Raw genomic sequence first — 71,350 nt, 5'->3', positions numbered from 1 at the left:
CCAGCCCTATCTTTCAGGGGCTAAAGACTTGGGGTGCACACCTGTAAACAAGCACACAACCTCACACCCTAGGATCTGCCCACCCTACAGTGGATGGACCCCGCTGCATACCAGGTGAGAACCGTTCAGTGTGGTAGTAAGAGCTGGGATGCGGGGCCACACCAGCTACCTGTACTCTTACTAGTGTGTGGCCTGGCGGCAGGTTACATCACCTCGCTGAGCCTACTCAACTGTAGAATCGATAATAGTAATGCCTACCTCAGAAAGCTGTTGTGCGAGGAAATAAGTATGTATAAATACGCAAAGTGCTCAGAACAGTACCTGTCATGGAGCGTTATATAAGTGTTTGTTGTTATTATTATTACCTGTCATAAAAATATATACCTATATCCACACAATTCAGAACCTTTTTGTGAGAATGAGAGAGATGTGTGCATGTGTGCATGTGTGTGTGTGTGTGTGTGTGTGTGTGTGTGTGTGCTCTCACACATGTGCACATGTGACCTTATGAATAAGTGATTACCGAAGTGGTATGATTTAGAAGGGACTACCCACACCTCCACCCTTAATCAACACCATTGCCCGAAATTCCACCAATATAGTATATATCGTCTGAGTCTTGAAGGCCACTTCTTTTCAACAATCTCCTATTAAAATGCACATACCCCTTGGGGGGTGTTAAGCCTTATCAACTAACACCTTAGTTGTCATCTAACACCTTAGTTATCAGCTAACACCTTAGATATCAGTTAACACCTTAGTTGGCAGCTAACACCTTAGTTGACAGCTAACACCTTAGTTGACAGCCAGCTGAGAGTAAGACCCTGCAGGACTGGATTTTGGAAGAAGGAGGACAGGGATAGTAGAAATAGAGGGGCTTGGAGAGGGTGGAGAGGAGGGCACCAGGGCCAAACCCCACCAAACTACCAATCTTGTCCTGCCCTGCAGCGTATGGAAGGGATGGAGTCCTTCCTTCCAGCCGATGTCACCAGGTGTGTGTGAGGGGGTGTGAGGCAGAAGGATAGGGAGATCATATGCCAGACATTCCCCACAGCAGCTGGTGAGTGTTGGCACAGCCAGCCCGAAACTTCCTGGGAAGGTGGGTGGAGGTGGGGAGCTGGAAACTTTGCATCCTACTGCCTCTCCTGCAATTCCCGCCCCTTCTCTACACACCAATCTCCCTCCAGGGGCTAATTGAAGGGAGTTGAAAGGAGGGAATACAGGTAGATGGTCTCTGTGACCTCCCCACCCCGAATTCCCACCACCCAGGACTGCCACTCTGGAAGCCCAGGGCTAGTCGCTGATTGGGCCCTAAGGGGCCACTTCCCTCCCATTGACCTTAGAGGTCAGCACTGCCAGCTTCTGCTCAGAGCCTCTGGCATTTATCATTCCATCCAAAGCCATTCCTGTTTCCTGCCTGGACCACTCCCGTGTGTAATGAAAGCCATAAGCTCATTAAGTTGGGGTGAGGAAGGACTTCCTTTGATTTGTCCTCAATTTACCTCCCTCAGACTTCAAAGAGGCCTCCCACGTGCACAGGGCTGAAGCTTCAATGGGCCAAGTAGAGGACCCTGTGTTCGCAGTCCTCACAGTTGGAATGTTTAAACTCCATTCATTTCTACAAACTTTGGAGACCCAGGATTCTTGGAATGTCAATGCTAGAAAGATGATCAGAGATCATCTAATCCCCTCTCCCCTCTCCCCAGCTCCCACACATTATTCAGATAAGGAGACTGAAGCCCAAAGAGGTTATTAGTCCCTTATTTAGGTCCACACTGATAGGGTGGACAAAGCTCTTTCACGTGCATTCCCACATGGCATCCTTGGAACAATCCTGTAAGTAAGGGATGATTCACATGCCCAACTCAGAGAAGAGGAGATTGAGAGTCAGAACTGCCTAAGAACTTACCCAGGATCTCAGAGCAAAGATGTGGCAGATGTGGCCTCCAGCCCAAGCCTTGTCTCAAAGGCACTTTCTCACACAAGGGAGGGTTAACAGCATGGGCTTTGGAGCCATACAAATGTGGGATTGAGTTCCAGTTACACCACCTCCAAGGGTGAGGACTTGGACTTTCCCAAAGCCTCAGTTTCCTCCTCTGAAAACCGGGGGTTACAGCTACCACTCTCATGGGGTTGTCGTCAGGATGAAGGGAGCTGATACATTGTAAAGTGCTTATTCATTCAGTCCACAAAGATTTAGTGAGCATCTACTATATGCCAGGCACTGCTCTAGGCCCCAGAGATATAGCAGTAAACAAAAAACAGACAAGCCCTGCTTTCATGGAACTTACTTACAGTCTCGCACAGTAGAGAAGCGTGTGAAGAAGCAAGTGAACAAGATAACTTCTGGTAGTGATGAGTGTTGGAAAGGAAATAAAGCAGGGCTATGGGATAGAGCACACCTGGAACGGAAGCAGGAGGTGACTTTAGACTGAGGCGATGTTTGAGCTGAATGAGGACTGAGTGCTGGGCAGTGTCGGAAGAGCAGGTTCAAAGGCCCAAGGTAAAACCTCAGATCTCCTCCACGTTTATATCTCGTGCCCTGACGGTTGTACTGAGCTCCAGACAAGTGCCTACCAGTCACCTCTGCTTAGATGTCTAATAGGATCTTAAAGTTGACACGGCCAGAACAGAGATCCTGAGTTCCCCCAAACCTTCCTTCCCACAGTGCACCCCAGCTCAGTAAATGGTATCACTCTTTGTCCAGATGCTTTAGCCCCAAACCTGGGAGTTACCCTTGAATCTTTTTTTCTCACCTCCTACATCCAATCCATCAGCAAGTCCAGCCACTCTACTCCCGAAATATATCCTAATCCATCCACTCCTCGGCACCTCCCCCTCCACCAACCCGTCTCAAACCACCATGCTCACTCACCCCAAGAGATCTCCCCTCACCCCCACAGTCTATTCTCAACGCAGAGACCAGAGTGTCTTTTAAAAATGCAGATCAGATCAGGTTACTCTCTTGCTTACCGCTGGCCTCTCAATCTGACTTAGAAGAAAACCTCAAGTCCCCCACCCCTAGCCTACAGGGCCCTGTCTGTTCTGGCCCTGCCTGTGTCTCCCACTCAACCCTTACTACTGCCTCCCTTGTCTGTTCACCTCCAACCCCACTGACCTCCTTCTTGCTGAGCCCTCCAACATGACAAAGCTCTTAGAATAGAGTAATCACTCAGAAGATGTGAGGTGGTGGGTAAAAAGAGGGAGAAGCCTGAGAAGGTCTAGCAGAGAGAAAGGAGGACACAGAGGGCAGTTCTGAAGAGGCCCAGTAAGGAGGGGCCTGACAACCGTGTCCAAACCAGCAAGGGGGTGTTGTCCAACCCCAAGTGGGGAGGAGATGACCTTTAGTCATCCAGACATCCTCGGCTTTTGCAGTGAGAAGGGAATGTAAGGCAAGCCAGACCAGAAGACAGTGAACGTGGATACTCAGCTGTGCAAGAGGAGGCAAGCAGGAGGGCGGGAGCTGGAGGAGCATGGAGGACAGGATTTTTTCAGGGGAAAACTGGAACATATTTGCAGGCTGAGGGCAGGGAGCCAGCAACAGAGAGAAAATTACTGGAGTGTGGTCCCCTGGGGAATGGGCTGGTTAGACTCAGGAGAAGGAGGGGAAGAGGGCAGTTGGGAAGGGGGAAGTGGGGAAAGGGGGCTCAAGCTCGTGGCCAACAGCCTCCTGTGTATCCCTTCGTTTCCTCGCCCTGCCAGGCTTTAACCACCAAGGGCGATGCCAGCCAGCAGTTCTCCAGCTCTGGCATTTACATTTAAGGGATGACAGGGGGCGGGGTGCTGGGCAATGAAGTGGGGTGCTAAAACCACCCCTTTGTTCTGCGCCGGGGCCTATGGGCAGAGTTGGCTCAGGTGACCAAGACAAGTGGAACCCATACCTGGTGTGGCCTTTCTCCCTGGCTCCTTTGTCAGATTTCCAAGTCCCAGACCAGTACCTTCACCAATCCCCGCGCCTACCACCTTAACTCACACCCCTGCCTGAACGTGCAGGGGGAGCTAAGACTGGTCCTGAGACTAGGGACACTTTCGGGGATGACGCTACCAGCCCCAGCCCAATGGTCTCATGCTATTCTAGGCCCACAGGCTCTGTGCCAGGACTTTTGCATACATGAGCACCCACAGTTAATGCCCCCAAAGATCTTACGAGCAAGGTAGTTTCATTATGCTTGTTTTACAGTTGAGGGAACCGAGCCTAAAGAGATGCCATCAATTGCCTAAGGTTACCCACAGCCATTAACCAAGGGGAAAAGTCCCCCGGAATTGGGGACAACAGTCACTGAAGCAGGAAAGGCCCTCTGAGCTCACCTTAGGACAAAAAGTCCCAGGACAAATGGGAAAACGGAGGACCTGGCAGGGAGAGCGATTTGCGAAGGTCACGTGGTGCATGGAAGTCAGGCTCTGTGTCTCCCAGCTACCTGGCCTGTTGAGCTACCAGAGTGAACTGGCAGCACCAGGGCCAGCCACCAGCCCAACAGGGCCATGGAGGAGGCAGGATCTGTGAAACCATGGAGAAGAACACCCAAGAATGCACTAGGTTCGGTAGTCTTGGAGGCCAGGGACATATCTGCCTGTTTGGTGTCCTGATAAAATGCTTGGCGTGAGAGTCACGGCTCAGTGAATGTATGTGGGATAGATGGATGGAAGAATGGCTAGGTGGATACATGTCTGGAACAAACCCAGAGGAAGGCCCAGCCAGGATACTCCACACCGGTCCTGAATCCTCTCCCGGAGCCAAGACCTCACTCCCCACCCCGCTATCTGGAGGCCGGAACCCAGGGATCCGACTCCTCCAGAGCTGGAGAGGCGTGGGGAGGAAGCTCTTTCAAAAACTGGCCTGGGGGGCTTCCCTGGTGGCGCAGTGGTTGAGAGTCCGCCTGCTGATGCAGAGGACACGGGTTCATGCCCCGGTCCGGGAGGATCCCACATGCCGCGGAGCGGCTGGGCCCATGAGCCATGGCTGCTGAGCCTGCGCGTCCAGAGCCTGTGCTCCGCAGCGGGAGGGGCCGCAGCGGTGAGAGGCCCGCGTGCCGCAAAAAAAAAAAAAAGAAAAAACTGGCCTGGGGTTTTGATTGAAAAGCCTGAAGAGTCACCATCAGTGCATCCCTTGGCCTCCTTTCCCACCATCATTCAAGGAACTCCTTCTGAAGCCCTCCTTGACCCTGCTGGTGAAGCAGAAGCCCTTGCCCATATACAAACACACACAGCCCACTGCCCTCCCGATTTGGGCGCTAATAAAGCAACCCCCTTCTCAGTTCCCAGGGCACACAGCTTTGTGGCTGGGGCTGACACATCTGGTCTTCCTGTCTATCAGACCCCCAGGCCCGCTCAATTCTCTAGGGCCCACTCTCTTTCCCACTCTTCCCATCACCCTCTCACTCACCTTACCTGTTTCACCTGCCCTCCAGCATGTGCTCCAGGAGAGCACATTTCTGCTCAGAAGCAGAGAGCAGTAGGAACAAGTCCTCACACATGGGCACCAGCCCACAACCTTGCACACACACACTCACAGGCACACACACTGCCCTGGTTATTCACACTCACGCCTATGTCACTACACACACATACCGGCATGTGTAGATAACCATGAACACATACAGGCTTGTACCAAAGATAGACACACATTCAAGTAGACCTAGGTATACACCTCTCCTGCCAGGGCCAGTCTGTGAGGTTTCTTTCCTGGGCGGACCCATCTGTGTTGAGGTGGGAGAGATAAGAAAACGTAGAGGCCAGGCAGGTATAATTGTGTATACCTGCGGGTATAATTGTGTCTCTTGTGGTTGGAAAAGGTTCTAGGGTCCAAAGAAAATGAGCCAGTGTTTGGACCTAACTCCCCCCAGCCCCCCATGCCCCAACCTCTGTGTTGGACTTATTCCCGAAACTCAGCTGCCTGCCCAGTGCCCAGCCTGGTGTTCTGGCCTGGCCCTGCCCCGCACGGTCCTCTGGGGTCCAACCATGTGCCCAGGGCTCAAGAGACTGGCCTTCTCATGCCCAGCCTGGGAGGCTGCTCAGTTGTGGAGGAAGACCCCTCCAGGCCAGAGGTCATCTTGCGCTCCCCTTCCTGAGAGAATGCAGCCCAGAGGCCTTCCCCAAAGAGAAAGCAGGAGGTTCCCTCAAGGAGGAAGCCATACTTCCCAGTATCAACAGGCCCAGCGTGGATCCTGCTAAGAGGAAGTGGAAAAGAGGCCATTGCATCTAGCAGAGCTTCAGGTAAAGGGTCGGCTGCACTTCCTGACCCCTGCTCTACTGAGCCCCAACCAGGGATTCCCTAAGCCCCTCAATGCCCTCCCTGCCCGCCATACCATGTCTCTCCCATCCTGACTCTCCTCTCTCCACCATCCTTCTCCTGATCTTCTCATGAAAAATGGATGGAGCTTTTATTAAACTGTTTTCTCTTCAAAGGAGCTTTCAATTTTTAATGCTTTGCTGGGGTCGGGGAGACATACTGGCCCAGACAGACCATGGGGAGGGGGCAGAAGAAGTCTGACCTGGAGTCGGGGTGGGAGGAGGGAGAAAGGGGGCTCTAGGCTTGCCTGAGGGTCAGGGAAGCGGGAAGCAGAAGAGATTCGTTTCTGGGGTGGAAATACTTTCCCAGGTGGGACACAACTCTGTCCTTTTCCCTCTCCTCCCCACCTTGGGCCGGGAGATCTTCAAGGGAAGTGGACCAGCTCATGTTGAACACCTACTGTATGACAGGGCAATGAAGTGGGCTGCTATAACCACCCCTTTGTTCTGCCCCGGGGCCTAGGGGCACATTTGATGTACAGATGCCCCATTGGCTCATGACACCAGCTCAGTCATGGGAGACAGTAAAACAGAGTGACAAAGAGCAAAGACTCCAGAGTCAGCCCGCCTGGCTTCAAATTCTGACATTGTTTGCTTGCTGTGTGATGCTTGGCCAATCACTTAATCTCTCTGGGCCTCAGTTTTCCCACATGTCAAATGGGGGAAGGAGTACCTGCCTTGCAGGGTTGCTACGGAGACGCAATGAGATCACATATGTCAAGTGCACATACCTATCTAACACTCAGTAAGCCCTAGATACGTACTTATGGTAATGGTATGATTACTTATGGTAATGGTATGATTATTAATGGTAATGGTACACATTACACATCTCACAGATGATGAGGCTGAGTCTCTAGGAGCTTAAGGGCTGACATTCAAAGTTTCATGGCCGCTAAACGGTTGAGCCGCACATCATACTGCCTCTCAAAGGGTAGAATTCTGCCTTCTTGAGCACTCCCCACAGCTGGCACATAGCTGGCAGTCAGAAAACCTGTGCTGAATAATCTCTCCCACCATCTTCGATTTTGCTGTCTTATCCCAACCTAGCCTTAATTTACTATGTGTCCCCTTAGACTAATCACTTTACTCTTCCGGTGATGGAGACCGAAGACCCCTACCTCCTTCCCTGGCTCTCTTGGCAGATATAGCCAGTGTGGAAAGGGGAGGGATGGGAGAAGCCCAGTTACTAGCTGGGAGAGTAAGCCCCCAGTAGGACCAGACAGCCCAGGACAGGGACCCACAATCCCAACCACAAAGTGCCTATCACAGTGTCAGATATGTAAGTTTGGTTCTGCATTTAGAGTATGTACTTTCATACTTTTTATTGTGGGATTTCAAAAGTAATGCATGGTCATTGTAGGAAATTTGGAAACTTTGGAAAATTTTGGCAGACCTCTGAAAGAAGAAATCTACTTTGAATCCATAACAGCTATAGGGTTGATTTGACCTCAGTTGGTCCACACACAACTGTGAGAATTCAGAATTCTCTGAATTCTGACTCAGTATGGATATTGTGGTGAATGTGTGTAGACAAAGGCGACATAAGGCCCAGCTGAATTCAATTCAACCATGGACCCAGCGGCGCTCTGGGCAACTCCAGGGAGAAGGAGATGAGGACCTTTGTTCCAACCCATCTGGTCTGGCTCCAAGTGAAATGACAAAAAGCCTGGTTTTAAATGATAAACTAGAGAGAAATTCATACTCCCAGTCACTGGTTTTCCACATATTGATCATTTTGACTTACTGGGAGATACTTTAACAGATTCTTTGACAACGTAAAGCGCTTTCAGTGTATTGTCCATGCTGAGGGGAGGAGTTTGGTTTTTAGTAGTGGGGTGTTATCTCTGGCTCATTTAAACTCCTATTCTTCCTGGCCAGCTGCATTGGGGACGTTATCTCATTTTGTTGCAAAGATCAGTGTATGCAGGGCCACTGGAGCAACTACTCTGAGCCTGGAATCTATACTGCTGCCACCCAGGAGAGGGGCCCAAACCAGTTTTTGAGGGAGGGCCCGTGTTGGAAGCACCAAGTGGCTAGGACAACATAGACCAACACTGAGGTGGCAGTATGTGGGCTGCAATGAACCATATGCCCTGATTCCTTCCAAGGGCTTCAGATGCCTCCTTCACCTCACACCCCACCTGGTGTGCCGTGTGTGTGGACATTAGGTCCACTGGCATTTTCCTTGCCAATATTTTCAAGCACCATTACACAAACAAAGCTCAGCCTAAGCCTGTCCCTGTCCCAGAAACCACATAGCACTTCAATTCTGACAGCGAGCAGCATTCCCAATGGGAGCAAACAATTACCACAGAACAGTCGAGAAGATAGTAAGCAAAAGCCGCTTACACTGACAAGGGGTGGACATTGAAATTGGTGAGAATATGGGCTGCAGAGAAAGTTGGCATTACTGGCAAAAAACTTATTTGAAAAACTTAAAGGCAGATCACTTGGAAAGCAGATTATATTGCATTTAAAGGTTATATATCCATCCTCAGTTGCACAAACTTAGGGAAGCCGGAAGCAGCAGATGGAAACTTCAGTTTCAACTTGTTGGCTTTTGGGGGCAATTTACTTAGAATCAGAGGTAAGATTTCAAAGTTCAGGGAAATACTTCTGAACCAACAGAGCAGGAAGACGAGTTGAAAATGAATTCCCAAATTATTCTCCCCAAAGATAAAAATGGAAGATTCCAGAAAACAGGCAAACATGCTCAAAGACTACAAAAAACTTCCCCACGGTGCCTGGAAATTACTATTACATGGAAAACCAGTGACTGGAAATATTTCTTTTCAACCAATTTATAATTTCAACTAATTTGCCATTGTCACCGCAAAGTTGTTTGACAAGTTTGTCTCTGACATGCTAGCAAATCCTCGAAGGTCTCCTGGTCTCAGGCCTGCAATGAGGAAGCAGACAGTACACTTCCAGGCTTCATACCCTGTGAGCCAACCACTCCCCCTCTCTGAGCCACAGCTTCCTTTTCTGTGAAATGGGGAGAAATGACCCATCCAGGCTCATTTCCAGGGCTATTACAGGGACCACACGAGATAGGGGAGTGTTAAGAAAGTGTGCTCAGGAATCAGTCTGCCTGGCTCTGCCACCTAGAAGCAATTTACTTAAACTTCCTGGGCCTGATTTTCCCCATCTACAGAATGGGGCCACACCTTCCTCAATAACATCTTGACATCTTACATGTAAAGTGCCTGACATATAGTAAATGTTCAATAAATGTCTGTTATCACTATGGATGGAACAGTCTGCTTTGGAGACTTGTGAGGCATTGTCACTTTTATATATGTCTCCCGACACAGTGCAGGAGTTGGGGGAAGGCAGGGACTTCTGCTGACCCAGATCCACCTCTAGGTATCTCCTAGAGAACAGCCGTTGGGACCCTGGAGCGTCTTCTCCTTCCGTGGACACCTCTCTCCTTCCTTGCCAGGTGAACTCACCTGGGAAAGAAGGAACTTGTTCTACAGGTGCTGCAGACTGGAGCGAGAGGGGGTGGGGCGAGATGGGCAGGAAGCCAAGAACAGCCATCTCTCTATTCCCTCTTTCCTCTGAGAGGCTGCTGTGGGCAGGGGGAGCCCTAGACCAGCACAGGGGGTAGGGGTGGGAGGATCTAAGGTAGGCGTTGGGCATGGGGATAAGACCGCCAGGCTTGGCATCTGTCAGGGACTGGCTGCTGTATGAACTAACCTCCCTGGATGTCAGTTTACTCATCTGGGAGGTGGGCGGGATCTCCATCGTTGAGAGGATCAGAGGAGGTTATGGGTGAGAAAGTCCTCTGCAGACTGTAAATTGCTGTGCCCTGAGCACATGCATACATGTACACGGAAGCAGGCATCCCAGCATGCTTTGGGCCCCTCCCGTCTGTCCTAATGCTCACACTTGAATGTGCATCAGAATCACCTGGAGGGCTTGTTAAAACACAGATTGCTGGGCCCCACCCTGAGTGATTCAGTAGAGCTGGGGTGGGCCCAGGAATTTGCATTTCTGACAAGTTCCCAGGTGATGCTGAGGCTGCTGGTCCTGAGACCACAGTTGGAGATCCATGTGCAGAGGGTGTCACATGCAAATGCTATCTGTGCATGTCCTTGCTGTGTGTGTTGCTCTAGGTCACAGTTCCTGTGAACCACAGGCACCCCCCTCCAGCTCTCACAGGGGCCTGCCAGGGAGAAATCACTTAGCTAGCTTGCCCTGTTCCCCAGGCAGCCCCTGTGCAGAGCACGAATGAGCAGTCAAGAGTTAGCCAGGAACCCCTCCCAACACACATTCAAACATATTCACACGTATAACCACAATGTACACACACTCATCTCACACCTGTATAACCTAATGGCTACATAACAAAGACTGAACAAAACTGCCCAAATCAGCCAGCTCCCCAGCTTCCTAATGTGTGACCTTGGACAAATCATTTAACCTGGCTGTGCTTCAGTCTCATCAGTAAAGAGAGGGGTAATAAGAATGCCTCATAGGGTTGTTGAGAGACTCAATGAGATAACAAATGGAAATCTCTTGGAAGAATGTTAAATGTTAGCTATTTTTAGCAGTGGGCTCCAAGCCCCCAAAGGAAGCCTCAGTAGCAAAACAAAAAATCCAGGGCAGTCCATAACCATGAACAAACCCACTCGGGTCAAAGCAGCCTCCTGGCTCCACCACAACCCCCTTGGAAGCCAGGACACCTAGACCCCAGGTGTTTCTAAGTCACTCCCTGTGTGCCCGTGAGTCAATCCCTTTGCCCTCTCTGGCCTCAGCATCCCCATCTGTCCCATAGGGGCTAAGCTGGATCATATTTGTCAGGGCTTTCTTCCAGCTCTGCCACATGGTGGGTTCATGCCCAGTGGTGCATGGCAGAGGCAACAGCCGCAATGCCACAGGCCCAGCCCATGGCCCAGTTTCAGCCTTTCTGGAGCTGAGAGAAGCTGCTCGCCCTCCCCGGAGCAGGAGACTGTCAGCAACTCTCCCACAGCCATCTCTTCCACTGGCTTCTCAGGCGCAAAGAGCCTTAGGGCTGCCAGAGGCCTGGGAAGGGATGCCAGAGAGAAGATTCGTGATAACCCCTTTAACTCTGGGCCCTGCCTGTCAGACTACAAACACTGTTGTGCCCATCATCTCACCATGGCCGCAGGAGGCAAGGAGCACAGGAGAAAATGGAGGCTCCGAGAGGTGGTTTCCTGCCCAAGGTACCAGGATTTGAACCCAGGACTACTAAAGCCCAAGTCCACTGGCCTGGGCTATGAAAGGCTGTGGGAATCAGACACGGGAAGAATCCCCATATAACCTCTGCTTTCTGCCTTCACGTTTTTAGTGAAATGTCAACATTCTCCATAAGGTCTCAAGCCAGCCCCACCCTGACAATCCTGACCCTCCTAATTGTGCTCTATTTTCTCTTCTTCTGTAGCTCAAATCACCTTCTAACATAATATATAAATTCTTTATTTATTATGTCTAGTGTTTATTGTGTGGCTCCAAGGGCAGGGAGCTTTGTCTATGTTGTTTATTGAGATATCTCCAGTGCTTACAACAGTGTTCGGAACTTAATAGGTGCTCAATAAATATTGGCTGAGGGCTTCCCTGGTGGCGCAGTGGTTGAGAGTCCGCCTGCCGATGCAGGGGACACGGGTTCGTGCCCCGGTCCGGGAAGATCCCACATGCCGCGGAGCGGCTGGGCCCGTGAGCCATGGCCGCTGAGCCTGCGCGTCTGGAGCCTGTGCTCCGCAACGGGAGAAGCCACAGCAGTGAGAGGCCCGCGTACCGCAAAAAAAAAAAAAAAAAAAAAAAAAATATTGGCTGAGAGAGCAGCACATTCTGAGTAGTGGCTCAGAATGGGGCAGTGGAAACTGAGTCTTAGCTGGTCTCCTGGCCTTGGCCCCCCACACTGCTCTGAAGACGTGGATGACTTTCCAAAACACCAAAGCTGATCAGGTCCCTCCCCTGCTTCCAACCTTTCCAGGACTCCTCATCAGTCCTGAGGTGAACTCCAAACACCTTGACCCTTCATGATTTGTTTGGCCTTCTGACCCCTCCAGCTTCATCTCTTAGGCCACCTGACATACCTCTGCCTTCCAACCCGAATAGATTATTTGTAGCTTCTCCAGAGTGCCCTGGTCTCACCTGCCTTTGTGCCTTTGCCCATGTGATTCTGTCTGCCCTCTGGCACCTCTACAGCCTAGCAAACTCTTAATCATCCTCTACCCCTAGCTCAACTCCTCATCTTGGAAGCATTTCTCAATGAGATGATGACTTAAATCATTTCCTGACTCTCACTGACCTCCTGCTTCCCACCCCTGGCTGCCTCTGTACTTCCCAAACACCCTGGAGAGGCCTGGGCTCCAGGATCTGTACCTGTGATTTCTAGTCTTCATGTATGTCTCGCTCAGTGAGTCAGGAGCCCCTTGATGGTTGGGGACCCATTGTGCCTTAGTTATCTCTGTGTCCCCAGTGCCCAGCCACAGAGTAGCTGCACGAAGGATGCGCGCATGAATGAAGAGGGGTCTGCAAAGGCATTAATGAACAGCCATGAGTATCTCAATTTTCAAAAGCCCTAAGGGAAAATGAACATTTCCTTATGGTAGGATTGCTCAGGCTAAGATATCAAGTTCTTTTTGCCTTGGGCTAGAATTATATCACCTCCATGAGGCAACCTTGGTTATCTTACGGAAAAACCAATCATATCTTTCATCTCACTCTCCGTCTGCCACCTATGTCTATCTTACCTGCCTATATCTATTTATCTAATCTGTCATATATATATATATATATATATATATATATATATATATATATATATATATATCCCCTAGATACCTGCCTATCTATCAGAGAGAGGCACACAGTGGAGTGAGGGTATAGATCCGGACTCGGATGGTAGAGGTTCCTTCCCAGGTCTACCAAGGTGTATGACCTAGGGTGAGTAACTTAGCCTTTCTGAACCTCAGTTCTCTCATCTGTAAAAGAGAGATGATAATAATGGTCCCTTTCTTATAGGGTGATTGTGAGATTAAGTAAGCTAATTCTTGGTAAGCACTGGTAACAGAAAACATTCACTAAATGATGATGCCTCTTACAACCGTAATTTATATCACAAGTTATTCATCAAAGAATTTGGGACAGCTGAACAAATGCCATAAAATAGAAAATGATAAAATGTGTACTTGAGAGAAATCAAGATAAAGAAAAATGAGGCAGGAAAATAGTAAAGCCAGAAGTAAGATTAACACACACACAAAATGCCTTCTCTAAAGTTCTATAGTTACTAGAGTCTGCATTTGGCTCTCAGCTCCCCTGGTAGCCACATAAAAGAGGGAAACATCATCAGCTATAAGCTTCACAGCATCTGTAACATAAAAATGAACCAAGTGTTCCAGGGAAGCATGGCTTTTCCTGGTCAGAAAAGAAATCACATCTTTCCCTTGGCCCTTCACAAAGAGGACCCTGGGAGAAGCGACCACCCTGTGTCCTCAACAACATCCCTGAAGCCAACGAGGACCAGGCTGACTTTCTCACAATGCTCCCTCCAGCTACCTGTTATGAGGACGCAGGGCAACTCTCCAAGAATAAAAATAAACAATAATAGCCACAATTTACTATGTGCCAGGCATAGAATCCCCCCTAAATCAACTCAGGAGGTGAGCATTGTTATTATCCCCACTTTACAGATGAGGAAACTGAGCGTCAGGTGAAATCACTGGCCCAAGGACGCACAGGCGGGAAGTGGTAGGGCTAGACGCAAACCCAGGTCTGTCTGTTACCAGAACCAAATTCATGATCACTATACTCTCCTCCCTCCGGAAAGACCCCAGTGTTGCTCTCCCAATACCCAGCCCTCTGATGAGCTGCCTTAAGCTAAGGATAATAAAAGACTCCAGGAGATAGGTGGACAGTCTGCTCTGTAGACAGCCGACCATAAATATTAGTTCTCTGGAATGAGCTCTTGATAAGGCTGGGGCATCAGGGGCTTCAAGGCTGAGTTATCTGGAGGGATCCCAGAGTGCCACAGTGGTGAGTCGCTGATGCTGGGCAGAGCCCCATGCTTGTTCAGAGAGCCCAGCAGATGGGAGGGCTTAGACGGATCAAGAGGGCCTAAGAGCGATTCTCACAGAAAGGCCCAGAAGGTTCCTATGGGTGAGGGCAGCATTCCCCTGAAAAGAGTTCTGAATCTCCTCCAATGTGCAAAGTTCTCCGCCATGGAGCCAGGCCTGCAGCCGTCTCTGTCTGGAACGTTTTCAAAGCAGGCGTTACCAATTGCCTCTGTGGCCATTTAAAAACTCTCAATAAAACACCCTGAGAACATCTAATTTAGGCAATATAGCTTCCTGGTGAACCCTCCAAGATGAATTAGTTGCAAATTGCACCCCCAGGTAACTGAATGATTTGACCTGTTGTATTACATTGTTGGAGAGAAACCAATTGGATGCCAGGGGCTGTCTGCCAATGCTGATGATCTGGGTTTTCGGGTAGTTGATCTTTAGGCCTGCTTTCTGAAAATAATTGAACAGTAGGATCAATTGTCTGTTGCAGTCAGTCCTAGGCCATGACAATAAAACCATACCAACAGCAGAGAGAAAAAGACTGATCTTTCTGTTCTCATTTGCAGGGTGCCGAGCCCTGGCATCTGGTTTGCCCAGAAGTCGCATCGAGTCATTCAAACTCAGGTTCAGAGAAAGTGGGGTCAGGAGAGAAGGTAAAATCCATACACCTCTCAAATGTGGTATCTGATTTCCCAGGAGACCAGCCTTCCCTGCTGGTTCTGTTGTATATTTTTTAAATGCAGAGTGTTCGGTAGACAAGGTCTTTCCAAGCCTTCAGATTGAGCACGGGGGGAAGAGAGGAGTGGGGAGGAATAATTCAAAAGGACAGTCCTAGATGGTGAAATGGTTAAGGACCAGTGGCTCAGGGCACCTCTAAGGCCCCATTTAGCCTCATGAGGGTGGTCAGACCTGAAATGTCCCTCTAAACCTTCTCCCCCACAACTCCACCCCGCACATACACACACAAACCCTGCCCCTCCAGGTGCTTACTTTGAACCCATTGGCTTTGGAGATGAGTTAAACACCTGGAGAGGTGAGATTTGTGTGTATGGACATGCAGGGATTTTTTTTTGTTTTTGTGTTTTTTTGGTTGCTGTGGGGAGAGGTCATTCCAAGTGGGGGAAACTGCCTAAGCCAGGGCTTGGAAGCAGGTGAATTCTCATGGTGTTCCATTCTCAAGGTGATTTGTAGTGTGAGGAGGAGGAGGGGTGGGAGAGCCTCGAGTGGCGGCTTAAGGAATTTAGACTTTATCCTGTAGGTACTGGGGAGTCACAGACTGTTTCTAGGGAGGCAAAATGGCCAAGTGGGTGAGGTCAAACTCTGGAGTCAGACTATATGGGTTCAAATGCTTGCTCAACAGGGTACTGGCAAATGGGAGCTTTGGCAAGTTGCATAACGTCGGTGTGCCTCAGCATATCCATCTGTGAAATGGAAATGATAGTAGCAATACTTACCGTGGAAAACTGCACTGGAGATTAAATAAACTCTCACACATGAAATGCTTAGAACAGTGCCTGGCACACAGCAACCCCTCACTTGGTGTTAGCTTTTTTCATTATTAGCAGATTGGATGATGACAGAGGGCTTCCTCTGCTCCAGGCATGGTCCTATGTGCTCTATGTGCATGCTCTCAGCTCTTCCTCACAACCCCACGAGACAGGTCTGATTTTTATCCCCATCTTACAGAGGAGGAAGCTGAGGCATAGAGAAGCTCTGTAACTGGATCTGGAACTGAAGGTCAGGCTGGCTTCAGTGTAGAAGATGAAGGCAATGTGGGACTAGGGAGGAGGCAGAGGCAGGGGACTGAGTGAGAGGCTGGGGGACTAGGGCACTAAGAACAGCGACAGGGAGATAGCAGAGACGGAGGGATGACATGGGCCCCTGCTGTACAGGGAGGGCTCAAGATCTCACAAGTCCTGTCTAGGCATCCATTAGTCTTGAGGTAGTTGTGTCCCAGAAGCCTCATGACTCCCTATAAAATACAGTGGGTCTCAGACCCCACCATGGGGCTGGATGCGAAGACGGAGTAGCCCCACATGGTAGCCCTCTGGCCAGGACTGTCCAGCCAGGAGATGGAGGGGATGGGAAGAGCTGTCGGAGCCAGGGGCCACTGACTGAATCAAAGCCTTAGTCTCCTTATCCAGGGCCCTCGGTTTACCCAGTGATGAATTGGAAAGTTGGCTCCAGGGTGTTTCTGAACAGCGTCAAGCCAAGGTGCATGCCAGAGGATCTAGGAGAGAGGGGAGAGGGGGAGGAAAGGGCCAGGTGGGAGAGTGAGGGGAGAGGGACACACTTCACCGGCCTGCCCCTCCTCAGCAAAGCCAGACTGCTGTCAGGCACTGATCAAGCCTGCGTCCCGCCGCTGGGAGGAGGGACAGAGGACGAGGGAGTATTGTGTCCCTGACACCCAAGGGCCTTCCCCTCCTCCTGGCTACTGAGAATCACAGTGGCAAAGGAGGAAGCAGCTGCCAGAGGTCCACACACCTTTCCCTAGGGTAGGGCTGGCTGAAGGCAAATCCTTTCTGGCCCCCAGCATTGACCCCAACCCCTATCCCTGCCGTCCCCACCCCAGCTCCTGGCAGAGAGCTCTTTCTGCCCCGGATCCCGGGTAAAGACTGAACAAACGCAAGCAGCTGTGCCATGTGTGGGTGTCTGCGGGTCAAGTCAGAGGTGGGTGGCATCCAGCAGTCCCTTGCATGTAGCTGTGGTGGGAAACCGGTCTTACTCGGAGCTGTCCGCAAGATGGCAAATGGAAGGGGTTTTCATCTGAGGGTCAGAAGACCTGCGGCCAAGTCCCATATTCACCGCCACTTTCCCATATGGATGTGGGTAAGCCTTTTCTCCTCTCTGGACTGTGAGATTCAACTAAAAGGTCTCAGCTCATTTCTGCCTAAAAATCCATCACACTGTGCCCTATCGGTGGGTCACATCCCCATCCGAGCATCCAGGGACTGACACTGTCCTTGGCAGATCAAGGTGAGGAGTGGAGAGAAGAGGACCCTTGGAAGCAGAAAGCCGAGTTTGCAACCCCAGAGCTGTCACTTAAAGCCTGTGACGCTGGGCGAGTCCTGTGGCTTCTCAGACATACCACGCCCATCAAAAAACAGGGATAATACCACCTCCTCATAGGATGATGGTAATGAGGATTTGATGAGGTGATACATTCAGAGAGCCCACAATGCCTCAGAAATCGCCCTCCCTGCTCAGCCTGCCGCATCTCAGCGTAAAATGTTCCTGGGCCAAAGAGCCAGCCTAGCAAAGCAGGGGCTGGTAACGGCCAGGAGGCTGACCAAGACTGGGGAGGTGGGCAGAGGGCAAAGCAGGGAGCTTGGATGGGGATGGAGAGGGGCAGACAGGGTCTGGGGAAGGGGAGATGGAAGAAAAGGGGAGCCTCTGAGTGGGAAGGAAGGGAAAGGGGGGCAGGAGAAAGGAAGTTTATTATTCTTCCTGCAGACCAATCATGGGGCTCCTGGAGTGTCGAATTCCAGCTCCTGCAGCCAGATGTGACCTGTTCCTGTTATCGTGGAATATTAATCAGAGGGGCCCTTGGGTAATTGGGGAGTTTTGATTAGAGAAATAGCCCTTACAATAATAAGCAGGCAGGAGCTTGGGGAAACCCACCCCCACTCCTGGTCGCCCACCTCTTAGGCTCCATACTTCTGAGGGCTCAGGGACCCAGAGTGAAGAGTTGGGGAGTGCAGGAAGGGGGATGGTACCAAGACTGGTTGTGGGGACCAGGATTGGACCTGGCGGGTGGGGAGAGGGGGGTGCAGGGATAGGTGGCTATGAAGGGGACTAGAGACTGAGGGATCTGGGGCCTGGCGCTGGCGTGGCTTCACTCACCTCCCCATCAATCATCACATTAGCTGTTCCTGGGGCTTCTCCCTCGCCAGAACCCCTCCCAGTCAGCCTGCAGCAGCCAGCACCGCTGCCTCAGCCTCTGGCCCTGCTGGGACCCCAGCTCTGTTGCAGGCTGCACATGGCCCCTGGGCTCTGTATATTTAGACGGTTAATGAATCTTCCTGTTTGGCTGGGCCAGGCTAGAGTTTGAGATGGAGGAAATGAGGGCAAGAATGGGGAGGAGGGGCAGCACAACTGCCCGAGCCCTGGAGATCCTCTGACCACAGGAACCCCAGACCCAAAGTACAGAAACAGCCCAGGCAGGTCAGCTTAAGGAATCCGGGTAGTTGCCCCAATCCTCAACTGTACCCCCAAGTCCCCAAGGGACCACAATTTGAAGGCAGAAGACCTGAGTTCTAGGTCCAAATCTTGCCTTGCCCTCTCCTGGGCCTCGGCTGCCTCTTCCCCATGTTGAGGACTTTGGACTAAATTTCTTTTCACCAAACTCACTCAGCAGCTACTATGTGCCAAGCTCTGCACCGGGCCCTGGAGGTTCAGAAAGAAAAAAAAAGAGAGAACATAGTCCTTACCCTTCAAGACATCATGGTAATGACAGAGGCAGTCATGTAACTATCGCACATGGAGATAGTAATTGTAATTACAATACTACAATAGTGTTGACTGAACAGTCATGACACGCTGGGCCCTGTGCTAAGCGTTTCCATGTCTTATCTCGTGGCATCTTCTCAATGACCCAACGCCATTGGTAGTATCAGCAGCCCCATTTTACAAATGAGGAAACTGAGTTACTGAGAGGTGAAGAACCCAGTAAAAGGGTACCATTTTAGACTCTTGAGATATATATATATATACACACACACATAAATATAATTTTATATATATGCTATATATTGTATATTATATATAATAAATCATATATATATATATCATATATATGTGATATATAATTTATATATATACATATATATTGTTACCTAAGTGGCCTTCCAGAAAGGCTGTACCAGCTTAAACATCACCAGGCTAATGAGTGTAGAAAGAAGCCAGTTAGTGTAGCATCTTTCTTTCCAACAGTACCTGGAAACTCCAGTGTCTCTGCTTCGGATCTGGGCCTCTGGCTGCTGGAGCCTGGCTGGGGTTGAGCATGGATTCTGGGTGGGAGAGACACTCACTTATTCATGTGTTTATCAGCTCTTTACTGAGTGCCAGGTTCACTGCCCCAAAGGAACACACATTCTGATGGGAAGTGGTAGCTCTTTGCATCAAGGTATACTTGCTGCTTTTTACAAAGCAGTTTTGCTTACATCATTCCGTTCCCAATAAATGAAGAAGAAACCCAGGCCTCAAGTATGAGTGGCAGAGTCAGGCCTCAAATGCAGGGCTTCTGACTCTGACTCCAAGCTCCTGTGGGGGCACAGCTGACTGGGTGTTCCTCCCCTTTGGTTTACAGGAGTCAAGGCCAGGCCAGCCAAGCCCTGGGGCCTTGAGCTTGAGATGCAGGGAATGAGGGAAAGAATGGAGAGGAGGGGCAGCACAACTGCCCTGGCTCTGAAGATCACCTGACCACAGGGACCCCAGACAGAAAGCATGGAAAGAGCCCAGGCAGTTCAGCTCCAGGAATCAAGGAGGCTGCCCCCCTCACCGCTGGACTTTCACTGGGGCCATAGCGACCCAGGCTGAGGCTGAGGCCGAGGCTGAGGCCCAGAGAATCTCTGGTCACTGAGCCTCCGATTAAAGTGGCCACTCAGAGACCAGCCTGGAATGGTCTTGGCTGCCTATGGCTGGGTGACAGGAAGAAAGGCTGCCTCCGGACTCAGAAGCTAGCCGATGCCATGTACTGAGCAGTCACCAGGGCCCTGTTCTCAGGGCTTTCTGTGTGTGCATTCACTTCATTCTCACTTCAGTCTCATGAGATGGCTGCTACTCTCAGCCCCATCTTACGGAAGAAGAAACCAGGAACACAGAGGGGTTTAAATGACTTGCTCAAGAATTCATAGCTGGAAAGTGGTAAAGCTGGGATGTAAACCCTGGCAGCCTGATCCCAGAGTCTGGGCTCTGCACTACCGTATTAGACAGCCCCTGAAGCCATGTGTCTGACATCAAGGGTGCAGGCCACAGGACCCCACCTCACTCTCTCCCCATGCTGGTACCACCACCTCACGCCCCTCAAGCACCTAAGCGTTTGGACTCTGGATTCAGGCTTCTTGATTTCAAATCCTTGCTCTACAACTTCCTAGCCGTGTGCCCATGGGCAAGGTACTTTCCCTCTCCGAACCTCCATTTCCTCATCTGAAAAACAGGGCTAATAGTGGTTCTACCTCAGATAAGGACCTCCCTTAGGAGGCTCATGAGACTTGCGGTGTCCGTGGAACAATGCATGTGACTAAGTTTTGAGCACAGTGCCTGGCCCGTAGTAAGTACTCAATAAATGTTTGCTTTCATTGTAGGGTAATATAATAAGGCGTTGACTCTGCCGATTGGCTGGACAGTAATGTGAGCAGGTAGAGGGCAGAGACAGAGCCCTGGGATGAGGTTCCAGCCCAGCCAAGCCCATTCAAGTGGACAGATGTTTCAAAGGTTCATTGATGTTGCTCTGTGCTCAGGTCTGTTCTGGGCCCCACTCTAGGTAAGACACAGAGGTGGGGCACAGTTCCTGCTCTCCAGAAACTCCCAACCTATTGGGGGAAACAGAGACAGGCACACAGTATAAGCAGAAGCACTGCGAGAGCTGAGAAGAGGAGCAACTTTGCCTGGATTTGAGGGTCAGAAGCGTCCATGAAGGATGCACAGGAGTTTGCGGGCCAGGGGCAAGGGGATGGGCATTTCTGGCTGATGGAAGTGCAAATCGAAAGACTCAGAGGCTTAAGGGTGCCTGTGCTGGTCAGGGACCCGTGAATAGGCTTGTGTGATTGGGGTGTAAGTTGAATGTGGTGTTGGAGGGGTTGAGGTGAGAAACTTAAGGGGTGGGCAGGGGCCAGATCAACCAGGGCCCTGACTGCCATGATGAGGAATTGAGGGATGACTGACAATGTGAAATTGAAACTGAGATGACAAGATCAGGATGGAGTTTGGGAAAAATCACTTTGGCTGCTGTTTTGCAAGAGAGACGGACAGATGGAGGCGGGGAGAGAAGTTGGGAGGCGATTGCCATAGTCCCGGCAGGAGGACCGGAGTGTTGGCACTGGGGGTGGTCAGAAGTGGGCAGAGTCAAGAGATGCTGCAGAGGCAGAACTGAAGGATAACCCAGAAGTTTCTAGCTCAGGTCCATCTGTGGCAAGACCTCAGCTGAGCTGGGAGCAGACACCTGTGCTCTGTAAACTGGTCTCTTTTCCCCCTTTGGTGTTTATTTTCATTTCCTTGTAAAGTTCAATTCAGAAAATTCCGATCTTGTTTCAGCTGAACTGAAGAGAAGGAAGGTTTTTCCATACCCCAGATGGGATCTGGGTTCCTGGGGCCTCCCAGGGCCTCCCAGGGCCCAGGCTTTGCTGGTGGCAACTCCAGCAGGGTGATGTTACACAAAGCTGGGAAGATCTGTGGGGCTAGAGCCCAGGAGAAGGCTTGGCATGGCTTGGCAGGACTGCTGTGGGGGATGAGAGCAGTTTGGCCAGGATCGGGGGACTGGAGGGGGCTGTGCACAGAGAGAGAAGCGAGCAAATCCTGCCTGTTGCCTCTTTGAAAGGAGAAAGGCTCCCTTCCCTGGGCAGTGCCCCTAAGTCATGGACACCTCTGGCCTTTTCTTTTCTGGATTCCACGCTCCCAGGCTCCACTGAGGGGTGTCTTGGATGAGTGTCTGTGCTAGAGGGAGGGATCCCAGAGCCCACAATCAACAGCCCTGGATGGGTGTGGGGGTGGGGTGGGAGAAGGAGGATTGGGAGGCTGTGAGGTAATGTGAAGAGGCAATGGGCTGAAAGTCACAAGACCTGGGTGAGGGCCAGTCCCGGTAAACTCTCTGTGTGACTCTGGGCAGTTCCTTCTTCCCTTCTCTGGGCCTCAGTTTTCCCATCCATCCAACTAGGGGGCTGGACTAGAAGGTCTCTAAACGCCCTAACAGCTTGAAAGATTCCATTCTCTTCTCTGAATCTGCCCAGGGGGAGGCGTTGGGGGCTGGGGCACCGGCAGGGGCTGAGAATTCCATAGCAATTTGCATGTGAAAGCATGTTACTGCCATGGCTATTAGTGTGTGCAGGGGGGCTGAAGACAGGGCAAGGACAGCTAACTGTCAGGCTGTCCAGAAAGCCCCGCTGCCTGGGTGGGGGAGGGAGGGAGGGAGGCCCTGGAGGTGTGCAAGGGAGGCTGGACCACCACCTTGGGTTCCCAGGGAAGGGTGAATCCCGAGACCTTTAGGGACCCAAGCTCGAGATGCCCAATCCTGGGTCTGGCCCCTACAGGGACCTCCAAGCTGTCGTGTCGAGGAGTGACTTCAGAGCTGCGTGAGGTGCCACAGGAGAGGGGCCCCCAGGGAGGGGGACAAACTATTAGTGCATTTGCTTTTCCGGGTCTGCTCTTACCAGGCCTAAACCTCCCAGGACCATATTTTCCTCAGGTTTATAATGTGACCTTTTGGTAATTGCTTTGTATAAACTTACATAGTTTGTCAATATAAATACTGTGTGTGTGTGTGTGTGTGTGTGTGTGTGTGTGTGTGTGTGTGTGTGTGTATTTGTTAGGTTCACTCACACAAACTCCTGGGGATTCTGGGAGAACAAAGCAGCTGTGTGCAAAAAGGGCTCACAGCTGTGGCCTGTGAGGAAAGAGAGGTGGCTCTGTCAGCACTCCCTGTGTGCCTTTAAGTCCCTTCCGGTATCTGGGTCTCAGTTTCCCCATAAGGGGTTTGATCTGGAAAGGAGCTCTCAGGAAAGTCCTAGCTCTGCCATTTCCTGGCCTCTGACCTCTCGGATTCTACTGAACAGGCATGAGGGCAGCAAGGGAGGCCACCAGCCAGTCCCCCCTGAGAACAAGGGCTCTTCCCCGCAGAATCCAGCTGGTGGAAAGGCCCTGGTGCAGGGTGGCTTCCACGGTCTCGGCTGCTCCTGGTACCCTGGAAGCAAAGGAGCCACCTGGAGCTCCTCCCTAGGGCCCTGGTCAGAAGCCAGGTCTTTACCCACTGCTCCTGCGGAGGCTGAGAGAGACCAGCCCATGGGGCCACAGGGGTAGGTAAGGGCTGAGGACACACACCTCTTCTACTTCGGCTTTGGGAGGTGTTTATCATGGGTATATTTTGCCCAGCCCCCAGTCCAGGTGGGACTGGGGCTGGGGGAGGCAGACTGGGATTGAGGCCTCAAGATAACTTCTGATGAGGATGTTTAGGAACTCTGTAAGAGGCCGGCTTTGGTCAGGGATGATGGGAACAGCCAGGGCTTGGGGGCCACTCTCAAAGCAAGAAGGATCCCTGGGAAGCCCAGCCCCAGAGTCCAACTGCCCACTCCACACCTCGTGAGAGAAGCAACAGCTACCACTTATTGGTGCCAGGCATTCAACACTTGTTTAAAAATTATGGATGAATGAACAAATGGAAGGCTAAGTTTAGTACCCAAGCTTTTAATCTGTGTATCCTCCATTCTGCCTCTCACATCACCACACAAGAACTTTAAGAGCTAATCAGGCACTTAAAGGCCAGTCTAGAATGTGAGGTCCCTGGGAGCAGGGACCTTGACTATCCTGTTCATCACTGTACCCTAGTGCCCAGATTGCTGACTGGCGTATAGTAGGTGCTCAGTAAATATTCTCTGGATAATTGAAGAAATCTAACCCCACTCCTCATTACCCAGACAGGGAAGTCGAGGCCCAAAGAGGCAGGGACCTGCTTGCAGCTGGTCAAAAAGTCATGGTAGACCTGGGACAGGCCCTGGGCTCCAGCCTCTCAGCACGGGGCTCTTTCCCCTGTATCAAAAGGCCCCCGTGGCAAACTCCTCCTGCCCTTCCCTATCCCTTCACGAATTCCTTATTCCCCGCACCCCCAGCTTTCCCTCTTTCCTTTCTCTTTGCCAGCTGGATAATTAACCACTGGAAACAAAACCTGTAATTACTGTCCTCCCCATGCCCTTAAATTGCTTTCAGTTTGGGCTCCATGACCCCCGTCCTGGGTGGGGGTTGGTCTCCCCCTCAGCAGCCTCCCAAAGGGGGAGTCAACCTAACAAGCACCAGCTGAGGCCCCAGCCCCCCAGATCCAATGGCCAGCTGTACAGGAGGCCGGCAGCAGATGGGCGAGGAGGGTCCCCTGGCAGGCTGGGGCTGACTCAGCTGGGGTGTCAGTGGGACTGTGACGTGCCCGGGCAGGACAGGAGGCCAGGCAGGCGGGCCGGATTTCCGAGAGTGATTGATGCCAGGTGGCCAAAGGGCCGCTGGCTCAGCAGGGACCAACTTAGGATGGTCCCAGTAGAGCCAGGTCTTTTCTTGGGTTCTTCAGCTCACCCTCATGCCCCTGCCTAGAGGGTGCCAGGCCATCCACATCCCTGGTGCCTCCGGGAGGCCTCCTGGGAGCTTAAAATGGATCAGCGCAATAAGTCCCAAGAGCCCTGGCCTTCCAGCTCCACAAGGCCTATCCCTTCAGGGAAACTGAGGCCTGGTTAGCACCTGCTCAACTTGGCTTCGTTGGTGATCTGGGCTCAGCCTGTGGAGGAAGCGAGGCAGCTCCACCCTCACCTGGGAAGCATCCTCTATCCCTGACTCACCAGGAGTTTGGGCCCAGCTGGGACAGGAAGGAGAGCTGAGGGTGGGGCCAGTCTGGGGCCCTACCACAGGAGGCTCACAACCCCTGCCTCCAGCTAGCTAAGCTTGTTCTGTTCCTGACCCACACAGAGGCTAAGGGAACGGCGGGGGGATGGTTCCCGTTCTTCAAGAGCCCCAAGGAAGCACGCTTGCTCAGTCCCACCCAAGACGGGGCAAGGAGCAGGGCGGTGGGCCGGAGGAGAATCACCTTGTAGCAACTTCTGTTTGCTCATGGTAGAGTAAAAACACCTGGACTTAAAGCCTCGTGCTTGCGTTCACTTGATGTGTGTTCTTGGGCAAGTCACTGCCCCTTGCAGTGGGTCTGTTTCCTCACCTCAAATATGGGGCAAAGAATTCCCCACCGTCCACCCTCACAGGGAAGCTTATGAAAGTCAATGAGATAACATGTGTAAAAGTGTTTTTATTTTTAAGTGGCAGGCACTGGCCGGGTGAAGGACACTGCCACAAGGGGCTACTGAGCAGTGCTGTGTGGCCGGCACAGCAGACACGGAGCTCAGACGAGCAGCGGCCGCGGTGCCCAGGCCAGGGCACGTGACAACAGCAGTCACAAACCTTCTGGGCTGTTGGAGAGGCTGCCTCATACTCTGCTTTGCCGTCTCCCAGAGATTTTACTTCACACTCCTCACAGCTACTCCCAAGGGGCCCCCAGAAACTCGATCCTCCACTGAGAGGGTGGGGGCAGCCGTGTCCTGGGCTGGGCGGGGGACCACCCAAGGACACTCATTGGTGATGTGTGGGAAGGGCTCTACCCAACCCAGATCAGGCTCCCCCTCAGTTAGAGACATCAATCTGGCCTGAACCAGCCCTGAGTAGAGACCCCTGGCCCAGGCAGGGGCCCCCGCTCTGGGCAGGCAGTCAAGCAGCAGAGGCCCCATCTGATCCAGGCACTTCCTTTGGTTAATGAGAAACCAAATAAACAGCCTCTGCCCCAGCTGGCTTCGGGAGCACCCCAGCCGGGCCCAGCCCTGCCTGCTCCAGCCAGCCTCCCTCCCTTTCACCCTGCAGGTCCCGTGACTTTCCTCCCTTGCCTCCTCCGTGCGCTTCCCACTTCCCTCACAGCCCTGCCTGCTCCTTGGCTGGTGCGCTGGGGCTTCTTGCTCTGGATCGCTAACCAACCCTCCCCTTCCTTCCTCCTCCTCCTTTCCTCTAGTGCCTTCTTACCCATTTTTAGCTGCTGGGATCCCACTTGTCCTCCTCTCCTGACATCTGTCTCAGCCATCTCTATAAGGAGGGAGTCCCCCGCCCAGAAGACCTGCGGGCTGCTCCGGGCCTTGCCAGCCTGTGTCTCTGCTGTGGCAATGAGGCCAAACCCTCTTCAGGGCCCTCACTCCACTCTCAGACCATCAGCCTGCAGGAGGGAGATGCTCAGATGCTTGGGTGCTCGGGGCTGCTCTAGCTCGAGGGCTTTGTCAGCCGGAAGTCCCCGAGTGTGCCATGGTGAGAGCTCTGGTGTGCAGGAGAAGGAAGGCTCTTCTGGCTAAGAAGCGAACTGGACAGCCTGAAGCAGCCTCGTTACCCAGCGGGCCACAGCTGAGGCCCAGCTCTTGGGAAGTTATTTCTAGCCACCTCCAGGTGTCTTGAGGCAGGGCAGGGCTGGGCCTGCCAGCAGGTCCCAGATCTAGCCCCAGTGAGGTGGTGGCAGTACTTGCGGACACACCCAGGTCCCCATGGAAACACCTCCTCCCCCATCTACTCTCTCTAGCTGAGTCTAGTGCCAGACGGGGCAGATGCCCATGGCCTATGCCACAGTGGTGATAGGATAGACAGGGGGCTATGGTCACAGGGTCCAGCAGAACAAGAGGGTAGAAGAACTTGTGACGAAGAAGGGCACAGAGCATTTTCAACATCTTGCTCCACTAGGACAGCCACCATCTTCCCATACCAGACCAGATCACCAGTGTTTTGGGCACATGAAAATCACACACACGCGCTCTCGCTCTCGCTCTCTCTCTCTCTCTCTCTCTCTCTCTCTCTCTCCCTCTCTCCCTCTCTCTCTCTCTCTCCCTCTCTCCCTCTCTCTCTCTCTCTCTCTCTCACTCATATACTCACTCATACACTCACACGTCATTCCCCAACATCACGACACCATTTTACACCCATTTCTCCATGTGGTTAATTTTTTTTTTAGTTCTCATTTTTTCTAAGAAAAAAGCAACAAGAAAATAATTCAGAGTTTATACAAAACATCTTTACATTATTTTTTTTCCAAAAAAGACTAGTATTTACACAAATGGCAACAGAAACAAAAACAAAAAAAACCTTTCGACTGCCACCTGGAAGGGACTGGCTGTTCCGCTCCCTCTCCCACCTGGCAGTGGGGTGGGCACCTGGCCAGGAGGCAGTGTGGAAGTGGATGGTGGGAGGCCCAGCTCCTTCCATGGCCACTCTGGGAGTGCCTGCAAGGCGCTTGCTAGCGGCAGTCTGTTAGCAGCCGTGCTGGCAAGGAGCCGGGGCCAAAGTGCACGGCGTGCTGGCCCAGCCCTAGGCAAGCCTCTTCCTCTTTCCAAGCCCCAGCCCAAGACTGGGGGGCTAGCGGGAGCTGGGTTAGGGGGGCACCCACCTGAGCTAGAGCCCAGAAAAGAAGCAGGCTACCTGGCCTTATACCCGCTTAGTTCTCCGCCCTGGGCCTCTGTTTCCCCACCAGGCCGAAGGGTGCCAAAGGTGAGGGGAGAACAGGGCAGAGCGGAGAAGGGGGAACTCCCAGCTCTGCAGGGCAAATAGCCACCTGGGTACCTCACCTCCCTCCACCCCCCATGAGGTCATCTGCCTGCAGCAGCTCTCCTGTTCCCCAGGCAACAGCCAATTAAGACATTAATAACCGTGAGAGTGAGGGAGGCAGGATATGCCCAAGTATCCCACAGGAAGTTTTTTTTTTTTTTTTTTGGTGGAAGGGTGGCAGCCACTACCCCATTGCCAAGATCAGCACTGTAGAAGGAGAGTCAGTGGGGGAGGGTGAGACACCTTGCCCAATGGCACTCTTGTCTTCCCTCGTGGGCAAGAACAGCCCTGGCCTGTCCCCTCCCCACATAAAATATGCCAACAAGTTTATAAAAGAAATGCCATCCTATGCTTCCCGGCTGGCCACATCCTGCCCCAGGCCCCTGATACTGCGGAAGGCTGGGCTCAGAAAACCTGGGGAGGGGCTGTCTTTTCCATTTTTCCATTTTTCTTAAAAAAAAAAAAAGAGAACAGATGAAAATGAGTTGACAGCTAAAAAAATGAACACAAAAACATTAAAAACAGTGATGATAGCGGACAAGAAGTCCTGGGAAGGGAGAAAGGGGGCGAGGGGGCACAGGGCCGGGGGGGCGTCTCCCTGCCTGCTGTCCATCAGCGTCCGACCCTGCCCTCCAAGAAGGGGTGCCCCCGCAGAGCCCAAAGGCCTGGCCAGAGGGGGAAGGCACAAGAGCATGGGGGCTGGGGGCACAAGCACCCCCCTCTGAAGCCCAGGGGGCGGGGCAAAAGGGGGATTATAAAAGCCAAGAAACTACAAAACTAAATACAAAGATGGGCACAGCTGGCAAGGGGAGGGACGTGGGTGAGGATGGAGAGGTGCAGTCCCGGCTGACTGTCCCTCGGGGCCGAGGCTGCCAGGGCCCTCAGACCTTGTAGTAGATGTTCGCGGGGCTCTGGGGCGGCATCTCCTGGACGATGTAGACAGGGTGCCCGTAGTCCCCACTCACCTTCTCATAGTGGGGGCAGTAGTTGTTCTCTGTAGTCCGTAAGGGGATGATGATGTCGCTGGGCTCGGTGCCCGCCGTGCCACTGCCCCCCTTAGGACTGGCCAGGGTGCTGAGCGAGAGGGCGGGCGCCCGCTGCTGCGTGTGCTTGCGGTGCCGCTTGCGCAGCTTCAGCAGCAGGATGGTCAGGAAGATGATGATGAGCAGGAAGATGACGCAGCCGGCGCCCACGGCTGCAAACAATGCCACCTTGGAGTTGAAGAAGCTGTCGGGGTCCCCGCTGCTGCCTCCACTCCCACCGGAGCCGCTTTTCTCATCCTGGTTCACAGTCTCTGTGGACGGGGGAGGGAGGGAAGGGAGGGGAAGAAGGTCAGCCAGGGGTCCCAGGGACACATGGCACATCTCGGGCCACGCCCTGCCTTCCTTCAGAGCTAGGGCCTGAAAGGGCAGCCGAGCAATGGCTTCTGCCCTCTGGGAGACTCCCATACACTCACCGTGCTTGCCGTCAGAGTCACCCAGGGAGCCCCGACCACCGGGGGCCTGTGTAGCCATCTTGATAGTGTTGTCTGCCTCCTTGCTGGGCCGGCTGGTAGTCAGCTGCTCGGGCGTCACAGCATTGGGGTCTGGGGGTGGGGAGAGAACAAGTGAAGGGGGAACTCCGGCAGCGTAGGTGCCTCAGTTACATAGCACCCACTGGCCAAGAATGGCCCGGATACTGGACCTCAGATCCCCTATCCCTACTGCCCCCTCTGCCACTACTCCCCACGCCACCCCCCGCCACCCAGTGAGGAGCATCTGTCGCAAAAGCCTAGCTGAGGAGCCCTCGGCCTGGGTGCTCACCTTGCCCAACCTTCATGACAATCTTCATGGTGCGTGTGCGGCACACACCTCCCTCCCGGTTCTCCAGTCCCTCCAGGCTCCCATTGGATGTAGCTGCAGCAAGAGGCCAGAGCAGTCAGGAGGAGGAAGAGGTCTGCCAGCATTACCCAGAAGCCCTAGTGATGTCTAAGCCCTTAAGAATAGAACTGGGAACCAGGGAGTTGCAAGCAGCTCCCACCCACCTGTGAACCTTTCTACTTCTCTCCTCCCACTAGGAACAGAGTCCAGGAACTAGCCCCTCCCACGAGGATGCTGCTCCCCTACCATGACCAAGGCCAAAGGCCCTTCTTTCTCAGTGGAAGCTACATGTGTCCCCTCATTGGGTGACGTTGCTCAGAGGCCAAGCAATTAGAACTGGCATGGTGAGGAAGACTTCTCCACAGACTAGAAGAAATCCTAGATTAGGTGTCAGGAGAACTGGGTTGGAAACCCAACCCGCTCCCTAACTCTCTGTGTGATCTAGGGCAAGAAGCCCTTTCACCTCTTGGGGCCTCAGTTTCCCATGAAGAGAAAGGCTGAAGCTCTGCCAATTCTGCCATTCCCAAGGTTAGATCTTAGGTGGGCAAAGAAAATAAGAGAGAGAGCACCACGAATCAGAGTCCTCTCCCACCCAGCTCCTAGAGCCAGGGCGAGCTGGCAGCGGAGGCCCCTTGGTAAACGCTGGGGCCGGAATTCCAAGGCCACACTACGAGGAGAGCACGCCACTCTTCAAAGGGGACTGGATCAGGCTGGGCCTGAACTGTGTGCGGTCTCAATGCGCTACTCAGAAGTTCCCACTGCTACAGGACAGGAAAGAACCATGTGGTGGGCAGGGACTCACAGGTAATATAGTAATCGTGGTGCTTCTTGAACTCCAGGCCCATGTAGTTGGGGCTGAACTCCTGGAACTTGATGGTGAAACGGATTTCCTGCTCTGGCCTATTGCAGGTGACCAGCACGTTGGGGTCAAGCACGGTGCTGCAGGCAGCTGCCTGCTCAGGCCGCACCAGGTACAGCTTGTAGTACTCATAGGGCCGCCCAGCTTCTGCTCGGGGGCAGATGATGTCCAGCTTGTCTCCAATCTTTGGGTAGATCACCAGGCCCTTCCCACTCAGGAACCTGCCCAAGAGGGAAGAGATGGTTAGCCTCAGGGTTGGGGGTCTCAGGCCATCCCCAGAACCAGGGGAGCAGACAATGAGGGCCAGGCTGGGCACACTGGGTGGAGATGGCGAGGACAGGCATTCTGTCCTTTTTCCATCCTTATGCTGGGGGTGGGGAAAGAGAACCATGCTGCCAGCAGGGTGTGGAAGGGGTGGCCCATGGGCAAGGCTGCCAGGCTTTGACTGCTCGGCAGGGTGGGGCACTGCCTGGCTGGGGGAGCCCTTTGTCCTAATGTGGCATTTCCGCAGGGGGGCTGACGTGGCAGATGGGCTGGGCACCTAGATGTCAGGCTTGGGTTGCCTGGATGTGGCAGCCCTGTCCTCCTCGCACTCCCAACATACTCACATTCCTTCATAGCCTCTGCTACCGGCCCTCCAGCACACACGCGTGTACATGCGCTCATGCGCACAGACACACACAAAGAAGCACACACACAATGAGCCCTAGAAACCACCCCCACAGCTCCCAGCCAACGGCTGGGGATGCACAACCTATCTTGGCCCCATGCCTTCTCCCCCATCCTTGCTAATCTTGGGCATGATGGGGAGATAGGAACAGGCCTTGCCTAGAGCCAAGGGATAATGGGCACAGTCTCCAGCCAGGTACAGCTCCACACAGCTCTCTCCACTCCCCACTCCCACTGCCTGGCATCCTACCAGGACTCATCCCACCCCCATAATGCAAAAGCCTGAATCCCCAAATCTGGCCAGTCTCACTGCAAAGGATAACAGAGAAAGGGGAGAAGAGGCCTGAGCAGGAACAACAGATCATACAAGACAGAGCCCCAGGAACCTCGCTCATCTGCCTTCTAATCCACTCCCACCACACACACACACACACACACACACACACACACACACACACACACACAGCCTCTGCTCCCCATCCTGAGAGGAGATGGACAAATGCCTCCCGAGTCAGGTTCATCTTCTAATCCAGAAGGCCAGGCACTGGGAAATAGCAGGGGGAGGGCAGCTGCCTGGGGCCACCGATTCACATCATCCTGTCCTTGCCTAAGCACAGTAAGCGCTCTCGGCCATTTCTGAGCCTGGGAGCAAGTCGGTACAATGTAGGAGAAAGAAGACAGACTTTGGAATCAGATGGATGGTGGCCCTTACTAGCTCTGTGACCTTGGATGAGCTGCCTGATCTCCCTATCTTTCAGTGTCCTCACTTATAAACTGGGGGTGGGAAGAGGCCCTCCTCCAAGGATGGTGGAGGGGAGGCATGATGGCATGTATAGAGCACATAGTTGGCACTCAACCGTGATTCCTGCTTAGAAATAGCGTGGTCTGCCAAGAGGCAGGAGGCCAGACACTAACACCAAGGACCTATGAGCCCAGTCTCATTTCTTGGGTGGGAAAGAGGAAAAGATGATACAGCTCCATCCTCAAGGACTCTACTGTCCGGTGTGGTTCAGAAAAGTAAATGGCCCATGCCGCAGCAATGGATAGCACCAGGCTATCTGGAGGCTGTGTGAGAGGATGGTGGCTCAAAAGGCAAGGGCTGGACGCAGAGAGAGGAAGGAGACAGCTCATCTGACAGGACAGTCAGAAATGGTCCCATAGAAAGAGTGGGATGAAAGCGGATCCTGGGGGAGGAATAAGAAGTCAACATCCAGCAAGAGCAGACAGCAGTGGTTGGGACAAAAAACCCAGGCCAGTGACTGGCCCAGTGATGGGTAGAGAGGAGCAGAAGAAGAGGGGGTAAAGCTCAGCTGGGGCCAGACTGAAAGGCCAGGGTCACAAGAAGCAGTGTGGGTTTCATCCAGTGGGGGACAGACTCTCTAGCAGAAGGGACAATGAAGGGCCGAAGGCAGTGCTTCAAGGGAATGAAGCTAATGGTGGAAGAACACGGTTCTACTCCCTGAGGGCCCATTCCACAGTAGGGGCTACAAGGCACAAGGGCCTCCTGGGAGCTCAGTATCCTCACCGGATGGAGGGAAATGATACCCAAGGAGGTGACTAAGGGAACTAGACCAAGTAGATGGAGTGGATGAAGAACAGCAGCCCTCTCTCCACGTCCAGGGAAGCTCCACTAAGCTGGGACCTGCCATCCTTCTGTGCAGGAGGGTAAAAGCAACAACAAGGAGGTCTCACCCGCCTTAGTACCTAGCTTTACCACACTCCAGAAGGCCAGAAAGGAAGCAGGCATGGGATGGAGGCCCACACAAACATTTGAGAGAAAACACCCCCAACTCCATGCGCTACAGAAAGCCAAGAAGTTTCACCAAAGCCTCTATAATTCCTAAGGCATTTTTCACTTTCCAATCTTCATACTGGTTCCATCCAGGCAGTAGGATTAGACAACTTCTAACATCTTAGAGATAGAAGGAACCTTCGAGACCTACTGAGTCCAGGCTCCTCATGTGAGGGAAAGAGTAACCAGGTGAATGTTCCTGTTGAAGAGGGGTGCTCAAAGCCAACCTGAGGAGCCTAAACTCACCCAGGATGTTAACTCCTAGGGGTCTAAGAGTACCTTAAACATTGGCTGAATCCTTATAGAGCTGCACCTCCATAAGACCGTAACTGGAGATGACAGCAGGTAGAGGGCACGCAAAGGGGTACAGGCCAGCTCACTTTTCTAACCACTTGGCCCGCCTTACTCACCAGGGAGTCTTGTCTACCCTGAGCAGTCTCCCATCACCATTCAGGTTCTGGAGCCCTGGAACCCAGAGACAACCGAGGAAACAGATGTCTACATAGTGGGTGGGGGAGGGGGAGGAGAGAGGACTATTGCCCCCAACACCCCTCAGACTCTCGTCAACCTCAGAGAACAGAATTCATAAATATTCATGAGTTCATTTGCATAGCAGCTGGCAGAGGGAAACTCACCTTCCCCTAAAGTGCAGAAGGGAGAGGAGCCTGATGAGACCCACCTTCCCTGACCCTGGTCCCCCATGATGGTACCTTCTCAGCTTCTTCCCCACCACTGAGAAAAGTGCCTCTGGGCCTGTGAGAAGCCCCAGAAAGTGGTGAGGGGCCACGAGGTGTGGGTATGCAGCCCGTGAGAGTGAAGCCCAAGGTCAGGTATGACGCTAGTCATCCTGTACAGCGGGGACCCTGCTGGTCTCCCCTCGTACCCACCAGGTTAGGAGTAGGGGCCGACAGGAGGAGGAAGAGAGTACCTAGTTAAACTCTTTACCCCCCAGTTTTCAAAAACTACTACTCCCCCCATTATCAAACCAAGCTTTCCTGCCTGGGGCCACCCCCAGACAAAGCCCTTTTCTGGAAAATAAGGGGATTGACATGGCCCAGCAGGAAGCCTGCAGCAGGTCGCCATGGTAACCCCTGAGGCCTTCCCTCCTTAGCCTCTGATAGCTCCTGGGACCCCAGGGAGCCACCCCAGGGAGTAAAAGGACTTAGGGGAGGCAGCCTGCCATTCAGTCTCCTGTCTGTGGCCTGCCTCTTCCCCTCTACCCTAGCCCAAGTCTCTCCCCCAGCCTGCCTACTGAGCTTAGAAGTATCACCATGACTGCTGAAAAGAATCCTGGGAGAGAAGAAGCCTGAGGGTCTGGGGTAGTGGCCAGTGCTGGTCAGAGGCCAACTGCCCCCCCACCCCGCTTCTTTGTCCAGTTAAGCCCCTATCCACCCATACACAGACAATCTATAGCAGAGAGAGTTTGGAGCTATGGGGGTCATGCCTAGAAAGCTGCCCATGTTCCACCACACTTCCTTCCCTCTCATCCTTCCCTCAGGCTCTAGGGACTTGTGGTCAGAGAGTGGCCAAAGGGAGAGCCTGGTCCTAGGCCATGCCAGCCCAGGTTTGGTAGAAGACTCTAGCCACAGCTTTGATTCAGTGACTCCGGCACCACTGCGCCTGCACCCCAGGGTGGCAGGACCAGCGGAGGACAGAACCCAAGCTGGAGCTCAAGTGTGCTCTCATCCCAGCAAGGGTGGGGAGACCCCAAATTAAAGGCTCCTCTTTCACTCCCCCAGCTCCACCCAGCCCCCGAGGCAGCAGGAGCAGGCCTGGCATGTCCCAGCAGTGCCCGCCCAGGCGTGGGTGGGCAGGAACAGCAGCTGGGTCCTGGCACACACACAGCACTGTCGGAGGCAGGGAAGCCAGGAGAGCCCCAGAGGAAGTCCCCCCCACACCTACACTGAACTATGCCTCCCCTCTGCCCCACCTGGCCAATGCTAGGGCCCACTGAGGGCTTAACAGCCCCTTCCTTGTTGTCTGCTTTCTGTGGGGTCCCTGAGAGGCAGTGAGATTCCTGGCCCAGAGAGGAACCAAGGCTGCTATTCAGAGCCCGGGAGGGAGAGTGCCAGGCATCGAGCTGGCTGCCTCTAGATCAGGTCACCCCGAGCAAGCGGCCCTCAGACGTAGGCCTAGTAAAATCAAATGAGGAAGCTGGAGCACTGCTCATCCCACGTGGGCAGGGCCTGAGTCACAAGGACAGATGCACACACACCTGTGAGGTGAGAGCGAAAGCCGGGGGCAAAAGCCAGCGCCTCCTCCGAAACCCAGTCTCTCCCAGATTCCAAGGCAGTGGGATGGTGTGGAAAGAATGGCACAAGGCACAGCTCTCCCCACTACGAGCTGACTGACTTTAAACAAGTCATTTTCCTTTTCTGGGCAAATGCCTCCTCGTCTGGAAAATGGGCAATTCCAACTTCCCAGGGCTGTTGGGAACATCCAATGAGTTCATATCTGAGAATGCTTTGGAGGTAGCAAGGTACTGCCCAACTGTTAGTTAGCACACCAAGCACAGTACCATTTAGAAGAAGCTGAACGAGCTGACTACACTCCTGGCTGCTAGCACCGCCACCCAAAACAGCTACAATGAGAACCCACCCAGGAGGGGCTGCTACAGAGCCCAGGGCAAGGAACCCAGAACATGGCTGGTGAGCATTCCCTTACCTCAGCTCCCCTAATAATCACAGGGTGGACCCTCCCCGCAAACCTACTGTTCCCATGGCAACCAGCGGCCTCCTGGCTGGCCCACCCACTCCATGCTCCCAACACCAGGAAACAGTGATGCACAGTGGTATCCAGGGCCCACTCATCCCCATCCCTCATAGTTGGTGAGGCAGTGGAGAGCCTGAGGGGAGAAAGGGAACCCTGGATTCAGCCTCCAGTCCAGCCTCACCAGGCCCTTCTTGCCCCAGGTCTGGCTGCCTGGGGGTGGGGGAGGGAGGGAGGGGAACAGGGAACTTTAGAGGAGCTGCTGGCTTCCCATCACTTTCAGGCCCCCACCTGTGGCCAATCAGCCACAGAGTAGAAGAGGTCAGGTCCCTAGCCACCCCGGAAAGGGGCCCCCTGAGCTGGCCTCCCCAGGACTGTGAGCTGGAACAGCTGTGAGGGGGCTGGGACCTACACTTTGGCTTGTAGCAGGCAAGCCTGGGTTGGGGTCTGCAGCTGCCCCCACCCATGCTGGATGGAGTCAAGGGTCCTGGATGCCAAGCTGAAGCCCCCACCCCCGCCCCTTGCAGGGAAGGTGTAATATGATCTCAGGCACATTCCCACTCTCTGGAGGTGGAGGAACCTGAGTGGGGGGCAGGAAGGGGTCAGAATGGGACTGAGAGACTGAACTGCAGCAGCTGGACTTGGCTGAGGACTCAAGTATGAGGCCTGCCGGCTGCCCCAAGTTCTCAGGGGAGGAGGCTGGAGGAGGGGTCTGCCCTGGGACCTTCCATCACAGCCCCCCCACCCCACACAAGCATGCCCATGTACTCTGGTTCCTCCCAACCTCTAACGGGCCCAGACCCACCTTCCCACCCTACACTTATCGGGCAAATCTGACAAGGGGCCAAGCTCTTGCCACCCAGGGACTACCACCCTGGAAGGCCACAGCACCAATTTGGGAAAGAGGCTGGGAGTCTGGAGTCAGCCCTTCCGGCTCCCCTCTCCCGGTCAGGGCTGGGGCTGCCCGTATCCTGGAACCTGGAAACATACCCCCAGCCCCACCACTTCTTTATTTTGATTTTTTACCAAGGAGGAAGCAATTAAGCAGGGTTTATAGGCGCTGGGAGATTTCGGGGGGGGGGGTTGCCAGCCCCTGACAGGACTGAGGCGAGAGACCAAAAGCTGGGAGGAAGAGGGGAGGGAAGAGAGAAAATGAGCCTGTGAGGGAGAGCACGGGCATGTGCGAGAAACAAAAGGACTCGAGAAAAAGAGGCAGAGAGTGACTAAGAGTGAGAGGGAGTGTGAGAAAGAGGGAGAGCGGGCAAGCAGAGCTGGAGAGGGGAGGTGAACGCGGCTCACACAGGATGTGAGAGGGCGAACCGACAAGGGCCTGAGAGGGAGAAGTCAGGCAGGAGGAAAAGAGGGAGAGACGGACAGGAAAAGACCGTTGATTTGAAAGGCTGTGGCAGTCCCAGGCTTGGGCGCAGTGGCAGAGACAGCCTCCCCGAGCTCAGAGTGAAGCTGAGGGCAGTGCCTTCCTCCTGTCCTCCTGCCCCTCCAAACCCGTGCCAACACACACAGACAGGCTGCATTCCAGACCCCTGAGCATAGATGGAACTCTGGAGGGGGTGCTGCGCGCAGGGGCACCAGTATGAGTCCCCCACCATACCCAGGATCTGCTCAATTACAGGATGGAATTCGTGCAAGTCCTACTGAGGCCTCAGCCACCACTCCCACCACCCCCAGGATGCCTACCCTCAGCCTGAAGTGGATCGGGGAATGGGGCAGATCTCAAAAACCTGCAAACCGTTCCAGAGCACTCAGGCCTCAAGACACAAAAAGGGTGAAGCTCAGGGAGATCTTGTTTCTCCCAGCCACCCCCGACCTCACTCTGCAGGAGGGCTCCTTTCCAGCTGTGGAGCTGCCTGCTATCTCTGGTTAGAGACCCGAGAGAGCAATTAGGTCACTCCCATGAGCCCCTAGGATGGGCTACCCCAGGCTGATTTCAGCTCTCCTGGCTCAAGAGAGAGCATTTCCAGCCTCCACCTTTACAGGAGGGAACTGGGCACTTCACAGTCTTTCTCCTTGGTCTGAGCAGCCCGAGGCCCCCAGACCATTTTGAGTCCCTGCTGTTAGGAGAGCACTGGGCCCAGTTTGGCTTCTGGGTTAAGGAAAAATCGTTGTCAATCCCTTTCCTTGTACCCTGACCCCGGTTTAGACATCCCACTAACCAATAAATAGGACCGTACCTTAACCTAAGGAGAAGAGAAGTAAAGAAGCCACCCTCTCCCACTCCAGGGCTGAGAGGTGCATGACCCCTGGAACCTAAGAGGTCAAGACAGGCAGGAGCTCGGGAAGTTAGCGGGGAGCCCATAAGAGTGGACAGGAAGAGATTCCAGGTACAGGAATCATAGAGCACAGAGGACAGGCCAAGGGCCCCCAGTTTCCCACTAAGTGGGGTGTCCGCACACTGCTGGGACCTCCAGAAAACAAGAAGGAAGAGCAATTTTGACCCTGGGTTCCAACCTGAGTCCTGGATGCCAAAAGAGAAAAAGGTCCAGAGGTCACTACACAATCCAGCGACTCCCCACTAACAGCCCAGAAACCACTGAGCCACCGCCCTGAAAGGTGTGTGTGTTGTTGGGAGGTGGGGGAGGATTGTGAAGGGTAAGGAGGAGGGAGAAAAGAAAGGATCTCCTCTACATAGCTGCCTCCCCAACCCCTTTGGGAAAGCTAAGCACAACTCCCCAGTCTGAGGACAGAAGGTGGGGGGGCCAGTGGGACCCGCCTGGGCAGGAATCCTTTGCTTGCCACCCACTTCCCTAGCCACCTCGGCCGCCACTCTCCACCCCGGCCAGCCCTGGAAGCTCTGCCGCCGGCTCCATTGGACCCCCGACGAGCGCTGGATCGACACCCCCCCCCCCAACAAAACCTCTCTCCCACTCCGCCCCTCTCCACCCGCCGCCTTTGTGAGCCTGGGAGCGGCGCCCGCCCTTCCACGGACCCAGCAGGGAGAAAGTCGGGGGTGGGGGGAGGCTAGGAGAGACGGCAAAGCGAAAAGCTAGGGAAGCAAACTGGGAAGAAAGAGAAATGAAAATGAGAGAAGCCCGAATGGAGATACAGGCACTGCCACCCGCCCCAAGCGCGAAGTCCCACGCCACGGTCCCTTCACAGCTAAACAAACGGGGAACCTGTGTTGCGGCCTCTTCCCCCGCCCAGGTCAAGCTCGCCCACCCCCCGCCCCCAGCGGCTCTTGGCGAAAACCGCCACGTTCCCAGGGGCCCCAGAGGGGGCTGCTTTCTCTCCCCGACCCAGCTCTCCGGTGCGCTCAAAGGCGCTCAGACTCCCAGCTCCGCCCGGCGCGACCACCTCGACTTGATCCGGGACGTGCGGAGGAGAGGGCCGGGAAGCTGAGGGGTCACAACCCAGCCAAGTGCCCCCACCCAACCCCACCGCACCCTTCCCCGCCCGGCCGCAGGGAAACACACTCGAAAAAGCCATAGACAAAATGGGGCGCCGCTCCTCCTCCGAACACCTTCCCACAGGCGCTCGGGGGCGCGCGGCCTCACCCCCAGGGACCAGAGCAGATAAGTTACTCACTTGGGGTTGAGGGAGCTCCAGGACACGGGCTCTAGATTCTTGGCCAGCGGGGTGGCGAGCCGGCACAGCGCCAACACGACCATCGCCACAAGCCACTTGCCGAGCCAACGCTGGCCAGGCCGGGCCATCTTCCCTGGGGCAGGCTGCACTTCGGGATGCCCTGGCGCCTCCTCAGCAAAGCTGGCCTCGCCTTCCCGTGCCGCGCTGCGCTCCGAGAAGCTCAGGCGCCCATCCTCCGCAGCCGCCGGCCTTGAAGTGCTCCCCTCCCGCCGGCTTCGGTGTCGCTCTTCTCCGCCCCGCCGGCCAGGAGGACTCACTGGGCAGCCGCCCCCAACCCGAGCATGAGCTGTGGCCTCCGAGGGCTCGCTCCACTGGCCTCTCCGCCGCACGAAGCACGACGGGGGCTCTGCGCCCCCGGGTGATCCCGTCCGATTCCGCTCGGCTCCCCGAGACTGTTTGGGACTGTGCGACCTCTCCCCGACGGGGTCTCACCGCTGGGGACTCGGTGGCCGCCCGGACGCCTCGACCGCCCCGGGATCGGCACCCCTGGGAAGAAGTGGGAGTCTCCCCACCACACGAGCTCAGTCTGGGGGCTCCCGACCGGGCCGCCCTAGCACGGGCTCCGTTCCTCCAGGCCACACTGGGACTCCGGGCTGCGCGCCCCCCGACAGCTTCGACTTCAGCGCGGGGCCCGCTCAGTGTACTTAGAAGAGCGCGGAGACACTGCCGAGCGAGCTAGTCCCATCAGTTTGCGCCTCTGAAGCCTAGGCCGGGTGGCCCGGCAGCCCAGTCGCCGAGTCCTAGCTCCCTGGCGATTGCGCCCGAGGCTCTACGGTCAGTGCGAGGCTCACACACCTCCCACTGCTGACCAGCGCGCATACACTCCCTCCGCCGCCGCTGAGCTGTCTACTCCCCTGCTCAGGCGTACGCAAGGCCAACCCTACGCATCTTAGCCAATAGCAAGCTCCGTCACGGGGTCCTTGCCCTGCACCACGCCCCCAGAACAGGAAGGAGGCGGGGTTTTAGGGAGCTCTTAAGGACGCCGCGCTCTCGATGGCACCAATCTGAGTGTGCGGCTCCTGCGGTTATGGATGGATCCTGCCTAGTCCTGTTCCCAGAGCGCTCAGCCCGTGGGAAGTTGGCGCTCCTCTAGAGCTATCGGCCTGCTCTCCTCCCCGAGCGCCTGGTCGACACTCCGGCCCACTGACCTGGGCCAAACAGGCTCAGTACTTTTCCCGGGAAAGTACTACCATTCTTTTTGTTACACACGCGAGCCCTGAAGTCCTTGCTCGGTGCCCACCTCCGTGACAAGGATAGCTTGTTTACTCCTGGTCCCATCTCACATAGGGCTCTGGTGGGCTTTCCTCCTTCCGCCCTCGCCGTGCAGTGTCCGCTTGCACATGGACCCGGACCCGGAGTCCTGAACAAACGGATAGCGGTGGGCGGTGGCGTCTCAGAGGGGTCAAGTACGGGAAAGTTGGGAAGATGAGTTCTTCGCCCCTGGGGAGCAGGCCTTGGGAATCTCAACTTTGGGGAAGAGACTTGTGGGACACCAGGGGCCCAGATTTCGAGTCTTGTCCTGTCTGAAGGCGCGGGCAAGGCCCTGGGATAGGCCAGTGGGGATGAGAGGGCACCTCGATAAAGAAAGACACCTCGAGGGCAAAGAGGAAAGGGCGTAGGGCAGAGGAGCCTTTCGAAAAAGTAAAAGTTGGCGCCCTGGTCCCAAGACGCCGGACTCCAGCACCTCCCGGCCTCGCCATCTGGGTCTTTGTCTCCCAGCCCCTTCTCCCCGCCCCTCCTTGCTTCCTTGCTTATAACTTTGGCTCCAGCCCATAGCGCAGACCCTCCCGGTCCGACCCGCTCTCCCCAGTTGGACCTCGGCAGATGTACCCACGTGCTAATGTCTCCCCCTACTGGTCTTCTATAGCACCGCGGGTGCCTGGGACAGACTGAGAGCGCCCACTCCAACGGGAGCGTGGCACACACGAGCCTGGCACACGCGCTCGAGCACAAGACCCGGGACAGGGGTGGTGACCTTGGCTAGAACCGCGGCCCGGTATGGGGAGGAGGAGGGAGCACTAGGAGTAAGATCTGGGTTTGGGGTTGGCTCGGCGACTGCCGAGGACATAAAGTCTCCTCGCTGCTTCTTTATGGAGATAATTCGGTGAGCGACATTCCCAAAGTGCTCGCCATTTACACAGTTTCCTGTCCGTCTCTCACTTAAGTAGGAGGCTGATCTACTGAGTTCCTCACTGGATCCTCTGATGATCTCTTTGGTTCATAGAGTGGACCTCTATTTGGGGGGAAATAAAGAGGGAGAAGTGTGTTCCTCCCACTTTCAGGGACAGAGCCCGGAGGATGAGAAGGATCTGTGTAGAAAGAGAAGAAGAGGAGCTGTTTAGGGTCTCTCAGCTCCCAGCTGGACCCCTTATTGGGGTGTGAGCAAGGAGAGACAAGAACAAGGTGCAGGGACACACCAATAGTCCAGCTTGGAGACTAGGATTGCCCGAAGTGCATGGCAGGACAGCAAAACCTGAGAATGGAAAACAGCCTGCCACTTACTGAGTGCCTACTATGTGCCAGGAACCATGGTAGAGGCATTTCCCTTCACAATCCTTTGAGATGAGTTCCACAATCCCTATTTTATGTAAGAGGGAAAACTAAGGCTCAGGGGGAAGTGACTCATCTGAGGTCATGGAGCTGATCGGTGGTAGAAGCAGGATTTGGCCCCAGACTTCTCTGTCTCCTAAGCCTGTGCCCAGTTCCCTATACCCTACTGACTCGCCACATTTCCAGCACCTTCTTGCTTACTTGCTTACTTAATTCATTCCTGGTTAAAAGCTCGTTCATGCCTGGAAAGCAGCAACCTTCAGGACGGCCAGGACTCCACTCTTCACTCACAGTCCTCTGAGAGGTTTCTAGGCCTAGGAAAGTTCATCTGTGTCCCTGGCCATGCCCCCAAGTTCCCAGCTAGAGTCACCACCACCAAGCCCAGAATCAGCCTCAGATTCCACTGCCAACATGTCCAGTGCCCCTCGGGAGGTGAGCCCAAGACCAGGTGGGAAATGGGGCCGATGAAGCTATGCTGCCAGACTTGGGAAGCCTGGGAAGACAGCAGCAGCTCCTGAGTGTGCCAACGCCTCATCCTGGGTGGGGAGGGCACAGAGGAAAGAAGAGAGGACTCTGTGTCTAGGCCTGCCCCACAAGCTGGTCACCCCTGGTCACGACATAGCCTTTCTGCCTCAACCTGCCTACCGGAGCCTCAGTAGCAGGGCTGGGCCTACTCCCTGCGGCAGCCAGGGCCAATGACTCCAGGCTCCCACCTCCTGCCCCACCCTAGCAGGGCTTCTGATGTAGTGATTCATGCCCCTGAGGTAGGGAAAAATTACTCCTCAGGGAAGCCAGAGAGGAAGTCAGGATCTGTGGGGGATGTTGACCCTCTCTTATCCAAGCTCTCCCTATTCCAGTGGCAGTCACACCCCTCCCCAAGCCTCCCAGATCAGTGTCACCGAACACACACATCCCTCAGGGTTCAAGTCCACCAGTGTTTCCTGAGCACTGATCCTGTGCTTGCCTCTGAGCTGGGATCCAAAGAGGAGCCCACCAAGCCCTGCCTTCAAGGAGCTCCAAGCAGATGGAAATCAGTATGTGGGGGCCTCCTGGACCCAGGGATGCAGAACAACATCTAGCAGCTGCGGGAGGCCTCGGTACCATAACAGCCCCCGGAGAGCTCAGCTTCCCACACCAATGGGAGGCAGGGGGAGTATGAACTTCAGAGCCATAGAGTTCACTGCTTATCAGTTGTGTCTCTTTGGGCAAGTCGCTTCCCCTGTGTGCTTCAGTTAACTCTTCTGTAACCTGAAGATCATCTCTTATTCACGGAGCTGTGCTGAGTGGGGAGTGAGATATGCACAGAAAGGGCTTAGCTTCATGGCTGGCCCACCACGGTGCTTACTAAATGGAAACTATTATACCTCCGCAGAGCCTCCCACAGAGACATCCTCATTCCCGGTCACACATGTTCTCACCCGTTCACACATGCTTTGTGTGCCATGCACACATTTTTTAGCTCCTCTCGTTTTCTCACACGTGTACATATTCATACATGAACTTGCCGTCTTCCTCCCCTATCAGTTCACGCAGCACCAGCTGACAGGCTTGGTTCCTGCCTTCACGGGACATGGAGCGTAGTCCCCACATTTCCTCAAGTCACTGTCCTGCTCACGTGCATGAACATTCACACCCCCTCTCTATTACTGTGGCCCTTGTCCTTGACCTCTCCTTGCCTGCCTTGTACTCTCAGATAAGAGAAGTGAACTCCCTCACCTAAGGTCACACAGCCAGGAAGCAGAAGATTCAGGATCCAAACCTGGGCCATTGAGCTGCACGACTTGAGCTTCTACACATGACTCTACTCGGACACCCCAGGGCTCTGGAAAGGAATGTGTGCCAAAGGGTGGACCTTGCACACCGAGGGCAGGAAGGCTGCCCCAAGGCCCGGGGCGATGCCAGCTGGGACCACTCCATGAGGCTAGCAGCCCTCTCTCCTACCTACAATCATCTCTGGCCTGTCCTAAGCCTCCTGTCTGTCCCTTCGAAGACCCACAACCGCTGCCTGCATCCTCCTCACAGATACACACGACCACTCCCTACAGGGCAAGGGAGAGCCATGTTTCTTGAACAACTTCTGTATGCCAGGCACTGTAGCCAGGTACTCTCACCCTTGGTCCTATGCTATCTTTGCTTAATTCACATAACATCCCTGAGGTTGATATTGATAGGCCTATTTTAGAGAAGAGGAAACTGAGGCTCCAGGCTCAATCTGCCTGCATCCCCTGCCCCCGCCAACCTCAGCCTGCAAAGTCCTCTCTTGCCCAGCCAGATTTGTCCCGCCACCCGCTTCTCTCCTTCTCTCCCTCTGCCTTCACTGCCTTCTAGCTGAGACCAGTTGGGGTCTGTGTTGAGCCCAGGCTGTCCTCCCTCCCCCACGAATACCTTGCTTTTCCCAAGTCACTCTATCTCTGGGTCAGGCTCAGGACAAGCCCAGGGTGGGACCTGAGCCCTCCTACTCTTCCTCCCGCCTGCTGGCTGCACCACACCCCAGATCAAGCCCCAGGTGGGTAAGCCCTGCTAGTCTAGTTTCACTGCAGCCATGGAGATTCTCAGTGGCTGGGGAAAGAGGGGCTGGTCCCAAAGGCCAAGGGTTCAACCAAACGTTCAACCCCCCCACCCCTCCCTTGTCCTTGCGCCAGCTTCATGCCTGGTTTATGGGTGTTTGCACTGAGATCACCTTGATCTTCCAGGTGTCAGCCTGGCTCTGGGTCATGCTGTTGGCAGGATGACACCAGAGATAGGAGGAGCCCTTCTCTTCCTGAGATGGGCCTGCCCCGTCCCTCCCTCTCTCTTTATCCCCTCCTTATACCTCGTTACCCTTCCCTGGACTCCTAGAAATCTGTCCCAAGCCCATGGGCCCCACACAGGCAAATGGCCTCTGCCCCTGCTCCTCAAAAGAGCCTAGAACAGAGCATCTGAGGGCCAGCGCATGGCTCAGTGTGGCATAGCAGGTGGCACAGGCTCTGGACTGCAGCCGGGACCCTCGGCTCCTTAGAGACCTCATCTTTGGATATCCGTGCCCTCCTGTGTATCACTGATCTGGGCTCAACTTCCTCTAGCAGTCCCTCCTGTTCTCACTCTCCAGCCCTGTGGGGGACAGCTATGGGGGAAATCCTGCAGCACTCCAGCCCGGCCCACCTGTCACTCCCTCAACTCTGGTTACCTGGGGAGTGTGCAAAGAGGGACTGGGCCATTCATCACTGTCAGGGGCTCAGGAATTCAGGGGTGGGGGGCAGCCGTTGTCACCACCTGTCACTGACCCCGGCCTAGCTCCCCATCTCGGAGAGCCAGTAAGCCCAGGGAAGGATGATGCTGGCTGCAGAAATGACATCTTTGCCCAATTCTGCTCTTGGCTCCTTAGAGAACACATTGGACTTGTCAGGCCCCATAAACACAGGGAATAAAGTTCCCCTGGAGGAACACCCGAAGCAGAGCAAATATTTGAACAACACGAGGAGCTGAGGGAAGGGGCAGTGCTTCTTCCTCTCTCCAGCCCTCCTAGCTCTGACCCCTCACTAGCCTATGAGATAACTTCCTGCCTTCCAACCTACCATAAATGCTAAAGGGTCAGGTTCTGGGCTTTCTCGACTGATAAACCCAAGCCTACTGTTACAAAGGTCATAAACCCCTGGGGGCATCCTGAGGATAGATAAGGGGCTGGACCCAGCTGGCCAGATAACCAATGGCAGATATATGGTACCCAGCCCGCCACCCTCCAGCTGCCCCTGAGCCAACGGAGCCAGGATCTCTGACATTGAAACCTCTGCTCCCCACACGCACGACTTAGTCCAGCTTGGTTTAGAGACCTTCCTTCCCACCTTTTCTCATCAAGGTCCCAGTGTCTGGGCTCAGTGTACCTCCCAGTGCCCAGTTTCTTTCTAAGCCTTTAGTCTCCCCACCAACCTCTCCCACCGCGCCCCTGCCATACCCCCGCCTCCCCAGCGCTGCCCAAGTTGGAACTGGGGTGAGACCTCAATTGAGAAACCACCCATCATCCTCCTCATGAGGAAGCCAACCCCCTCAGAAGAACATAAATTTCCCTGGCCTGGCTTGTTTTTCTTTCACAGCCGCTCTCCTGGACACAAACCAGAGACTATGGCAGCCTCTGGCTTTAGCCGTGAGAGATGGGGCTGGGGGTGGGGATGTGGAGAGGGAGGGAATTTTCCTCCTTAGACTGGTGTTCTGGGCAGGGGTGGGGAAGTCAGGAAGCTCTGGAGAGCTAAGAGTGTCTCTCTCTCTCTACAGACGGTGGAGGAAGGAGGAGGGAATTTCAGAGGTAGGGGAAATGAGACATTAGGCAGGTTGTTCAATCAAAGGGGTAGAATCTCCAAGGAAATCTCGCCCCAGTAGCCTCCATATTTCTCAATCTCTGTCGACCCCCAGTGGCCAGCCCAGTATTTGCATTCCAAAAGCTGACCCAGCACTGAGCCTGACCCCCAACAGCCCAAAGGGAGATGAGGGACACTTCCAGCTTCGGGTGCTGGCCTGCGCTGAGCTAAGCCAGGAACACCCTTTATCCTCTTCCCCCTCCTCCTCCCAGTACTAGAAATTCAATCTATCCAGGTCTACCGTAGCACCCACCTCTTCTGGGCAGCCTTCCTAGAAGGCCCTAGCCCACAGATCTGTTCCCTCCTTTGATCTCCATATCCTGACTGTATACCTCTTACTGGCACTTGGATTTTCAATATTTGTGTGTATCTGAGCTCTCCCACTACATACTAACCTGGAGCAGAAACCACTGACTGCTTCTCCTTTATCTTCTGCATCAAAGCCAAGCATCAGGATGGGCATACAAGAGGTGAACAATAAATGCTAATGGTGTTGGAGTTGATGATGGTGGTGATGGTGGTGATAGGTACCATCTGCTGAGCACCTACTACGTTCCAGGTACTTTGTATCCATTCTCTCATTCAAAGTCATTTTATGCACAGATGAGAAAACTGGCATTCTCAGAAGTCAAGTGACCCAAATAACATCTCATGTCTAGTAAGTGGCAGACCTACGTGCTAGACACTGCCTTTACCCCTGGAAGGAACACAGGGATGACAATGACACAGGTCCTGACAACATGGCACGGTGTGGGCCACAGCAAAGACCGTAGCTCCATGGAGCACAGAGGGACTAGCTTTGCATCCGTCCTCCTTGTCCTCTTTCTCATCTCAGGGTACTTCTTCTCTAGTTTGCTCATTTGGCAGAAGGACAGATAGCTCACCCCAGATGGGCAGTCTCTCAGGTCCTGTCACCTAAGGAGGCTGTGGCCAACTAGGAGACTCCTATAGACAATGGGCACCTGAGAAAGTCAAGAATCCAGGACCACAGAAGGAGGGTCCATCAGAGGTTGCTACTCATGAAATACCCAGACCCTCCCAGGAACCAACATAGGTCAGTTCAGTTTACAAACACTGCTGGGCCTCCCCTGGGAGCCTGCCAGGTGCTGGAATCTGAGAGCAAACTGCCCCAGGTCAATACGCACCATTGAGTAGAGGGCCCATCAACCTGAGCCTTACTCTTGTCCGTAGCCTCCCTGAGTCATTTTGCCTTTCTCCAGCCTGGTGACCTTGGTGGAAATCGAGGCACTCTTTCCTCTCCCCTTCCCCAGGTAAGCCACTCACCTGAGACTCTCTTTCAGTCACTTGGTTCTTGGTGTGAAGAATGCCTGCCCGGACTGAAAAGGAAAATAACCTGTTGAGGGGATCTGAGGTAATTCAACCCACACTCCCTTACCTGCGCCCACCACTAGGGTTCTCACAAGGCCCTGGCTTGGAGTTGACAGCTCTGGAAAGCAGGCAGCCTATTCCATTTCCCAGGCACATTCTCCAAGGAGAAGAGCTTGCAGGTTTCAGGTTGGACTTTCCCAGGGGCACTTCATGAAGGGATTTTATGGCTAAAGTGGATCGGTAACACCTGTTTTTAAAAAGGTCCAGACCGAAATGACCAGAGCCAGGTAATAAGGCACAGGCTTCTGTGACTCTGATTACACATTTTTCCCCATGTTGGTGCAGAATAGAACTGCTTCCTGCAAGAAATCTCAGCCCTGCCAGAAGGGCCTCCCAGGGCCCACTTCTGGGCAGAAGCACAGTGGTCTTCCTCTAGAAGCAGACGTGCCCTAGCCAAGCAACCCACCTTTCAACAGTAGCTGACAACCTCCCTCCCAGGCTAGCTGATTGCTAAGGCTGATTGGTGTGCATGGACCCCACCATACAGAATATCTGTACTACAGGAGCTCATTAGGGAAGATGAGCTCACATGCTGCCACCTAGCACATAGCTGAACCATCATCACCATCACAAACATTTTTTGAGTGATTACCATATGCCAAGCTCCATGCTAAGCCCTTCATGGATATTATCTCATTAAAGTGGCCCAACCCTCTGAGCTGTTACTATTATTATCGCCATTTGCCAATAAGGAAGCTGTGGTACAGAGAAGTTAAGCAACTTGCCCACACTCACAGAACCAGGAAGTGGTGATGCCTGCTTACTAGCTATATGACTTCAAATCCAGTATCCCTAACCACATCCATCAGCTTCTCCCTCACACAGTCCCGGGGATTGGGATTCAAGGTGCTGCAGTGGTTTTAGAAGCATCCTGATATGACTGTTCAGAGCCCAGGCTTTGAGATCAAATAGGCTTGGGTTTCAATTCTGTTTCTAACCCTTATTACTTTTGCAACCTCCCTGAGCTTCTGTTTGCTCTATGATGAATTGGGGAGAAACCGTTCCTTCATTCATAAGTGCCTACCATGTGCCAAGAAAATAACACTTACTTATGGGGGTGCTGTGCAGCTTGAACTAGCTGATATATATAAATCCCCTGGCCCATACTACATGCTTGCCAAATAGTGGCTATTATTATTGTTGTGTAGTTGCAGTTGTTAGAGAGAGAGAGACAAAGGGGGAAATGACCAGGAGGTGTCCCATTTGGAGTGAGACCAGATGCAGTCCCCAAGACCTAGGCTGATTCAAACGCCAGGGAGGCAACGGCACAGGCAGGTGGAGAAAGGCTAGGATCCTTGGCCAGGTTAGTAGAAGAAGGCTCTGCCAGCAGGGCCTTAGGCTGTAATCTCAGGCTGAATTTACACAAGGCGAACACACGAGGGCATGCGCCCCTCAAAATGGGCTGGTTCAGAGACTCCTAGAAGCCAGGGCTCCTGCTCCCTGTTTTCACCTCTAGGGCAGCTGGCCGTGGCTCTGAGACTGAGAAGGAGGCTGAGGGAGGGAGGAGACATAGGAAATTAACAAGGTCCTCTCTGGGGCACAAAAGAGCAGATACAGGGTGTCGACCCCCTGAAGAGAATAAAAGGGGAAGTAGAACAGACTCAGCAGATTTGAAGGTTGAGGGGGGAAATAAGTCACAATACAGGAGATCAGAATGACCTCTTAGCCTGGGGACCAGGCAAGTAAACAGCATCAGTCTGTTATTCTCTGTTTCTCTCTGTCTCTCTCTTTCACACACACACACACACACATAAACACACACACATACACACACACACACACACACACACACACACACACACACACACAGAGGTGTTATGAGGCAGTCCCAGATTTGGAGAAAGGAGCCTGAGTGAGGCATGAGATTGTCCAGCCAGGGGCATTTGGGGTCAGACATGATCTCAGTCTTCATGCAGTGATTATGAAAAATAAAGCCAGCAAAACTTTGTGTCTCTAAAGGGTCAGTTCGTGGGAAAGGCTAACTTGATATCTCTACTGAGAAAGGTCCAATGAAATCAAGCCAGTCCCAAGGTTAGGAATCTCAAAGAACTTCTAAAGCCTGAGCAGGATGGTTTAAACTTCAGAATGAAGGGAGAGCAAGGGATGGTAGCAAGATGCACCAGCCTTGGTGTCAGGCACACTCACTACACACTTGCTGGCTGTGTGGCCTTGGGCAAGTTACATAAACTCTCTGAGCTTCCTTCATCTTTCAAATAGGAATAATAATAGTAGTACTACTAGGTAAGAGTTAAGTAAGATACTGGGTATGAAAGTGTCTGGCACACAGCTGGTGCCTAGAAAATGCTGGTTCTGCAGCTATCCATAAGGGAGTCTTGAGAACCAACTGAAATGGGAAACTTTGGGGACCTTGAGGCAGGTTGTCCTACCTGGGGGCAGCAGCTTACTGTCAGGAGGTGAAACCTATGTAAGATTGGACCTGGACTAGATAACCTTTAGGAACATTCTACTCCTGACACTCCATGGTCTGTCAGTCAGCAAATGCGATATGTAGGGCATTGTGGGAGATACAGAAAGATCCAGATTTGATCAGTCAGATCTCAGCTCAATTGCCACTTCCTCAGGGAAATTTCTCCAACCATCCAGATGAAATTAGTGCCGTTCCCCCAACCCTTGTCTTCATCTAGGCCGTTAATTTATTTTATTTTCTTCATAAGTTATCAGTCTAAAATGACTATTTTTCTTATGTGTTGATTTTCTGGCATGCACACACACACAAATAATCTCAGTAAAATGTGTTGCTGTGATGTATAAGAAATGGACCCTAGCATCAAAGAGCTTATGAGATCGGTATGGGAGTAGTTGAGGGCTCATGTGTCAAGGACAGGGGCTCACTTCTAGCCAAGAGATATGAGTTCCAGGAGTTGTTGGGTCTTGAGCGAGGCTTTGAAGGATGAATAGCATTGGAAAAAGTGGAGATAAGTGAGGGGAGAGGAGTCGATGAATGACAACAGAAAACGCAATTCTCGTTTTCCGAACACCACAAGTTACCAGACCTGGTTCCCAGTCCTGCAATAGAGCAGTGAACAAGCCAGAGGAGGCTCTGCTTCTGGAATGGTACTCGCATCCCAGCAAGGGAAGACAGGACACGTTCAGATCGTAATCAATACTATGGAGAGGATAATGCAGGGTAATGGGATGGAAAGAGGTCGAGATAGAAGTGGCAGGGGTTCCTTCAGACGTGGGTATCACATCTTCACGGGACCTTTGAAGTGGCCATGTCTGAGCTGAAATCAGCATGATTAAAAGGGTCAGGCATCCAGAATCTGATCCATCCTTTTACACACGGGGCTAATTCCCCCCACAATCAGCCCCTGCTACGTCTTCTCTTTCTCTGCCTTCTTCTGATCTTTCCCCAGAGCTTTCTTTGCTTTCTCTGGTCACTCTCTACTCTTTTTACTGTAAGTCAGTCCTGACTTTCAAGGCCTCTTTCAATTTTCCTTTAGTCATTACTACCAGTTCAACAAACCAAAAGGCCCCAAATCAAGCCAGAAAACCCAAGAAGCTTTTTAGAAATGGGAGGAGAATGGGGAAAGACAGTGAATCCTTAAGTCTCATTTTTTCCCGTCACCCTGGTGAAATTGAAAATAAGGAATAGCAACCTGACAGGAATGCTGTGGGGATTACCTTACGAGTACATAGCATGTACTCAGAATATGTTAATTCTCTCTCTCCTCTTTCTTGATATTTTAAAGCATGAAGTGTCTGACGTTAATTACATGTTCATCATAGAGTGTATGGAAAGAGCTGTAAAGCAGAAGAAAAGAAAAATAGTAACGATCTCCCTCACAAAACCCCACAACTCAAAGTTAACAACCACTTGTTAAATTTTTGGTGTGTTTCCTTCCAGGATTTTTTATACGTTCCTTTTTTTTTAAAACAACTCTATTGAGATATCATTCAAATCATAAAGTTCACTGTTTTAAAGTGTACAATATAATGTATTTTAGCATATTCCCAAAGTTGTGTGACCGTCATCACTAACTAATTTTAGAACATTTAATCACCCCAAAAAGAAACTTTATACCCATTAGCAGTCACTCCCATTCACCTCCACCTCACCTCCTGCCCTAAGTAACCATTCACATACTTTCTGTCTCTATAGATTTGCCTATTCTGAGAATTTCATAAAAATGAAGTCATACAATATGTGGCCTTTTGTGTCTGGCTTCACTTAGCATGATTTCAATGTTCATCCAAGTTGTAGTACGTATCAGTACTTCATTCCTTTTCATGGCCAAATAATATTTCATTTTCTGTATATAGCACATTTTTTATCCATTCTTCAGTTGATGGGCATTTAGGTTATTTTCATTTTTGGCTGTTATGAATGATGCTGCTATGAACATTCATATACCAGTTTTTGTGTGGATATATATTTGGATATATACCTAAGAGTGGATATATACCTAGGAGTGGGCCTGCTGGGTCATATGTAACTCTATGTTTAATATTTGGAGGAACTATCACACTATCAACATTTCTTTCTTCACAGTTATGGTGATGCTGTAATACAATCACCTATACTAGCTTTCTGAGACTATTTGATTTTCCCTAGTTTCTTAGTGAAATATTTTTTCAAATGTCCTTTAAAAACACATTCAATTCAATAAGGCATGGGATAAGCCCTGGGAATATAAACACGAATAAAAGCTGGCCACTGCCATCAAGCAGCCCACAATCTAGTGGGGAAAGCAGACTCAACAAGTTAAATCCCATGTGATCTGTGCTATAGTAGAGCAATGTACTAAATGCTTGGACAGCACAGGGGAAAGGGCAAAAATCTTCCTGTGGGGTGGTAGGGAAGGCCTCCTAGGGAAGGTGACATTTGCAGACTCTGGGAAGATGAGTGTGGCTTCATCAGGGAGATGAGGAGGAAGAAGAGGAGGAGAAGGAGAGGGGGAGGGAGAGGGGAAAGTCAAGCAGAGGCAACAAAATGTGCAAAAGCATGGAAGCATGAAAGAAAATGGTACCCAAGATGCTGCAAATAGATTGATGTGACTAGCGGCCCAGGTACTTTAAGGAAAAGAGCAGTAATGATGCTGGTAATGTAGGTCGGGGCCAGATGTTGAAGGGCTTTTAGTGACAAGGAAATAATTTATAGTTTAACGTGTATCATTTGAAGGGGGGAGCCTTAGAAGGATTTGAGGCCAGGAGGGGACAGAGCTAGAATTACAGAGTTTAAAAAGTACTTTTGAAATCAAAATATTACGCATGTATATGGTTAAAAATCAAAGAGCAGAAGTGTTCAATATAACAACCAACCATCCCTTGCCCCATCCTTTCCCATGCCAGACCTTCTCCTCTTTTAGTGGTTTCTCCTGGTAATTAGTTTCCTCATTTATTCCTAATTTATATACATAAGCTGTTATTTCTTTATTTTTCTTCCAGTTTTATTGAGATATAACTGACATACAGCACTGTATAAGTTTAAGGTGTAGAGTATAATGATTTGACTTACATGCATCATGAAACGATTACCACAATAAGTTTAGTGAATACCCATCATCTAATACAGACACAAAATTAAAGAAATAGGAATGTTTTTCTCCTTGTGAAGAGAACTTTTAGAATTTACCCTCTTAACAAGTTTCATATATAACATACAGCAGTGTTAATTATATTAATCATGTCATACATTACATTCCCTAGTACTTAATTTATCTTATAACTGGAAGTTTGTACCATTTGACCACCTTCATCCAATTCTCCCCCACCCCCAACCTGCCCCATTAACCACCTCTGGTCACTACAAATCTGATCTCTTTTTCTATGAGTTTGTTTGTGTTTGAAGTATAATTGACCTACAACACTATGTTAGCTCCTGGTGCATGATACAGTGATTCTATATTTCTATACATTTCAAAATGCTCATCACGATAAGTCTAGTTACCACTGTCACCATACAAGTATATTACATAATTACTGACTGTATTACCTACACTGTACATTTCATACCCATGACTCATTTATTTTGTAACTGGAAGTTTGTACCTCTTAATCTCCCTCATCTATTTTTCATTCCCTAACCCCTTCCCTCTGGCAACCACTTGTTTATTTTCTGTTTCTATGACTCTGTTTCTGTTTTGTTGTATTTGTTCATTTGCTTAGTTTTTTAGATTATACATATAAGTGAAATTGCAGAGTATTTGTCTTTCCCTGACTGACTTATCATAATACCCTCTAGGTCCATCCATTTTGTCATAAGTAGCAAGATTTCATTTTTTATGGCTGAGTAATGTTCCATTGTGTATGTACACTACATCTTCTTTATCCATTCATCTATCAGTGTGCATTTAGTTTGCTTCCACATCTTGACTATTGTAAGTAATACTGCAATGAACATAGGGGTGCATATATCTTTTCAAATTAGTGATTCCATTTTGTTTCGATAAATACCCAATAGTGGAATTGCTGGATCATATGGTAGTTCTATTTTTAGTTTTTTGAGGAACTGCTATACTGTTTTTCATACTGGTTGAACCCATTTACATTCCTACCAACAGTGTACAAGGGTTCTCTTCTCTCCACATCCTCTTCAACAATTTGTTATTTGTTGTCTTTTTGATGATAGCCATTCTGACAGGTGTAAGGAGATATCCCATCGTGGTTTTGATTTGCATTTCCCTGATGGTTAGTGATATTGAGCATCTTTTCATGTATCAGTTGGTCACCTGTATATCTTCTTTGCAAAAATGTCTATTCAGATCCTCTGTCCATTTTTTAATTGGGTTGTTTTTTTTTAAATACAAAGTTATATGAGTTCTTTGTGTATTTGGGATATTAACCCCTTATTGGATATATCATTTGCAAATATCTTCTCCCATTCAGTAGGTGGTCTTCACAGTTTTTGGATAGTTTCCTTCATCATGCAAAAGCTTTTTAGTTTGATGTAGTCCCATTAGTTTATTTTTGCTTTCATTTTCCTTGCTTGGGAAAACATATCCAAAATATATTGCTAAGACCAATGTCAAAGAGAATACTGCCTATGTTTTCTTCTAGGAATTTTATGGTTTCAGGTGTTACATTTATCCCTCGAATCCATTATGAGTTTATTTTTGTATATGGTGTGAAAAAGTAGTCCAGTTTGATTCCTTTGCATGTAGCTATCCAGTTTTCCCAACACCATTGATTGAAGAGACTGTCTTTCCCCCATTGTATATTCTTGCTTCCTTTGTCATAGATTAATTGACCATATAAAGGTGGGTTCATTTCTGGACTCTCTATTCTGTTCCATTGATCTATGTGACTATTTTTGTGCCAATATCATACTGGTTTTGATTACTGTAGCTTTGTAGCATAGTCTGAAGTGAGGGTGCATGATGTTGCCAGCTCTGTTCTTTTTTCTTAAGATTGTTTTGGCTATTCAAGGTCTTTTGTGTTTCCATACAAATTTTAGAATTATTTGTTCTAGTTCTGTGAAAAATGCCATTGGTATTTTGATAGGGATTGCACTGAATCTGTAGATTTCCTTGGGGGGAATGGTCATTTTACCAATATTAATTCTCCCAATCCATGAGCACAGTATATCTCTCCATCTGTCTATGTTGTCTTCAATTTCTTTCATCAGTGTCTAATATTTTTCCAAGTACAGGTCTTTCATCTCCTTAGTTAGATTTATTCTTTTTGATGTGATTGTAAATGGTATTGTTTTCCTAATTTCTATTTCTGATAATTAATTGTTAGTGTATAGAAACACTACAGGTTTCTGTATATTCGTTTTATATTCTGCAGCTTTATGAATTCATTGATGAGCTCTAGTAGTTTTTTGGTGACATCTTTAGGATTTTCTATGTAGAGTATCATGTCACCTGCAAATAGTGACTGTTTAACTTCTTCCTTTCCAATTTGGATCCCTTTTATTTCTTTTTCTTGTCTGAATGCTGGGGCTAGGACTTCTAATACTATGTTCAGTAAAAGTGATGAGAGTGGAATTAAGATAATTTAAAAAAACAAACCAAAAAAATGTGGTGAGAGTGGGCATCCTTGTCTTCTTCCTGATCTTAGAGGAAATGCTTTGAGATTTTCACCATTGAATATGATGTTGCCTATAGCCTTGTCATAAATGGCCTTTATTATGTTGAGGTATGTTCCCTCTATACCCACCTTGTTGAGAGACTTTATCATAAATAGATGTTGAATTTTGTCAAATGCCTTTTCTGCATCTATTGAGATGATCACATGATTTTTTATTCTTCAATTTTTTTTTTTTTTTTTGCGGTACATGGGCCTCTCACTGTTGTGGCCCCTCCCATCGTGGAGCACAGGCTCTGGACGCGCAGGCCCAGTGGCCACAGGTCACGGGCCCAGCCGCTCCGCGGCATGCGGGATCTTCCCAGACCGGGGCATGAACCCATGTCCCCTGCATCGGCAGGCGGACTCTCAACCACTGCACCACGAGGGAAGCCCTCTTCAATTTTTTAATGTGGTATATCATATTGATTGATTTGTGGATGTCAAACCTGGGATAAATACCACTTGATCATGGTGTGTGATCATTTTGTATTTGGTTTGTAATATTTTGTTTAGGATTTTTGCATCTATGTTCATCAGAGATACTGGTCTGTAATTTTCTTTTTTTGTGATATCTTCGTCAGGTTTTGGTATCAGGGTGATGCTGGCCTCATAGTATGAGTTTGGAAGGGTTCCTTCCTCTGCAATTTTTTGAAATAGTTTGAGAAGGACAGGTGTTAACTCTTCTCTGAATGTTTGGTAGAATTCACCTGTAAAACCATCTGGTCATAGACTTTTGTTTGTTGGTGATTTTTTTGTTTGTTTTGAATGATTCAATTTCATTCCTGGTAATCAGTCTGTTCATATTTTATATTTCTTCCTGGTTCAGCCTTGAGAGATTATCTGTTTCTAGAAATTTGTCCATTTCTTCTAGGTTGTCAATTTTATTGGTGCATAATTGTTTATAGCCATCTCTTATGATCTTTTGTATTTCTGTGGTATCAGTTGTAACTTTTCCTTTTTCCTTTCTGTTTCTGTTTATTTGGATCCTCTCTTTTTTTCTTGATGTTTCTGGATAAAATTTTATCAATTTTTAAAATCTTTTAAAAGAACTATTAGTTTCATTGACCTTTTATATTTTTTATTCTCTATTTTATTTACTTCTGCCCTGATATTTATTATTTCTTTCCTTCTACTAACTTTGGGTTTTGTTTGTTCTTCTTTTTCTATTTTCTTTAGGTGTATGGTTAGGCTGTTGATTTGAGATTTCTCTTGTTTCCTGAGGTAGGCTTGTATCACTAAAAACTTTCCTCTTAGAACTGCTTTTGCTATGTCCCATAGATTTTTAATTGTTGTATTTTTGTTTTCCTTTGTCTCCAGGTATTTTTCTTATTTCCTCTGATTTCTTCAGTGATCCATTGATTGTTTAGCAGCATATATTTTAGCCTCCACATTTTTATGTTTTATACAGTTCTTTTCTTGTAGTTGATTTCTAGTCTTATAGCCTTCTGGTCAGAATAGATGCTTAATATGATTTTAATCTTCTTAAATTTACTAAGACTTGTTTCATGGCTTAGCATGTGATTTAAAATCTTGGAGAATGTTCCATGTGAACTTGAAAAGATGTGTAATCTGCTGCTTTTGGATGGAATGTTCTCTCTCTCTCTCTCTCTCTCTCTCTCTCTCTCTATATATATATATATATATATATATATATATATATATTCCTAGTATATTCCTAGTATATAGTATTCCTAGTATATTCCATATATATATATATATATATATATATATATTCCTAGTATGTATGTTAAGGTTTTCTTTATCATGAAATGGTGCTGGATTTTGTCAAATTCTTTCTCAGCATCAATTGAGATGATCGTGTGGATTTTTCCTTCATTCCATTAACATGGTATATTATAATTTTTTTGACATAGAAAACAAATTTATGGCTACCAAAGAGGAAAGGTGAGGGGGAGGGATAAACTAGGAACCTGGGATTAGCAGATACACACCACCATATATAAAACAAACAACAAGGACCTGTTATTTGGCACAGGAACTACAAAATACTTAATATTTTATAGTAACCTGTATAAGAAAAGAATATATATATGTATAAATGAATCACTTTGCTATATACCTGAAACTAACACAACCTTTTAAATCAAATATATGTCAATTTTAAAAATTAATTAATTAAAAAAATACTTAAAGAGAATATTTACTTTTAACATATAGTCCTGATGTACCAAACCATTACTTCAAACAGCTGGATAATTTAAACAGTTATCTCCCCAGTGCCCTCCTACTGTTCTAAAAATCACCTCTCTTAAATAAAGAGACAAATAGGTCTCCTTTCTTGAGTGTGTAATTTTTATAAATTGCATCAGACCCACAGTGAGTGTCTTTCTGGGAGTTTCACCAAAACCAAAAAGAAGTTCTGATATAAAACTGCAGCAGGAAATCAGGGAAAGTGTGTGGAACTGCAGGGTCATAGAACTGACCTGCAAGCTACCCTCAGCCAAACCCACAAATCGATACTCCAGGGGTGTGAGGGCCCTGGGGGCCAGCCAACAGCAAGGCTGGCCCTGTCTCCCCTGCAGAGGCCTCAGGTGCAGCTCGCGTTCCAGCTGCTGGGCAATTAGGGTGCCCTGGATGGCCCCACAGCCTGGGTTGAACACGGAGTACCCGCTTTACCCCCTCTGTCTTCTCCTCAGGGCCTCATTTCCCCACATGCATCCAGTAGAAGAGGGACAGGACAAAATAGGCCAGACCAAATTCCAGTTCCACAAACAGTCCCAGCAGGACCAACCAGAGGAGCACCTTCAAGAAGGTGATGTCGGTCAGGGAAGACTGGCCCCCCTAGGGCAAGGGCGACAGAGGTGGTGGCTTGGCTGGATTCTGCGGTGGCTGTGACATGCAGTCTCCAGGCTAAGCTGCTCCCTGAGCAAGGCTGGGCTGGGCCTGAGCACTCAAGGGCCTCGGTTTCCACACCAAGAACTGTTTTAGCCAGCCTGGGGCTGCCTTTGGAGTTGCAGTTGCTTCCGCCTTCTCTCCCGAGGTTTGTGCACGGTGGCTCTGAAGTGCTGGGTTCTGCCGCCAACCTGGCTCGTTTCTGGGCCCTACCTCCAACTCAGCTAACCGCTGCTCCGTGGCACATGCCCTGTTCTCTGTGTGCCCAGGAGTGCGTGTGCCCATGCTGGTGTATTATATTGATTGATTTTTATATGTTGAAAGACCCTTGCATTCCTGGCATAAATCACTCTTGGTCTTGGTGTATAATACTTTTAATATACTGCTGAGTTCAGTTTGCTGGTGCCTTGTTGAGAATTTTTGGATATATATCCACAAGTGATATTGATCTGTGGCTCTCTTTTAATGTGATATATTTGTCTATCCTTAGTATCAGGGTAATGGTGGCCTCATAGAATGACTTAGGAAGTGTTCTCTCATCTTCTTTAGGAAGATTTTGAGAATTGGTGTTAACTTATTTTTAGGTGTTTGGCAGAAATAACTAGTGGAGCCATTTGGTCCTGAGCTTTTCTTGCTTGGGAAGTTTTTGATTACTGATTCAATCTCTTTATTCGTTATTGCTCTAATCAGATTTTCAATAAGATATAACAATTATGAACATATATGCACCCAACAACAGATCCCCAAATATATGAAGCAAAAATTGACAGAATCAAAGGGAAGAATAAACAATTCTATAATAATAGTTGGAGATTTCAATACCCTGCTTTTATTTTTATAAATTTATCTATTTATTTATTTTTGGCTGCACTTGGTCTTTGTTGCTGTGCACAGGCTTTCTTTAGTTGCAGCAAGCAGGGGTTACTCTTTGTTGTGGTGCGTGGGTTTCTCATTGCAGTGGCTTCTCTTGTTGTGGATCATGGGCTCTAGGTGTGTGGGCTTCAGTAGTTGTGGCACGCAGGCTCAGTAGTTGTGGTTCACGGGCTCTAGAGCACAGGCTCAGTAGTTGTGTCACGTGGGCTCTGCGGCATGTGCTATCTTCCCAGACCAGAGATCAAATCTGTGTCCCCTGCATTGGCAGGCAGATCCTTAACCACTGTGCCACCAGGGAAGTCCCTCAATACCCTACTTTTAATAATGATAGGACAATCAGATAGAAGATCATTATGGAGACAGAGAATTTAAGCAACACTATAAACCAACTAGACCTAACAGACATACACAAATCCTCCAACCAACAACAGCAGAATGCATATTTTTCTTCCAATTGCAGATAGGACATTCTTCACAACAGAACATATGTTAAGCCACAAATCAGGTGTTAATAAATTCAAAAAGACTGAAACCATACAAAGGATATGCTCTGAACACAAAGAAATGAAACTAGAAATCAATAACATTAGGAGAACTGGAAAATTCCAAATATGTGGAAATAAAACCATACATTAAATAGCCAATGAATGAAAGAAAAAATTCAGAAGGGAAATCAGAAAATACTCTGATACAAGTTAAAATTAAAAACACAATATACCAAAACTTACAAGATGAAATGAAAGCCATGCTCAGATGGAATTTTATAGCTGTAAATGTCTACATTAAAAATGAAAAGAAATCTCAAATAAGCAACTTATCTTCATACCTTAAGGAAGTAAAAAAAAGAAGAGCAAATTAAACAAAAAATTATCAGAAAGAAAGAAATAATAAAGAATGGAGCTGAGAATAACAAAATAGAGAATAAAAAGATAATAGAGACAGTCAATGAAACTAAAAGTTGTTTTTTTAGAGATTATTAAAACTGACTAACATTTATCTATACTTACCAAAGAGAGAGAGGGAGAGACAAAGAAGAGAGAAAGAACTAAATTTCTAAAATCATAGGTGAAAGTGGGGACATTGGTACTATACCTTACAGAAAAAAAAACTTATAGGAAAATATTATGAAAAATTGTTTGCCTACAAATTAGATAACCTAGATGAAATAGACAAATTTCTAGATACAAACTACCAAAACTGATTAAAGAATAAATAAACATCTTAAATTTGTACCAATTAGTTTGAAGTAGTACCAGCTTAGCTTCATTAGTGTACAAAAATATTGCTGTTATACAGCTCCATCCCATCTTCCTCATGCTGTTATTTTCACAAATCACATCTTTATACATTGTATACCTATTAACATAGATTTGTAATTATTGTTTTATGTGTTTTTCTTTTAAATCGTATAGAAAAAAGAGGATTTATAAGGTAGAAATCAATAATACTGGCTTTTATGTTTACCTACATAGCTACCTTTACCTTTGTTTTTTATTTCTTTATATGGCTTTGACTTACTATCTAATGTTCTTTTATTTCAGCCTGAATTAGTACCATTAGCATTTCTTGTAGTACAGGTCTACCAGTGACAAACTACCTCAGTGTTTGTTTATCTGGGATTGTCTTGATTTCTCCTTCATTTTTGAAGGATATTTTTGTTGAGTATAGAAGTTTTGGGTGACAATTTTTTTTCTGTCAGTATTTTAAATATGTCATTCCACTGTTTACTAGTTTCCATGATTTTTGATAAGAATATACATTATGGGCTTCCCTGGTGGCGCAGTGGTTGGGAGTCTGCCTGCCGATGCAGGGGACACGGGTTTGTGCCCTGGTCCGGGAAGATCCCACATGCCGCAGAGCGGCTGGGCCCGTGAGCCATGGCCGCTGAGCCTGCGCGTCTGGAGCCTGTGCTCCGCAACGGGAGAGGCCACAACAGTGAGAGGGCCAGATACTGCAAAAAAAAAAAAAAAAAGAATATACATTCTTCCCAAGTGCTCCTGGAGCAATTACCAGGATAGACTATTTAGTAGGCCATAAGAAAAACCTCAGTAAATTTAAAAAGATAGAAATCATATAAATTATGTTCTCTGACCACAGTGGATTGAATTTAGAAATAGAAAGATATTTCAGGAACTCACAAATATGTGGAAACTAAACTCCTAAATAACCACTTGGTCAAAGAAAAAACTCAAAAGAAAAATTAGAAAATACTTTGAGATCAATGAAAATGAAGATGAAACATTCCAAAACTTAAGATGTGGTTAAAGCAGTGTTCAGGGGGAAATTTATGGCTGTAAATACTTATGTTAAAAAAGAGGAAATATTTCAAATCAGTAACCTAATTTCCACCTTAAGACACTGGAAAAAAAGAATAAACAAATGTAAAACAAGCAGAAGGAAAGAAATAATGAAGTGCAAATTAATGAAATAGAGAGTAGAAAATAGAGAAAATCAATGAAACCAAAAGCTGGTTCTTTAAAATGATTAACAAAATTGACAAACTTATAGCTATATTCACAAAGGGAAAACCATAGATGACTCAAATTACTCAATCAGAAACTAAAGAGAAGACATTCCTACAGATATTACAGAAATACAAATGATTAAAAAGGAATACTCTGAACAATTGTGTGTCAATAAATAAGACAATTCAGATGAAATCGAAAAATTCCTAGAAAGACACAGACCACCAAAACCAATTAAACAAGAAACAGACAATAAGAATGGATCTATAACATGAGTTGAATTAGTAATTTTAAAAAACAGCTACAAAGAACGTATTAGCACAGATGGCTTCATTGGTGAATCGTACCAAACATTTAAAAAAGAACTAATACCAATTCTTCAGAAACTCTTCCAAAAAAATAGAAGAGGAAGCAATATTTCCCAATTTCCCAACTCATTCTCTGAAGCCAGTATTACTGTGATACCAAAACCAGACAAAGAGATCACAGGAAAAGAAACCTAAAGATTAGCATCTCATAATAATAAAGATGCAAACATCCTCAACAAAACACTAGAAAAGAGACATCTATAGAACATTCCACCCAACAACAGAATATATATTCTTCCCAAGAACATATGGAACATTCTCCAGAACAGACCATATGCTAAGCCATAAAAGAAAACACTGACAAACCAAATTCAGCAACATAAATGATTTATACACCATGGTCAAGTGTGATTTATCACAGAAAAGCAAGGATGGTTTAATATCTGAAAAATAATTAATACACCATATCAATGGAATAGAAAATGAAAATCACAGCCATCTCAGTAGATACAGAAAAAAAAACATTCAACAAAATATAACACCCTTTTATGATAAAAACACTCAACAAACTAGGAATACAAAAGAACTTTATTAAGTATATAGAAGACATGTAAGATATCCCCACATCTAACATCCATAAGATCAGTTATGAGACAAAGATATCTGGTCTTACCACTTCTATTCAACATGGTACTAAAGATTCTAGCCTGGCTAATTGGGCATAAAAAAAGCAATAAAAGGCATCCAAAATGCAAAGAAGACGTAAACCCATCTTTATTCACAGATGACAAGATCTTATACATAGAACATCCTAAGGAATCCACTAAATACCTGTTAGAACTAATAAACAAATTCAGTAAGGTTGCAGGATACAAGATCTATATACAAAAATAAACGGTATTTCTATATACTTGCAATGGACAATCTGAAAATGAAATTAAGAAAATAATTGCATTTACAATAGCATCAAAAAGAATAAAATATTTAAGAATAACTTTAATAAAAGGAGTGTAAAACTTATACATGCTCTAAAAACTACAAAATTTTGTTGGAAGAAATTAAAGATCTAAATACACATAAAAACATCCTGTGTTTGTGGATTAGAAGACTTAATATTTTTAAGATGGCAATACCCCCCAAATTGATCTACAAATTCAATGCAACCCCTATCAAAATCTTCGCTGCCTTATTTGCAGAAATTGGTAAGCTGATCCTAACATTCATATGGAAATGCAAGGGACCCAGAATAGTCAAAACATTCTTGAAAAAAGAACAAAGTTGGAGGTCTCACACTTTCTGATTTCAAAACTTACTACAAAGCTATAGTAATTAAGAACATGTGGTACTGGCATAAGGATGGACATATAGATCAATGGAATAGAATTAAGAGTCCAGATATGAACTTATATGTCTATGGTTAACTGGTTTTCAACAAGGGTTCCAAGGTCATTCAATGGGAAAGAATAGTCTTTTCAACAAATGGTACCATGACAACTGGATAGACATATGCAAAAGAATGAGATTGAACACTTACCTCACACCATATACAAAAATTAACTCAAAGACCTAAATATAAGGGCTAAAATTATAAAACTCTTAAAAGAAAACATGGAGATAAATCTGCATGACCCTACGTTTAGAAACAGAATCTCATATATGACACCAAAGCATAAGAAACACAATCAAAATATATAAATTGAACTTCATCAAAATAAAAAACATCTGTGCTTTAAAGGACACTATCAAGAAAGTGGAAAAACAATCCCCACGATGGGAGAAATGTTTTCAATTTACAGGGAACTTGTATCTAGTATCCATAAGCGACTCTTAGAACTGATTAATAAAGAGACAACCCAATTTTAAAAATGGGCAAAGTATCTGAATAGACATTTCTCCAAAGAAGATATACAAATGACAGATAAGCACATGAAAATGTTCTCAGGGGAATGCATATCAAAACCACAATGGGATACCACTTCACTTCTACTGGGATTGTTATAATCAAAAAGCCAGATAATAACAAGTGCTGGCAAGCATGTGGAGAAATCAGAACCCTCATACACTGCTGGAGGGAAAGTAAAATGGTGCAGCCACTTTGAAAACAGTTTGGCAGTTCCTTACATGGTTAAACATAGAGTTATCATATGACCCAGCAATTCCAATCCTAGGTATATACCCAAAAGAAATGAAAACATACATTCACACAAAAACTTGTTCATGAATGTTTACAGCAGCATTATTCAAAACAGCCAAAAGGTGAAAACAACCCAAGTATCTATCAACTGATGAATAGATAAATTAAATGTGTTATATCTGTACAGTGAAAATTTATTCCACAATAAAAATAAATGAAGTACTAATACATGCTACAACATGGATGCACCTTGAAAACATCACATTAAGTGAAAGAAGCCAGTCATACAAAGCCACTTATAGTATAATCCCAATTACATGAAATGTCCATTATAGGCAAATCCACAGACACAGAAAGTTGATTAGTGGTTTCCAGGAGTTGGAGACAGGGGGAAGGGGAATGCCTGCTAACGGGTATAGGATATCTTTTTGAGGTGACAAAGCATTCTAAAGTTGACTGTGGTAGTGGTTACACATATACTAAAAACAGTTGAATTGTATGCTTTAAATGGATGAATTGTATGGTATGTGAATTATATCTCAATAAAGCTGTTCTTTTTAAAGGAAGCTCCGCTTAGAACACTAAAAAAAGAAGCTGTGATCCACTCAGACCAACTCAATTAGTGAAAAATTGGGAAAGAAACATGGGACTTGAAGAGACAGAACCTTAGGATGATCTGGCCTCACGGAGGTTGGAACTGAAGCCGAAGCTATTCTGGAGACCTCTGCAGCAGAACTTTATTCACTCTTAGCATTTTTTTTTCATTTTTTCAGATTCAACTCCCAGTTGAATCTCCCAGTCAGCTTCTTGATTTTCTCTAGTTCCCAGTTCAGAATCCTTTTTGCGTAGAAGTTCCTGCCAGACCACTTTCAAGGCACCACCAAGCAGACTGCCCTTTGGTCAGATGGACAACTTGATCCAACTAACCATGCTCACCCTTACCCCACCTCACTGGATTCAATTACTTCCTCTTCTCTCCCTTGCTCCAACAGCACTCTGAACCTCTGTCTATTATATACTTTAGCCTCTTGGGTTCTGGCCAGTAACTATACATTTCTCTCCCAGAAACCTGGCCTAATTTTTCTCTACTTCCTGCAGGGCATCTGGTACAGCCAGGTACAATATATGTACTAAGAAAAAAGCATTCAAAAATAATGATAATAGCACTTACCAAGTGTTTACAATGTGACAGGTATTAAGCCCTTTTCATGAATTAACTCATTCAATCCTCACATCAGCCCTATATGGTAAATACTATTATTATCCCCACAGTACTGATAAGGAAACTGTGGCTTTAGAGAAGTTAAGTAGCTTGCCTCAAATCACACAGCTAGTAAGTGGCAGACCATGGAATGAAGCACAAGCATCCTGGCTCTTGAGAATTTGCAAATTACATAAAACCCAGAGGACTAGCAGATCCCTAGGATTATAGTGACTCAAGCTTCAGAGAGTTCTCTACAGGCTGAAATGATGAGTTGAAATGTTCTAGCACCAAATGCCCCAATCCAACTGCACAAGTCTAGGAAGAGGAAGATGGGCTTAGCATCAGCAAATTTGGAAGCCCCTTTGAACTTTCCCTTTTGCCCTCAACCATTTGCCAAGTGAGGTTGCGGTCACTTCCATGATATTTTCCCCACCTTTGCCCTACTCTCCATTCTCACTGACTCTGCCCTAGTCTAAGACACCACCATCCCTTCCCTAGACCACAGAAGTCTCCTAGGTGACATTGCCTGCAGCCACCCCTTTCTCCACACCTAGGCAGATTATAAAACCCTACTTGACACACTTCCCCTTTAAGACTTCTACCTCTCCTTACTAAATTGTGAGCCTTGAGGTAGAGTCCAGATTTGTTTATTTTTGTATTTCTCCCCACCACCACCAAAAAAAGAAACACACGCACACAAACACAAACACACACATACAATGTGCTCAGTGCCGTGCCTGGTATGCTGAATGCTTCTTAAGTTTCCTGGGTCTACCTAAGAGGGCAGATTTCTATTTCCTCACTGAGGATGGTAGGGGAAAGGCCTGCACCACCACCACCCTCATGTCCCTGTGCCCCCAACCTACTGTGACCCTGAGCATTGTTACCAGCTGATGAGGAAGTATCCTTTCCCTCCTTGTGTTGGGTCACCAGCAGCTCTGTATGACAGATATAGACTCATCTTATCAACAATTAGGTGAAACCACTCAGAGTTTTATCCAAGGGCCAGACACACAGATGGCTAGTGGAGCTAAGTTGTTTCCACCTCTCAGGAAAGACTACACCAGGGTGGCATCCACCAAGGGCCTTGATACACTGCTGTAAGCTTTCCACGTCATTTTTATCTTTAAAAATGCTGTAAGGGAGGTGGGGCAGGGGCTTCATATTTCAAATGGGGAAACTAAGGCTCAGAGAGTGAACTGCCCCGAGTCAGCGAGGCTGCCCATGCAATCCTAACTCCGACACACACACGCAGTGCTGGAGCACGCTTGTGGATACATTAGCAGCAGTTTCACTCACAAGCATTCCTGCCATCCTGATAAGTGCAGAGACCTGAAATAGCAGATACAATCTGCATTGGTTAATCAGACTTGTTGGTCACACCACTGAAGAGCACCAGTCTCAGCTGAAAGGAAGTAAGGTGAAGCATGACACACAAGCCACCAAGAATTAGCTCTGGGACTGTGACGGTGGATGTGCTATTTCTATGTGTGTATGTGGTGAAGGCAGGGGCTGAGTGGGACATGGGAAGAGATGGGACTGCAGGCGCCGTGCAATTCCAGGATCAGCCCAAACTCCAGGGTTGCCAGTTTGGTCGCTGGCTCCTCATTGTAGCCTCCCTCCACTTGGAGGCCTGTTGGGGAGCTTGCTATTGCTCACACCGCCAGTCCCCTCTACAATGTCCCCTCACCACAGGAAAGGCTTCTAACCTCCTGCAGGCCCATGACTCCCCTACTTGTAATTGAAACATATGCCCCTTCTAGCAACTTCTTAACTCCCTTCCCTCCTTAATTTTTCTCCATATATATATAACCATCTAGCAGTCTATAAATTTTATTTATTTTGCTTTTGATCTGTCTCCCTTCACTAGAATGTGAGCTCCATGAAGGAAGGGATTTTTTTTTTAACTGAAGTATAGTTGGTTTACAATGTTGAGTTAGATTCTGGTATATATATACTTTTTCAGATTCCCTTCCCATTATAGATTATTATAAGATATTAAATATAGTTCCCTGTGCTATACACTAAATTCTTGTTGTTTATTTTATGTACAGTAGTTTGTATCTGTTAACCCCAAGCTCCTAATTTATCCCTACCCTCCTCTTTCCCTTTTGTAACCATAAATTTGTTTTCTATGTCTGTGAGTCTGTTTCTGTTTCATAAATATGTCCATTTGTGTCAATTTTTAGATTCCACATATAAGTGATATCATATGATATTTGTCTTTGTCTGTCTCACTTACTTCACTTAGTATGATAATCTCTAGGTCTATCTATGTTGCTACAAATGGCATCATTTCATTCTTTTTAATGGCTGAGTAATATTCATATATATATATATATACATATATATATATATATATATATATACACACACACACACACACACCCCACAACTTCTTTGTCCATTCATCTGTCTATGGACATTTTTGTTACTTTCATGTCTTGGCTATTGTAAATAGTGCTGCAATGAACATTGGGGTACATGTATCTTTTCCAGTTAGAGTTTTTGTCTTTTCTGGATATAAACCCAAGAGTGGGACTCGTGGATCATATGGTAACTTTATTTTTAGTTTTATAAGAAACCTCCATATTGTTTTCTATAGCGGTTGCACCAATTTACCCACCAACAGTGTAGGAGGGCTCATGAGGGAAGGGATTTTTGTATGTATTTGCCTCTTATATTCACTGCTGAGTTCCTCAGTGTATAGAATAGTGCCTGGCATAACATAGGTGCTCAACTAATACTTATGCAGTGAATGAGGTCTCACGAATCTCCCTCTGCCAGCCATCCAGGCTGCAAAATACCCCGGTGTGCAAAAGCACACAGCCAGCCTACACAGTGGGGAATGAGCAGTGTGGTTACAGAGAACCATCTGGTTTGCTTGAAGAGCTAAATCTGGTGTCTTTCCTTCAGGTCTCCATGGCACAACACCCACCCACACCTGTGGCCTGGACCGGCTTCCCCTTCTCTCAACTCATGTAATCCTTCCTAGCAAGAACTCTGGCTTCCAGCCGAAACTCTGCTCCACTACCTCAAACTCTTTTCTAGTCCTATGCCGTTTCATTGACATCCCCATCTACTGCTTCTTTCCTGGATAGCAATTCAAGCCGATAAACATTGGCTTACTATGTATAAGGTACCAAGCCATTTCAACATTCATTCGACACACATTTATTAAGCACCCATATATAAAATGCCATACAAGGACAAAAAAGACATAATTCCTGTCCTCAAGGAGCTCCCAGTCTAGTGCGGGAGTCTGGAATGTAACCAGATAAATACTAGTCAGTGTGATCAGCTCAGTCACAAAGAGACACCCAAGGGTTGTGGGGACCCAGAAGAGGAACCGCCAACCCAGGCTGGCTCCCAGAAGGAGAGGTTGTATGAGACGAGGCTCAAAGGATGAGAAAGAGTTTGCCAAGTGATGAAGTAGGAAGAAAGAAGATGTTTTAGGCAGAAGAGGCAGCATGTGCCAAAGTCTGGAGATGGACAAGAGCTGTTTTGTAAGATAGGAATGTTGCCATCTACACGGGGAGTAGAAGAGATGAGGTTGCAGAGGAAGGCAAGCACCAGACCACACAGGGCCTTGGAGACCGTGGAGAAGAGTTTGGACTTTAACTGGGGAGCACTGTTGAGCCATTGAAGGGTCTTTCAGGGGTGCGGAGTATGGGTTGGAGAACTCAAGCGTGAACTCAGGGAAACAGGAGGCACTATGTTATTCCGGTTGAGGGGGCAGGGAGAGGTAAATTAGGAGTGTGGGATTAACATATACACACTACTATATATAAAATAGATAAACAACAAAGTCCTACTGTATAGTACAGGGAACTATACTCAGTATCTTGTAACAACCTATAATGGAAAAGAATCTGAAGAAGAATATATATATATATATGTATATATATATATGTGAATCACTTTGCTGTACACCTGAAACTAACACAACATTGTAAATTAACTATACCTCAATAAAAAGAATATGGACAGGTGAGTGCTGAAAGATGATGATGGTGTGGTAGTGGCAGTGTGGATATGGAGGTGGGGACAGACTCAAACGTGAATGGTAAGGGGGAGAGAAAAACCCCTGGACTTGGGGACTGATTGACCAGAGGATCTGGCTCAAGAGGGAAGAGATGCTGAGTTGGGGTAGAACTATGGTGGCTTTGAGGTGCTGATGGGACATCCAAGGGGAGATATCCAGCAGGCAGGGAGACTCATGAGTGCCAAAATTTCCCTCCAGTAGCTCTGTCCTGTCCATCTTTGGATTCTCCCTTCTCTCATTTTCACCCCTTCGCCCTGTCATTTCTACCAGATCTCTTTGTTCATACCTCTCTTCCCTCTTCTTTGTGAGGCCATCTACTAGTCTGCCCACCTCCTTCCTGTTACCTTATTCTCTGTTCCACCCCAACTAAATATCCCTAAGTATGTCTGAGTACAACTGCATATCTCTAATGAATACATTACTCTTTCCTGTCAGTCAGTTTCCTCCCCATAGTGAATTTTTAACTGCAGATATGCACATTAACTCTTGACATAGCATCATCTGATCAGAGGCTTTTGAGTTACTAAATAGAAAGGCCCTTGGAATGTGAAGCTCAGAGAGGGGAATTGAATTGTCAAGGTCACACAGTGAGTCCATAGCAGAGACAGACTAGAACCTGGTACTTCTGTAGCCCAGGCTGGTCCTTGAGTGCATAGAGCAGATTCTTCCTAGAATAAAACGGGTTCTTGAGATACTGAGCAAACACAGAGGGCATCCACTTACCATGAAGACATGAAGAGGAGCTAGGAAATCTCGTCTTCCAAACTCCTTCAGCAGAGAGTCACTCTTCAGTTGACTCTGTCTCTCCTGCTTCAAGATAGGGGTTGTACTAGGCTAACCTCTGCCCCCCCCATGTGTTCTCACTGGGGTAAATGTCACCTAGCAAGTATTAGGTAAGCTATTGGGACCAGCCCATTGGAGGAGAATGGAGACAGGCATCTTCTTCGCCGACAGTATCTCATTCAAGTAGAGACATGGGTGCCTTATCGGCCAGTCCAGAGATCACCTGGAGATGACACCCTTGTTCAAACAGTGGCTGCTGAGAGCCAGGAGCCCTATGGAGAGCAATGAAGGTTAATTATCCACAAGGACAGGTTCCATCTCTTCCAGACCTACCCTAGGGAGAGGGAAGGCATCACAATGGGAATAGGGAACCCCTGGGGCCTCTAACCCACTTGGTGACCTCTCTGAGACCTGGAATCTGTTCCAGGATTCATCCAACTGACACAGAACTGCCTGTAATTATCACCCAGGGGCAGACCTGGAGCCAGATTTCTTCTCCAAGACTTAGTAGCTGAGTGATCTTGGGCAAGTTACCTAAATTCTCTGAACCCAATTTCCAACTCTGTAAAATAGAAGTAATTCGTGTCCACCTTACGATGTTGTGGGATGCTTAAAGAAGAGTGTGAACATGAAAGAGCTCTATAAATTATAAACCACTGCACAAATGAGAGGAAGTTTTATTGACAGAAATTCTTCCTACTGTCTGACTAGCAACCCACCTCTATCATGGATGCCCCTTGTTGTAGTTTCAGCCCATACCATCTTGCTAGTCCTTCTTCTTCAAAGTGGAATGAGGTGTTGTCCAAATGGTACAACTGCCTTCCTGAATCTTGTGAAGCCCCCATATTCCTTTTACTTAAAAGTCAAGACTCAAGAGGACATGGTCTCTGACTTCATACCTTGAAGGTGTTGTCACAAGCAGACCTCGTAGATGGGATCTTGGTGGCCCCAGGGTGGGAGAGGAAGGACCTATGCTCAAAATTTGCTTCTTCTCCCAGCTATCCTTCTTCTGATAGCAGAAAACCAGTCCCACAAGACCACCTCAGGAATTTGCATTTTGAACATGCACCCGAGATGATTCCAATGAAGAGTACCTCAGACTGGGCTTTAAGGACAGCTGCCCAAATTCCTCTACATGGCTGGAGCCAGTAATTAGCCCACCTGTGTTCTTTGCAACTTAACACAAGGCAGTAATTTATCCCAAATGGTGGCAGTGAGACACTGTGAGTGACAGGTGGGAGTGATATTTGGCATCCAGCCT

General features: G+C 49.2%; 1 protein-coding gene and 1 pseudogene across 4 annotated transcripts; both read right to left on the bottom strand.

The window, feature by feature from the left end:
• Nucleotides 1-18,658: 18,658 nt before the first annotated feature.
• Nucleotides 18,659-39,980, bottom strand: EFNB1 (ephrin B1). 4 transcript variants are annotated; one of them, XM_033439126.2, is made up of 7 exons: nt 39,061-39,980; nt 30,294-30,571; nt 29,435-29,527; nt 29,089-29,217; nt 28,598-28,926; nt 19,263-19,336; nt 18,659-18,713 (listed from the first exon to the last, which is right to left on the bottom strand). In XM_033439126.2, exons 1-7 carry the CDS (start codon nt 39,186-39,188, stop codon nt 18,674-18,676), a joined length of 1,071 nt encoding a protein of 356 aa, XP_033295017.2. In that variant the 5' UTR covers nt 39,189-39,980; the 3' UTR covers nt 18,659-18,673. The 4 variants fall into 4 exon arrangements, with proteins under 4 accessions (XP_033295017.2, XP_049560582.1, XP_033295019.2 ...); XM_049704625.1 differs by lacking the exon at nt 18,659-18,713 and having other exon boundaries at nt 19,148-19,336; XM_033439128.2 differs by lacking the exons at nt 18,659-18,713; nt 19,263-19,336 and adding an exon at nt 27,076-28,082.
• Nucleotides 39,981-40,399: 419 nt separating this feature from the next.
• LOC101283351 (SAYSvFN domain-containing protein 1-like) lies at nt 40,400-58,562 on the bottom strand (annotated as a pseudogene).
• Between the last annotated feature and the right edge of the window lie 12,788 nt (nt 58,563-71,350).

Source organism: Orcinus orca, chromosome X (genome assembly GCF_937001465.1).
Source record: "Orcinus orca chromosome X, mOrcOrc1.1, whole genome shotgun sequence".
NCBI classification, from domain to species: Eukaryota; Metazoa; Chordata; class Mammalia; order Artiodactyla; family Delphinidae; genus Orcinus; species Orcinus orca.
The sequence above is the reverse complement of the archived record's forward strand: the minus strand, read 5'-3'. Positions and strand labels throughout refer to the sequence as shown.

What these genes read in the sequence shown, in the direction of transcription:
- EFNB1 (XM_049704625.1), bottom strand. Translation starts at nt 39,188, where the DNA reads ATGGCCCGGCCTGGCCAGCGTTGGCTCGGCAAGTGGCTTGTGGCGATG. An exon ending in TGTCATGAAGGTTGGGCAAG is followed by an intron (nt 29,218 to 29,434) that starts GTGAGCACCCAG and finishes CCCCACCCCCAG; the next exon opens with ACCCCAATGCTGTGACGCCC. An exon ending in TGACTCTGACGGCAAGCACG is followed by an intron (nt 28,927 to 29,088) that starts GTGAGTGTATGG and finishes CCCCGTCCACAG; the next exon opens with AGACTGTGAACCAGGATGAG.